This window comes from Mizuhopecten yessoensis, unplaced genomic scaffold, assembly GCF_002113885.1.
Source record: "Mizuhopecten yessoensis strain PY_sf001 unplaced genomic scaffold, ASM211388v2 scaffold9757, whole genome shotgun sequence".
Lineage (NCBI taxonomy): Eukaryota > Metazoa > Mollusca > Bivalvia > Pectinida > Pectinidae > Mizuhopecten > Mizuhopecten yessoensis.
Genome location: NW_018408207.1, coordinates 32,829 through 94,890, shown reverse-complemented (window position 1 = coordinate 94,890; position 62,062 = coordinate 32,829). Strand labels below are relative to the sequence as shown.

At 36.0% G+C, this 62,062-nt stretch overlaps 2 protein-coding genes across 2 annotated transcripts in view; both read left to right on the top strand.

Moving 5' to 3' along the window:
• Positions 1-4,183: 4,183 nt before the first annotated feature.
• Positions 4,184-42,244, top strand: LOC110458767 (hemicentin-2-like; the record flags this gene model as incomplete). Its single annotated transcript, XM_021510670.1, has 19 exons — positions 4,184-4,444; positions 5,779-6,039; positions 10,026-10,286; positions 15,184-15,438; positions 17,907-18,167; positions 24,289-24,570; positions 26,058-26,387; positions 27,311-27,616; positions 27,808-27,948; positions 29,146-29,179; positions 32,110-32,132; positions 32,449-32,484; positions 32,864-33,073; positions 33,287-33,319; positions 34,175-34,384; positions 34,598-34,630; positions 35,486-35,695; positions 35,905-35,937; positions 39,005-42,244. Coding segments are annotated over 19 exons (3,341 nt in total), but the record flags the coding sequence as incomplete, so codon positions are not given.
• A 9,933-nt stretch (positions 42,245-52,177) lies between these two features.
• LOC110458766 overlaps positions 52,178-62,062 on the top strand; it is a 38,800-nt gene continuing 28,915 nt past the window's right edge. Inside the window, exon 1 of the mRNA XM_021510668.1 lies at positions 52,178-52,333. Coding sequence (XP_021366343.1) covers positions 52,207-52,333 — 127 coding nt within the window. The 5' untranslated portion in view covers positions 52,178-52,206. The remainder of the gene's footprint in view (positions 52,334-62,062) is intronic.

Below are 62,062 nucleotides of genomic sequence, written 5' to 3'. Positions count from 1 at the left end.
TAAGTCGTAGAATTGATTTTTTCGTCCTTAAGTGATTCTCAGTGTGACCTTCACTAATATTCAAGGTAATAAGGGTCAATTGTCTAGAAAACCCTTTAAACAATAACTTCTGAATAACCAAAAGTAACAGGATGATGATATTAGGCTAATAGCATGCTGGGATGTTGGGCTACCAACTTTGATAAAATGAATGACCTTGACTAAAATTCAAGGTCACAGGGGTCAAATATGTATGAAATCTTAAAACGTGTTCCTCTGATAAACCATAAGGCCAATAATGTTCCTACTCTAGATAAATCTGACAGCAAAACACTGCAAAAAAAACCCGACAGTGTAGTACAGAAAGATAGCGATTTCCAGTATGCAGATAATCAGGCACAGATGGAGGTACACGAGATATTTTACTCTTAAAAAGTCTGAAGAGAAACACCGGATTGTATGACATTATCTAAATTATTCCATAAAAGTATAGACGACGGAACAAACAAAAAATTGTAATGACAAGACGACAACGGGGGTGCTTGATAATTTTCTGAGTTTATTAACTCCCTGTTTAAATCGCGCCTGCTTGGTGGGATAAGGTGTTCGAAGAAAGCTGGGGCACGTTTTTGGTAAATATTATAAAAAGTACACAGTTTCAGCTCTTTCCATCTCCTTTTAAGTGGTTTCATGCCGGTTTCTAAATATAATGCCTCGCATGAGGCAATAGTCGTACGACCGGAGATGACCCTAGCTTCCTCCAATTGTACTTTTTCCAGGGAGTCGGACAAATGTTCGGATCAGCCGTCACAAACGATTATGATAGGCGATTCGACGCATAGATAACGGGGGAAACAGGTAGTAAGCGACCAGCAGAGCAGTATCGCGTGCCATAGCCATATAATACAATACTCGATTCATACCTGCGATAAAGTTTAAACGTTCTAAAAGGTCAACCGGGCAGGTCACAACAGCTCATATATGCTGAGTTTCCTTTTCATTATATTCGTAAGCCAACTTATATCCGTAAATGTTATAAGGAGATGATCGAACAGCAGTAGAAGGGTTTACTCTTTGCGGAGAAACACATTCACAAAACATAAACACGTGCACATTACAAAACAGTTGAAGCAAGAATGGTCTGTCGTATTGACCCCATATGCAAATTTCCACAGTGACATATCAAATACTCGACACGACTTATCTTTTGGTAATTTTACATGAGTAAAAAAGAGAGTAAAAATGATTTTCCATAAAGGTCAACGAGGCAGGGCATACATGCCCGTGAATATTAAGAGTATATCTTTATCAATAAATGCTTTTCAGAACACCTCCACGCACACAGAGGGCCTCATGGGCACATACAAACATACGCATGATAATGAAAACAAGAATTTAGCACATGCGCAATGCCGTTAACATACAAAGCATGTATCAGGCATATATGTTTACTTATTAAGTTAGTGTTACTTAATAATTCGATACTACCAGGAAATCCTGACAATTCAAACTAGTTGTTTGATTTAGATTCAAATTTGTAGTCGGGAAAAAGTACGGAATGGTCCTTCAATGTCGATACCATAAACTTTCTGTCGTCTGGAGATATTTTTGCAAATATCCGTCCGTCACGTGTCCAGAAATAATTCATCTTTTGTTCGTGTCTAAGTTTATTGAGTTCGTTCACTACAGTTTGGCGTTTTTTATGGGGGCTTCAACGATCATGATTTGGTGGTTGTTACTTTTCGGTTTCTTTTTTACGCCGGGAATACTGCTCATGCTCATCTAAGATATCAGCATGCTCGTTACGGCTGGTCTGAAGCTGGTTAATTTTGTCATGTCACACCTAAATCTCATTTTCGTTGAGTATGATTTGTCTTTAAATGGTAGAGAGTTTGTCGTTTACTACTGTATCGACCTTTTTGTTCGCACATTTTCCAATTAAATTGTCAGTTTTGACAATGTCGGTTAGCGCTTTTTCTAACTTGGGCTGGACCTCAGCGGTCAGAATTTGGGTTAAAATAGAAGCCACCAGCTTACTAACTGGCTCTACTAAAACTTGTATGAGGTTGTTAAAAATTCAGGGTCTAAAGTGTTCATAACTTTGGGATTAACAAAAGTGTAAAAATCTGAAGAAAAAAAAAAGTCTGGAAATATCAAAATGAAGCAGATTTAACACCTCCGATTTTCACTACGACATCACTTGACACGGACAGCACCGTCCAGTACAGATTGTCACCAATGATGCCGGATCGTATCCTTGGCTAATCCGGTGTCCGCTCCCTGGATGTGTGACCGGGGCAGAACAGTGCACACTATATAAATAAAACAATACACACATATATTAAAAACTTGCTTCTTAGATATTGCTTGTCTACTAAATTGACCACGCCCGAAATATAAATGTACAGAGACTTTAAAAATATTAACTTTACTAATAAACAAAAATATTACGTTGATTATATATATTATTCAATAGACACTTAAATGAATTACACTTATATTGTATACACGGGTACGTACGTTTACTGTTTTTGGCTTTAGTGCCCGCTACATCTCTCGATCTCTATGCTGGGTAGGTATACATTTGTATTGGTATAGCTTTCCTCGCTCTGGCCGCTCTGCTTAAAGTGAGCATTACGCCAGGTAAACTAACCAACATTCAATTCAATTCAATTCAGGTTTATTCCGGTATTTAAGTATACATATTTGGAGAGTGATCTCTCATGACAAGCATACAGAACACAGAAAGTAACATATACATGTATGTATACGATCGAATATTGCTGAAGAGCAGAGTGCTGAAAAGCTGTAGCAAACAACCCGTCTCGAACATGACTTCGACGACTGTGACTGACCAGAAGAGTTGAGAGTCACGTCACTTAGGCCTGGAGTTCAACTTACTTTCTCCCACACTTCACAGGTACATTCCCGTTTTTGGTAGGGAAAATATTAACCTGTTTTGATCTGCCTCGATCAAGACAGCTGGCACGCGCTATTACGTCACAGACAACGCAGTTCTTTCATCATGACCTGTGAACCTGTGCACTTTTATCAAAACCGATTACATCATTACTTGTGCACACACGTATTGGACAATTACAGAACAGTCAACAATAAACAAAATCTTAGGATGTCGTCTCTTCTCTCAATGACCAATCGCTCAAATGAAACCGTACAAACGGACCTGGGACGACACACTGGGTCTAGTGCACCAACCTCACATCGGCCGATGTCAAACGAACAGTCAACAAACATTACACATGTGACTATAGCGCACAACAGCATGTCCTTGTGCGAACCTGAAAGCGTTCTTAAATCCAATGAATGTGAACTCCCGAGTATATTCCAAGGAACAACAATCATTGGAGGAACATTTAACATTACTATCAACAATTCCATTTAATGTATTAAATATCTGAATGTTATTATATCTGCTATTTTTTTTATTTACGTTTTGGATTTTTTTTACACACAATTAATGCGCCATTGCTGATAGCACGGTGCATTGGGGTTAAAAATACAACTTCGCAGTGGAGTACGGGGGGGGGGATGTGTGATGTAGACAGAGATATCTCAACCCTCAGGATGCGATATTTGTTTTAGGTTTACCTAAACCTTAAAAAAAGTATCACCCTCTGGTTGAGATATCTCTGTCGACATCGCACAGGAGTGATATATTATATTAATCTAGGTCATTGTGCGACCTTTATTTTGTCACTTAGTTGTACACTGTAATACCTTACCCTAATCTCAATAAATAGTTCGCAGGAATAGATATTTACATATATGTACCTATTATAAATTATATTTCAAGAAATTAAAATCCATATTTGAAATTTCTTTCACTTGACAAATCGTTGACATTTCTTCCAGCTTCAGCATCTTTCTTTACTCTTCAATCTCCCGATATGTTAAAATTTCTGTGTTATTGTTTGCACACACATAGCATCAACGATGCAGTCTGTGTAAGTTCTGCCTGTTGCCTCTGGTAGCCGAGGGGTTTATTGTTTTAATTTTAACATTAGATATATCCTATTATATTTCTATTTTGTTTATATGTAATGTAAGTGTTCTGTGTTTTTCCGTGTATTTTTTTCTGTGTCTTGATAAAAGAGCAAATCGCTCCAAAAAAATACAACCTTATATTGTCTTCATTGTTAGAAGGCTTGCTTGTCCAATACACAATGTTTATAATGTATTGTAGATGGTCCTGGTACTGTTACCCTGTCCCCATCGGCCATTTACTACACCAAAACTGAGGGGGACACGTTACCGGACATCACCTGTACAGCTGAGTGTAGACCTGACTGTACCTTTGTCTGGACAAAACCTGACAACAGCAACTTTACTGCCTCAGATGTGTTGTCACTGGGACAACTGGACAGATCAGAACACGGGACGTACATATGTACGGCTAGGAATGTTGCCGGGGAGTTAACTACACGTGTATTTGTTTCTGTGATGTGTAAGTTATATCAGCATTTAATATTGTTTAGTCAAAGAAAATAATATAAGAGATACGCTATTCAAGGAAGGCTTCTTGATTTGTTTTGGTTTATGGGATTAACTTAAGTTTATATTTGAGGGAAACTGCATTGTAAAGACGTATACAAGCGTTATTCGCGTTATTTTGAATGTGTGTGGTTTTTTTTTTTAAATAACGTTGATAATGAGTATATGTGTCCCACAATCATCAGATGTTAGGCTATTCAAATCACCCTCCGTTCGCAGTCCGTTGTCTGTCCGTCATTCCGTCTGTCATTCCGTCCGTTCAACAATTCTTGTTAGCGCTATTTCTCAGAGAGTACTGAAAGGTTCCCCATGATCCCTAGTTATGCATATCGTGTTTTGGGACTGAAACCAAAATGGCCGACAGGCAGCAATATTTAATTTGAAAGTTAACGTTTGTTAGCGCTACGATCGCTCAATCGAAAGTATCATACCTTACGAGGGCGAGCTATACTGTTGCTTCGAGTCAGCTACATTAATAGATCAAGGGCACTGTGAGAGCTCGTTAGATGGCTCTATGAAGTTATAGGGACCACCGAATGGTCAGGGTAACTCAAGGTTAGAAAGAGGAGTTCTATAGATTGTACAATATAGGTACATATAGTGCTGCCGAGCTAACATTGTAGCGAGACATATGCCGTACTGAGCTATCCGAGCTATCACCAGAGAACATGAAGGGTGGTCGAGAAGTGAGAGGTCAGCGAGCGTTTGACCGCGTGTTTGCATATAAGCACGTTCTGAGCGATCAGTGGAAGGAACGCTAATGTAGATTAGTAATAGGTTTTTTATTGTTCTATACATAGGCTTTTTGCAGTTACTGTTACATTAACAATGCTTTGTATGTATCCCCTGTATATATTTATTAGTACAAAACGTACATGATCACAAGTAGTGATTGCTCGGACCAGGGCAATATTGTAGAGCTAGATTAACTTATATGTATATATTTGCATCTATACTAGAATATTGAACCACCCCGTTGAGGTAAGTATAATCGCCGGAATATCTAGTGTGACTGGTACAAAACAGGGGAAACGTTACATAATGAATTTTCCAAAAAAATGATATTGTTACAGAACAGTTCAGTTTAGGTTTCAAAATGTCAAAAAGCAATATGATTTGTTCTATTTAGATTAACAGCGAACACCTATAACAGGTAGAGAGGGCCATCTGTGTGTGGACAAAATTGACCATGAAGAATGAGATTGGATTATATCCGCAAAATGATTAAATAGGACAAAAGCAAAGACTTCTCGTACAATATGTATGGTGATTATTTTATTATTTTAGACGGTCCATCAGCTGCGGGTTTGTCACCACCAGCTACATCCTACACTTTAACAGAAAGACAAACTATCTCTACCGTCACGTGTTCGTCTGACTGTTACCCAGTCTGTACCTACAGATGGACAAAGAATGGACAGTCCCACACAACAGGGTCAGGTCTTCATCTAAACAATATACAACGTGGTCAGACGGGCGAATACAGGTGTACGGCCAGTAACGAATACGGGAGTCAGACATCTAGTGAGGTCACCGTCATCGTCAACTGTATGTATATTTACTGGTGTTGATTATCTGAAAATGTTTTGTCTGCTAAATAACCGAATTACTCGGTAGTGAAGCCGATGTAAAACACTCAAACAAACAAATAACTTCCGGCTAAATATCGTCTGAGTTCGATCCAAATTACTCAGTAGTGAAGCGGACGTATAACCATCCATCCTAACAAACAAACACAGTCTTGGTATAAAATAGTTGAGACGCAGCGGGTTTCATACCACATTATATTATTATAGGTAAAAGCAGCTACCTATTTCTTTTAAAATAATTCGATATGCATTTTACAGTTGACTTGTAATCCCTTCTAATTGCCAATTTTCACAATGCCGACACTTAATAATTTAAAAGGTTGGTAGTTTTATCTACATTTAAATATTAAAACAGGATTAATTACGTACAATTTCCTGCCGATCCATTTATCAATCAACAACATTTTGTGTCAAAACAAATAAGTGACTTCCGGATTTTTTTCTCTTCAATGTAAACCAGAAAATATCACCGAATTATCAGAGGGTATTTCCCCATTTAATCTGTCTACCATGTAACAAATTACCGGTATTTATTTCATAAAAAATGTTCCATATATTTTTTATCAACCGAGACAGCCATAAAAACGTAGATCAGAGAATAAATTTAGATAATTTTTTGTAATTTCATTTTGTATCATTTAAATTGACTCAATATTGCTTAAACGGTGAGTATATATCGTTGTCCAAAATTCCAAGTTTTAGGGAAATTCAAGTAAGCTGTTCATATGTTGAAATGTCATGGCTGTCAAATTAAACAGTTTAATTATAATATTCAATTATAGACTTTAGCTGAGGTCGATACCTGACCCGAGGTTAAAAGGCTACAACTGTTTTAAAATTTCAAAACAGTAATGTAAGAAATCTTTCCCCAAGACAATATCGGTTTTATCGTTGAACACGTGATGCACTTCTTACCAATCACTTGTACAAAAGTGATAAGATATGTTATCATAATTATATGATGACATTCGTATATTCCGTGATGCGACATTGTCATAATATACATTATATTATGCCATTTTCCCGTTATATGATGTAATTTGGTAATCATAAAATCAACTTTATGTGATGCCATTACACCATTATATTTACAGTCAACATTGATCATCACCCAACACTTCTTAATGCGTTTTTTTTTACCCGCAATCGATTTCTATCTAACTAGTCAGAAACAATTAAAAAATAGCGTTGTTGAAATCCAAAGCGAGCTGTTCTCTACAACGTTTACGAGCAAAAAAGCCATTTTTCGGTAACGGTATTATTTTTCACGGCGACTGTCGACTTGATCCTAACAACAGACTGAAATCTATTCAGTTTACTGGAATTATCAACTCATAACCTTAACAAAGTAGAAAACTATTATTTAAGTACTATAACAGAACGTCGGTATATGATGGCATAGGATGTTAACTTTCGTAATGTAGAAAACACGCATTTCATGATTTTTTTGTGAATGCACGTGGTGCACAAGACAACCCATTCCAGAGACAAGTGAACTGGTATAATTGATCATCGCAGTAAAATGTCATAAAGTATCTATCTCGTTCAGCCACCGAGATCGAATATTAAGCGTCTTTTAAATCTACTGAGGTAAAGAAACAATCTGCCCTCATCAATACGATGGCCGGTTTTAAAGTATCCATTTTAAAATGGTGATGTTCGACAAACTCGTTTAGAGAGCTTAACTGTAGGATGATACGGACCGTCCCATCTTTTTCATGCGAGGAAAAATGTTTGAGATGTATACACCATCGTTGTGTACGGTTGGTTCAATAATGTGCTTCGCGATAAGCTTGGGTATTTCTTTGACAATGAGTTATCTCTTTTTGAGGGGAAAGTTTAAAGGCCTCGGGGCCCTCCACTGATTTGGAAACTATTTAAAAGCAATCGAATAACCGTTCACACTATTCAATATCCATATATTATGCCAGTTATTTAAGAATGAGGCTGTTTTCCCAGAGCGAAACTAATTTGCATGTGTATTCTTGAGATACAAATTAGAAGGTAGGTGGCTTACCTTCTACAAATCTAGTCCTTTGTTTGCTTTGGTAAGTAAGGCGCTGCACGGTATTGACCCCTGTGATTTGAATGTTGGTATCCCCGTATACTTCCATTTGGTTGTAGCCTTGGTTGCAGCCTTTCCCAAACCCGGAGTTACTCTGACCTTGGTAGGTGTATGGCTTGCCCCTGGGTGATGGTGATGTGTATTGGTTGGCATGTCCTACTGTTTTTGGCCAGGGTCCTCGTGTCATGCATATCTTTGATTTGTTTGGGTAGGTTGTCCCCAAACAGCTGTGTCGTGACAGCATTCCCCGGTAGACACAACTTGTGGTATCGTCTGTCCAGGAAGTATTTGAAGTTGTCCTTCCTTTTTTTGAGTTGTGACAGCTCTGTAAATGCCCACGCCTGAATCTTTAACGCGTCCATGAGTTGAATTGCGTTTTCATTTACAGCAGGTATCGTGTTACCTCCCTTGGAGGCTTTAATGAGACTGGCTGTCACCTCAAGAATCGTTATGGTAGTTTTTACCATCATCGATTGAACTTTTTGTACCGATTTGGTTTTGGTTTTTGCCTCTGTCCAAACCTCGATGTTAACTTTGGGTGTTGTCAAATTAGGACAATTACCCGGTCTATTATACTTCGCCTTGGTGTCACTAAGCCAGTTAGCACCGATCATATCTCTAAAAGCACCGATGCAGGAACTGACCAGTTTGTCATTTATCTGGGGGTGTCCTCAATACCAGAACAGCCAACGTCTGTCTGTTTTGCCGTTCCATCGATTGCGTCTCGATGTGTGACGGTCAAGAGTACTTCAAATTTTGCATGTAATTTCACTGAATAGTGCAATTTGTTTATGCTCACAAGCGTCTGGACTTACGATTGTAACAGTAGTTCAATGCTCGTCGCATCACTGCGTTCTTTTTCTGGTGAAGTTTGAGCATTGCTTGAATGTAGCCATGATGATGACGGTTTAAATATCAGAACACCCGTAGGAAAAATGGAGAAAATGTTAGGATAGTTCTTCGGTCAGAGGTCATGTCCTCCACACATGTTTCCCACACAACGTGTTATCATGTGTACAGTGGCTCTCCGGCCTACACGTTGTGGCAACCAGGCCATCATTGGCACAAAGTTGTGTAAAAACTCAAGAGTTCACAAGTTCATGGAATGAAAATAGTATTTCCAAAATACGTCTGTATATACTCACTACGTATGTCCTGTAGATTGTTCATGTAAAAGCTCCACAAACGATGTATAACTGTTGTTGTCCTCATATAATTTGCACGTACGTCCACTCGCTTCGAAAAATATACTATGTACTGACCACTAGCACGACTGTGTCATCTCACGTGGTCACTAAGTAAACATATATGGAAGTGTGAAATGTTAATGAGAAACAATAATTTGAACAGGACAAATCTTTGTTGGGGGTAATTACAGCCCGATACAGGCCGGGAAGGCTGGTAGTAATATTGGAACGCGTTTTCTCTCCATTTATTATCCATTGAAGCCGTATATTTTACAGACAACGAAATGACGTAAAATCTTTACATTAGTCGACTTATGGATGCTTGAAAAAAAATATCGCAATCATGATCTGGACAAGGGCCAAAGTTTGCTCCTTGCAAAAGCTATGACCGTCCGACTTTCACTAGTGTAGTTTTCATAACAAACGACAGTTCTTCTTTAAGCTTTACACATAAAGAAAACAAAACTGAACAGATATAAATATAAATTTAAGAGCCACACATGTGTTATAATTTGAATGAGACATATTGCACGATTGATATTTACAGCATTACCAGGTCCATGATGGCAGAGCTCCAGCTGCAGTATATCCTAACTTAATTAACTTAATTACCCTTGACGTATCTCCAATGGAGCGAAAGTGTACATTAATCTTTGCAAGTAAATCATAAGAACTAATGTGTTTGTATTAAAGACGGTCCTGATACTGTTACCCTGTCCCCACCTGACACTACCTACACCAGGACTGAGGGTGACACGTTTCAGGACATCACCTGTACAGCTGACTGTAGACCTGGCTGTACCTTTGTCTGGACCAAACCTGACAACACCAACTTTACTGCCTCAGCTGTGTTGTCTCTTGAACAACTGGACAGGTCAGAACACGGGCCATACAGATGCACTGCTGGGAATGTTATTGGAACGTCAATGACGACAACAACTGTTACCGTGCAGTGTAAGTACGCTTGATGTCTTTTGATGTGTGCGCAATAAAAAAAGCTTTTGATATCATCAAACTGTTCGTCCGTCCGTCTGTAAGCTTGCTTACATAATCCTGTAACAGCTTCTAGTTTTCGACCAAATCCTTTGCTTTTTGTGTTTTCTGAGCAGATCTGGTATGTTAATGTCACATGAGCAAAAGGCTCAAGTGACCTATTTCGATCACTTTTCACCGTCGTCTGTAAATTGGGGCCCCAAAGGAGATAATTATCAATATTTAAAAAATCTTCTTCTCCAGACACTCTACTACATACAGTTTTGCTGCATGGATGGAAAGATCATCCGGGGCTTTATTTGAATTGTAGATTTCAGTACTCTTAGGCCATCCGTTCTTCTTTGGGCAGGGAATAAACTTTTCTACATGTTATTCATCAACTACTTGTTTATTGACAATAATATGAGAAAACTGCCCATTTCAATATCATAACAAAAAATATCGATAACGAGCCAATCGAACGCACGCCATATGCTTTGAAACATTTCTATACGTATCGGCGATGACTACCTTCATCTTCATTTGTATTGACAACGGCAGAGGACAACAAACCATGGAGCGAGCATCCGTCAGATCCACAAAAAACGACAAAGACATGCTAGCGGTTATTATGCATGCTATTTCTAGATATAAAGTGTTAAGCGAGTTAAGCCAATGATATATTATATTACTCAATGGCCAATTATGAACTACAAGATTCTGCCCTTTTCCCTGTTAAGTGGTCACATACCTCAGGAGGTCCCATTAATATCAATGTAATGCCGCCCCAGAAAAAAAGTAAAGAACTGTCAGTCCATGTCTAATTCAAAGGGAAGAAATCAACTGAAAAATATTTTGATATTATTGTTATCAATTTTGATATCTTAATCAGTTGGTTTTCGTTATTTTAAGATTATTGCCAATACTGTACAAGTACTTACTTAATAAAAGTGTCATTAATAAGCTTATTTCATATTGACCCTTGGTCTGTCATATAGACCCTCGGCATGCGCCTTGGGCCCATATGAAGGACATTGGCCTTATAACTGGGCCAATATGGAACTAGAAATTGTTGGCTAACAATTTGACGGGCTTTTCACAGTTAGGACTGCTTTTGTCTCTCATCACAAACCTATTTTTCAACCTCAATGTCTTTTCCCTCTGTGATGAAAACGATAATATAAACAATAGTACTGAAAGTAAACTTTGTTTTTCGTTTAGTATGAATCAAAGCACTGAAAGCCCTCATACACAATTAAAAACCCCGAGAGAAAAAATGGATTTTCACTGTAAAAAATATCATTCGAAGTTTGTCATGGTCGTTCATTTAAATCGCATTAGGCCTTTCATTTATGAATGCTCCTTGCCAAATAGCATGTACCTATGGCTCTTCATTATGTGGGAGAGGTTGCTTTATACTGAACAAAAAAAGAAACGCACAAAGTCCCCCCCCCCCCCCCCCCCCCTGCAGTACACCTTAGCTGTCATTAGGAAATAATGGAATATTTGGTCAGGTATTATACCTAGAACGATCTCCCTTCTCAACAATCTACCCTAAAATCAGCCAAGCGTGACGATGTCATTGTGTGGCTTTGTGAGCTTCTTTAGTCCAAATCACGCGGCGTGATCAAGCCAAGCCGGAGTTTTTCAAACAAATAATCTCAACGGATATATTAAGCTCAGCCACTTTAATTTTCCGCGTTGGCATTTTGATTTCGCCATTGACTGAGATGCCATACTTAACGCAAATTCAGAGGGGTAGAGCAATTGCGATGTTGATGGATAGTCATAGCCAAACTGCTGTCGCACGGCAGTTTGGTGTTGGCCCGTGTACAATTAACCGTCTCTGTACACGTTTTCGTGCTACTGAGTTAGTTCCGATCGTCCTAGGAGCGGTAGTTTGAGTGTAACGACCGCACGACAAGACAGGGCGATTCGATTGTCGCACAACAGATTCAAGACTGCTGTAGAGACTGCGTCGCATACCTTAGGTACTCATGGCAGACCCATTGGTCCTCAAACTACCAAGAACCGCTTGCGTGCCGAGAGAATCATTGCACGCCGACCTTATATCGGGCCACCTCTGATACCACGGAGGCGGCAAGTGAGTCTTGACTGGATGCGCAGACATGGCCCGAATAGGTTTGGGATTTGTCGATGGAGGCGAGTGATGTTCACCGACGAGTCTAGATTCTGTCTGTATCGCTCAGACGGAAGAAAAAGGGTATATCGCAGACGCGGTGAGCGTTTCGCCGACGCATGAGTGGTTGAACGCGATAGATTCGGTGGGGCTTCTGTAATGGTTTGGGGTGGCATCTCCCATGGAGTAAAATCCCCCTTAGTTGTCCTGGATCAAGACTTCAATGTGGTTTGATACAGAGACCAGAACCTCCAACCACATGTCCTTCCACTTCTCAGACGTCATAACCTGATTTTCCAGCAAGCCAATGCTCGACCGCATGCTGCCAGAGTCTGTCGTGATTTTTCTCACGGCAAACAACGTTCAGCCTCTGGAATGGCCCCCATATAGCTCCGACATGTCTCCCATTGAGCATGTCTGGGATGAAGTGTCATTTTGTTTTTCGCGAGTATCCCACTTTGAGTAACTACTGATGACACGAGTGACGTCACACAGACTTTTCTTCTACAGTATTGTAAAGAGTAGACTTGTCCCTTCATATTGATATAACATTTTGTACAAATTTCCCAAAATATCATAGGCTATTGATAGCATGATTTAATTGTGCGTTTCTTTTTTTGTTCAGTATAGTGTTTTGAAAAGTTTGACCCTTGTGACCTTGATAGTAAACCTTTTGTTCAAGCTTGGTAGCCAGTCACCTTGACATGTTACAGATCAAATATATATACTCTAGACCTTATATAAATTTAAAAGAAGTTTTTAAAGCTGTGCCCTTGGAATAGCACATTCGAAATGTGTCCCCTATTGAACACCAACGTTGACCTTTGACAAAAAAAAATTCAAAGAAAATATTGAGCATATGCGTCCTTTACATAATATGGTATCAATGTCTGAAACAATTTTCGAAATATTTTGGTTTAATGAAGTTTCAACTTGTTTTATACATTTGACCTCTTTGACTAAGGAGTTCATCAACGTCAACTATTTTCTAAAACCTGATAATCAAACATCTAAGCAACCTACATATTAAATAGCAAGACTCTAGACCTCGTAGAACGTGAAAAGAAAATTTTTAAAGCTAGTAATTCAAAATAGTGTAGTTGAAATTTGACCCCTACCAAAAGCCTGATATTGACCTCTGAGACAAAAATATTTCCTGAGAAAAGTATGTGAATTTACACCCTCAACACGATAGTAAAATATCATGTATATGTCTCAAACCTTTTTTTAACATTTGACCCCTGTGACCTTGACTGTTGATCAAGGTTAACCGATATATTTAGCCTGAACGCTCAACATATCAGCATCTGTAATATCAAATATCAAGACTCTAGATCGTGTAGTACTTAAGAAGATTTATAAAGTTGGTTATTCAAAAATGGTGCATTTAAACTTTGACTTGTACCGAAAACCGAAAGTTCACCTTTGACCAAAAATATTTTCCTGGGAAAAACCTTTGTTTTGTTGGATTACAAAACATATCCAAAGATGAACATAATACCTTTTCGCATTAATGAGTTATTTTAATCAAGGTAAACCGGATATGACGTCATGGTAGCAATTTGTTTTCTCAATGAAGTCAAAATGTTACCAAATTAGGAAGGATATCTGGGAAAAAATCTGTATACTATGTTTAAATTAATTTACCATCATAAAAAATAGGTTTTAGCATGTTATCTACAGTTTTAAATGTTCAAAGGAAAGTTTCAAAACATGAATGCATCATATTCAGAAGGATTTAGTTCCCTATCGACTACAAAAGATATAAAAAAAAACATGAAAAATGAAAAAGTTGAAAAATGTGTGACCTTTTACCAAACAGCGAGGATTTTTATTTTGACCTTTTTTGTATTAACATGTAATGAGAACAAGTTAGCCCCGAAGAATGTCTACGCATGATATAATCGAATGAATGCTGAGTTATGGCCGTTTTTAGATTTTGACCCGTGACGTAATGGCGGTCATATTGAAATGTTTACTTACTTAAAAAAAAGTGATATGCACACCTTTATACCTTGACCTACAATATACATGAAAGACAATTAACACATCTGCCACGAATCAAAACATAAGCTACATTTAAAAAAAACATGGCAGAAGAATAATATTAATAAGAATAAGAATCATAACAATAACAAAAGTGAAAAGCCCTGATACGCTGATTAATTACCCTATATAATATACGGAATTTACACTTTTGGCTATATTTTGTACATTTTTGGTAGGTAATTAATCAAACTTGGTGATAATCATTCTTAGAGGTAGAGGGTTAATTAAAATTGTAAAATTGAGATGCCTGCCCTAATCCCAGGGGCCGGATTTTTTCTATGATCTCTAAATCACGTAATAAATTCTAAACCATAAATTGAGTAATGATTCAGCTCCAATTCAGATCAAAGTCGATTTACTTGTTTTTCAGCCGTCAAACTGGATAAAAGGTCTATATAGCCAATTTTTCGAATTGAAATCAAAATTGTATTGCAGTGTATAATTACATAATTATTTATTCTACATTTCAGTTCCTCCTGCAATAAAAAAAAATATTTTCTTGTTAGTATGTATATTACACCATTTGCATAATTATGTAATAGATATATTGTAAATTTGTGTGAAGTTTTGATGGTTAGCTGTAATGAACGTATCTGGTCGTATGTTTTACCTTATTCCTATATCTAATCAAATTAAAATATTGAAAATTGTCAAAAAACAGACACTAAAAATAAACTTTTTTTTCCCCAGATGGGCCAGGAGACAGCATAACGTTCGAACCGATGCAAGATGTAGCAGAGAGAGTTGAAAACCAGACCGTCCCAAACATAAAATGCTTTGTTGACTGTAGACCGCCATGTATGTATAGCTGGTCCAAATCAGGTAAAGTTCGTCCAAATCCACTGTCTCTGTCGAAGGTCACGAGGAACAACGCTGGAATATACACGTGTACAGCTCACAACACCATCAGCCGAGGAACAAAAAGCTGGCAACTAATCGTCAATTGTAAGCATGTATTATGGAAATTGGGTCTCATTTAAGAATATATCTTATTTACTCGATGTGCAAAAGCTGATGGAGGCTCACCAATACCCGTATGTGTTCCATTAGGAGCATCAATTATTTTCTTGTTATCTTTCATACAAACCTCAATACAAATGATTTCTTAGATAAATGGGTAGGGTTATTAATATTTTCAGGGCAACACATATTGTTTAAATGTTGATATCAAAATCTGGTATATAACAGGGGACAGGTTTATTAAAGGTCTCATTTTTATATCATATTAAGTGTACTTTTTTCCAATAAATGACTTATTTTATGATGTCATACGTATCCTCATTTCCCGAATTCCATGTTTTGTCCGTTTTCTCTGTATAACAAATCGTTTCTTTGTCGTTTTAATCCTTTTTGAAAAACAAAATATTTTGACAAATATTAAGATCACTTTGAAATGTTTTCAAACAGTTAGCAGCCTTTTCTTGAACCATTATAATTCAAATCTTAACCTATTTGTATATGTTAGTTTAACATTTTCCATTAATGGGAAGGCAAGTTACTTCGTACTTTTGAGAGCAAGAACATCATTTCAGCAGAGTCTTGTACATCAGTGTAAAAAGCATGACCATACAAATTGAAGTAATGCTTTAAAAATGTGGTTTGAAGATGCAGTGAGTCCAATGAAACTTATACTTTATACATGTACTTGAACATCCACACAGTGTTGAGAGATATACACAAGTGTCTAAGCATCACTAACATATATGTATCCCATGTGTTGTTATTGCAATTGACTTGTTGTTTAACAGTTTTTATTACACATTACATGTTTTGGAAACGAAATTATCTTAATACCCCAAACCTTCTCCTTCACTAAGCAAATCAACTACGAGTATCATGATCAATGGATTGTCCTCCAAGCCCCCTAGCATGACGTACCGATGGAAACTAATTTTCTGTTTCGGTATTACATTGAAAGCAGCACTTTATTTTACAAGTCCCAAAGAGCTTTTTCTACATGCAGAAACAATGATATAAATATGTTAACAAATAACTACTGTAAACATCGATATTTCCCTGCTTTGTAAATACATATAAAAATGATCATGATCATTTCGTACATAAAGGCCCTATGTCGTCATGGCTCAGACTGTTATAGCCATTTTCTATATAACATAGTCACTTCTTAAATAATGTGTGATACAGTAAATTTGTAATTTGCTTATATTAACAATAACAAGTATAAACGTATAGCGACATGAATGATTAATACATCTGTTCGCATATATTGCAAAAATTCTTAAATGTTTATCATGCAATGCGTTATAATCATAACAGAGAAAAACAAACACAAGTATAGTTAAACTGTCACTATACATACTTCTCTACGCTACAATGTGCCACTAATCACAAAATATCTTCCTACATTTTCGTCCTGTTTTATAAAATAAATATTAACAAAGGATCTTGTCAATCAGGTCTGTTTCTTCCTCTTGAAATGAATGATATATTTGTTTCTATGATCTCGATATCACGTAACACAGTATAAACCAAAAATTGAGTAATTGATTCAGCTCCTATTCAGATTAAAGTCGATTTATTGGTTTCGTCAGACGTTAAACTGGATAAAATTATGTGTAGTCATGCAATCGTAGCAGCAGTGCTCAGGCAATGTATTCGTACACAGCAAATAACAGTTGCAGTTACGCTCTCATAAATTAATCTTCTCATAGAAGGGATAAGGAGTGTTGCCACACCAAATGAAAATATAGGGATGTGTCTTTTGTTTGATTTGCGATAATATTTAGTAATTTCAGTTTGTATTATCTAAATGGGTTCAATATTGCATAAACTGTGAGTACATATTTTTGTCCAAATTTCCATGATTTGGGAATTTCAAGTGAGGTTTTCATATTTTTTGGATTGGAAGAAAATGGCCGCCATAGTAAACATTTAATTATATGATTTATTATCATCATCATATGATATGTTATCATCATTATATGACGACATTTGTAATTAAGTGATATCACATGATTTTGATATCATCAAATCAACTTTATGCGACGGCATTACACCATTATATTTGTAGTCGACACTGATAATCACTCAACACTCAATTATCATCTTTTCATTTTTTTATCTTCACACATAATCAATTTATAGCTAACTAGTCGGAAACGAAATGTAACAGGAAAGAGAAAAGGTTGCCTCCACCAGGGATCGAACCCTCGATCTCCAGGTTCCTAGTCGGACGCTCTACCACTGAGCTAAAGGGAAATTCTATCTAGCTGGAAGCTACATTGTATAAGGCGACCGTAATCCTATTTACAATTAAAACCTGCCACATTTTTCGGCAACAGTATTCATGTTCAAGGCGCATGCCGACTTGTTCCTAATAACAGACAGAAAGCTATTCAATTTAGTTTAATCTGTCCAAGTAAATCATAAGAAATAATGTGTTTGTATTACAGACGGTCCCGGTACTGTAACCCTGTTCCCAGCGGCCACTACCTACATCAGGACTGAAGGGAACACGTTACCGGACATCACCTGTAAAGCTGAGTGTAGACCTGACTGTACCTTTGTCTGGACAAAACCTGACAACACCAACTTTACTGCCTCAGCTGTTTTGTCTCTTGAACACCTGGACAGGTCAGAACAAGGGTCATACAGATGTACTGCTGGGAATGCTGTTGGAGCGTCAATGACAACAACAACTGTTACCGTACAGTGTAAGTACGCTTGATGTCTTGTGATGTTTTTTTATATCATCACACTGTCCGTCCTTCCGTCTGCTAACCTGCTTACATAATCCTGTAATAAGTACCAGTTTTTGACCGAATCCTTTGGGTTTTTTTTAAGGTCACCTTTTCATCCGTCATCGTGCGCGGTGCGTCGTATGAAAATTGTTAAGATTTTTGGCTTCCTCGAGAGAATCGACTATTGTCAAATTTGGTCAGAATCTTCCTTGTACAAATTGGATTCCTGTTTCAACCCAAGGGGCCAGGGCGGGCCCCAAAGGGACAAAATTACAAATATTTAAAAAATCTTCTCCAGACACTGTACTTCAGTCAATTTCTATGGATGTTTAAATTGTAGATTTCAGTACCCTCGGGCCATTCGTTCTTCCTTGTGAAGGGGGTAAACTTTTCTATATGTTAATACTATATTAATCAACTGTTACCGATACATTTACGGTGATTAGTAGCGCGCCGGCATGTTCACGGTACATTTACGGCGATTAGTAGCACGTCACTGGGTGACGTAGGCTAAGTACTATTATGGGATGGAGAGCATGGCGTGAAGTGTAAACATGAGGTGCCGGACAGGGAATGAACTGTTAGTATGGTGTACAGGTTCAGCTTCCTGCATCAGTTGACGCACAAGTTGTCTGTACCTAAATGGCACACACTGTAGGTAATATATGATTACGATGTGAACTCGGGTAAGCCTATTGAACCAAACTTATTGTCGGGATTTGAATTGTTGGCATTGGCTGAATGTTGTTGGCAGCTGACAGCGTATGGCTACTACTGTACCTAAACTGTGAAATCCCGCAATCAGTGTGCAATTTTTGTATCCTATTAATATCTACGGAGACAGGGAACTGTCAAATACATTTTTGCTATTTAGCGTTACAAACCTTGTGCGTTATTGTATAATATTGGCGACTCCCAATGTCCACTACAACTACTTGTATATTGACAATTATATGAGAAAAAATATCATAACAAAACCTAACCAAAATGGGATAATTGGGCCACTATTAACGATAACGAGCCAATCGACCGCACGCAATATGATTTGGAACACTGATCGGCGATGACTACCTTCATCCTCATTTGTATTGACAACGGCAGAATACAACAAACCATGGAGCGAACATCCGTCAGATCCACAAAAAACGACAAAGACATGCTAGCGGTTATTATGCATGGCATTACTAGATACGAAGTGTTAAGCGAGTTAAGCCAAACATTGCTTAATGGTATATTAGTAGTTTATACTCAATGGCCAATTATGAACTACAAGGTTCTGCCCTTTTCCCTGTTAAGTGGTCACATACCTCAGGAGGTACCATAAATATCAATGTAATACCGCCCAGAAAAAAAGGAAAGAACTGTCAGTCCATGTCTAATTCAAAGGGAAGAAATCAACTGAAAAATATTTTGATATTATTGTTATCAATCTTGTTAATCTTAATCAGTTGATTTGTTATTTTAAGATTATTGCCAATAGTGTACAAGTACTTACTTAATAAAAGTGTCATTAATAAGCTTATTTCATGTTGACCATTTATTAGGCTTTGGTCTGTCATATAAACCCTCGGCCAGCGCCTTGGGCCCATATGAAGGACATTGGCCTTATAAATGGGCCAACATGGAACTAGAACTTGTTGGCTAACAATTTGACGGGCTTTTCACAGTTAGGACTGCTTTTGTCTCTCATCACAAACCTATTTTTCAACCTCAATGTCTTTTCCCTCTGTGATGAAAACGATAATATAAACAATAGTACTGGAAGTAAACTTTGTTTTTCGTTTAGTATAAATCAAAGCACTGGAAGCCCTCATACACAATTAAAAACCCCGAGAGAAAAAATGGATTTTCACTGTAAAAATATCATTCGAAGTTTGTCAAGGTCGTTCATTTAAATCGCATTAGGCCTTTCATTTATGAATGCTCCTTGCCAAATAGCATGTACCTATGCCTCTTCCTTATTTGGGAGAGGTTGCTTTATACTGAACAAAAAAAGAAACGCACAAAGTCCCCCCCCCCCCCCCAACCCTGCCTGCAGTACACCTTAGCTGTCATCAGGAAATAATGGAATATTTGGTCAGGTATTATATCTAGAACGATTCAAACAAATAATCTCAACGGATACTCTAAGTTCAGCCACATTATTTCCACGTTGGCATTTTGATTTCGCAATTGACTGAGATGCCACACTTAACGCAAATTCAGTGGGGTAGAGTAATTGCGATGTTGATGGATAGTCATAGCCAAACTGCTGTCGCACGGCAGTTTGGTGTTGGCCCGTGTACAATTAACCGTGTCTGTACACGTTTCCGTGCTACTGGGTTAGTTTCCGATCGTCCAATGAGCGGTCATCCGCGTGTAACGACCGCACGACAAGACAGGGCGATTCGATTGTCGCACAACAGATTCAAGACTGATGTAGAGACTGCGTCGCATACCTTAGGTACTCATGGCAGACTCATTAGTCCTCAAACTACCAGGAACCGCTTGCGTGCCGAGAAAATCATTGCACGCCGACCTTATATCGGGCCACCTCTGACACCACGGAGGCGGCAAGTGTGTCTTGACTGGATGCGCAGACATGGCCCGAATAGGTTTGGGATGTGTCGATGGAGGCGTGTGATGTTCACCGACGAGTCTAGATTCTGTCTGTATCGCTCAGACGGAAGAGAAAGGGTATATCGCAGACGCGGTGAGCGTTTCGCAGACGCATGTGTGGTTGAACGCGATAGATTCGGTGGGGCTTCTGTAATGGTTTGGGGTGGCATCTCCATTGGAGTAAAATCCCCCTTAGTTGTCCTGGATCAAAACCTCAATGTCGTTCGATACAGAGACCAGATCCGCCAACCACATGTCCTTCCACTTCTCAGACGTCATAACCTAATTTTCCAGCAAGACAATGCTCGACCGCATGTTGCCAGAGTCTGTCGTGATTTTCTCACGGCAAACAACGTTCAGCCTCTGGAATGGCCCCCATATAGCCCCGACATGTCTCCCATTGAGCATGTGTGGGATGAGCTGGACAGGCGTATTAGGAAACGCCCCCCCCCCCCCCCAAACTAACCGCGCCCAATTGATCGCAGCGTTACACAAGAATGGAACAACATTCCCTTAAGGCGAATAAATGTTCTCATGAATTCAATGCATAGGAGATTCCGTGCAGGGATTCGTGCAAGGGGTGTCCACACCAGGTACTGAAGTGTCATTTTGTTTTTCGCGAGTATCCCACTTTGAGTAGCTACTGATGACACGAGTGACGTCACACAGACTTTTTTTCTACAGTATTGTAAAGAGTAGACTTGTCCCTTCATATTGATATACAATTTTGTACAAATTTCCCAAAATATCATAGGCTATTGATAGCATGATTTAATTGTGCGTTTCTTTTTTTGTTCAGTATAGTGTTTTGAAAAGTTTGACCCTTGTGACCTTGTTAGTAAACCATTTTTTCAAGCTTGATAGTCAGTCACCTTGACATGTTACAGATCAAATATATATACTCTAGACCTTATATAAATTTCAAAGAAGTTTTTAAAGCTGTGCCCTTGGAATAGCACATTCGAAATTTGACCCCTATTGAACACCAAAGTTGACCTTTGATAAAAAAATGTTTTCAAAGAAAATATTGAGCATATGCGTCCTTTACATAATATAGTATCAATGTCTGAAACAATTTTCGAAATATTTTGGTTTAATGAAGTTTCAACTTGACCTCTTTGACTAAGGGAGTTCATCAACGTCAACTATTTTCTAAAACATGATAATCAAACATCTAAGCAACTTACCTATTAAATAGCAAGACTCTAGACCTCGTAGAACGTGAAAAGAAAATGTTTAAAGCTAGTAACCCAAAATAGTGTAGTTGAAATTTGACCCCTACCAAAAGTCGGATATTGACCTCTGAGACAAAAATATTTCCTGAGAAAAGTATGTGAATTTACACCCTCAACACGATAGTAAAATATCATGTATATGTCTCAAACGTTTTTTTAACATTTGACCCCTGTGACCTTGACTGTTGACCAAGGTTAACCGATATATTTAGCCTGAACGCTAAACATATCAGCATCGGTTATATCAAATATCAAGACTCTAGATCTTGTAGTACTTCAGAAGGTTTATAAAGTGTGTTACCCAATATGGTGCATTTAAACTTTGACTTGTACCGAAAACCGAAAGTTCACCTTTGACCAAAAATATTTTCCTGGGAAAAACCTTTGTTTTGTTGGATTACAAAACATATCCAAAGATGAACTTAATACCTTTTCGCATTAATGAGTTATTTTGATTAAGGTAAAACGGATATGACGTCATGGTAGCCATATTTTTTTTCAATGAAGTCAAAATGTTACCAAATTAGGAAGGATATCTGGGAAAAAAAATCTGTATACTATGTTTAAATCAATTTACCATCATAAGAAATAGGTTTTAGCATGTTGTCTACAGTTTTAAATGATCAAAGGAAAGTTTCAAAACATGAACGCATCAAATTCAGAAGGATGTATTTCCCTATCGACTACAAAAGATTTTAAAAAAAAGTTGAAAATTGGTGACCTTTTACCAAACAGCGAGGATTTTTTATTTTGACCTGTTTTGTATTAACTTGTAATGAAAACAAGTTAGCCCCGAAGAATGTCTACACATGATATTATCGCATGAATGCTGAATTATGGCCGTGTTTAGATTTTGACCCGTGACGTAATGGCGGCCATATTGAAATGTTTACTTACTTAAAAAAATTGATATGCACACCTTTATACCTTGACCTTCAATATACATGAAAGACAATGAAGACATCTTCTACGAATCAAAACATTGTCTGCATATAACAAACATGGCAGAATAATAATATTAATAAGAATAAGAATCATAACAATAACAACTGAAAAGCCCTGATACGCTGATTAAATACCCTATATAACATACGAAATTCACACTTTTGGGTATATTTTGTACATTTTTGGTAGGTAATTAATCAAACTTGGTGATAATCATTCTTAGAGGTAGATGGTCAATTAAAATTGTAAAATTGAGATGCCTGCCCTGACCCCAGGGGCCCGGCTGGGCCCCGAAGGGAAGTTTAACCCATAATAAAAAATCTTCTCTAGAGTCAAGTTCTCTTCATGGAAGGTGAGATCATCAGTGGCTTAATTGTAATTGTAAATTCGGGAACTCACGGACAATTCGTTCGCCCTTGGGATGATATTAAGTTAACAAAAGTTTTTTTTTTATTGAGAAATCACACTTTTGGGTATATTTTGTCCATGTTCAGTAGGAGGTTATGCAAACTTGGTGAAAATGGTCATTGAAGGACGAGGATTTCCAAATGTAAAATGAAGATTCCTTCCCCAACTCGAGAGGCCTATCAAATCAACTACGAGTGTCATGAGCAATGTATTGTCATCCAAGCCCCCAGGCATTTCGTACCTATGGAAACTAATATGCTCTTTCGGTAATAAATTGAAGGCATCACTTTATTTTACAAGTCCCCAAAAGCTTTGTTCTACATGCAGAAACAATAAAATAAATATGTTACAAATGCTTAAGCTACTGTAAACATCAGATATTTCCCTGCATTTATATTTTGCTTATATTAACAATAAAAAGTAAGAATGATAGCGACTATTATCAGCTGAAACTACAAGAATGATTAATACATCTGTTCGCATATTATAAAGTTTCTTAAATGTTTCTCATGTAATGTGTTATAACTAGGATAGAGAAAATCAAAACACAAGTATAGTTTAACTGTCACTGAACATACTTCCCTACGACACAATGTGTCACTAATCACAAGCAATCTTCCTACATTTTCTTTTTTTTATAAAATAGATATGAACACATGATTTTGTCAATCAGGTCTGTTTCTTCCTTTTGAAGTTAATCATTTATTTTGTTTCTATGATCTCTAAATCACGTAATAAATTCTAAACCAGAAATTGAGTATTGATTCAGCTCCAATTCAGATTAAAGTCGATTTACTTGATTCGTCAGCCGTCAAACTGGATAAAAGGTCTATGTAGCCAAATTTTCGAATTTAAATCAAAACCTTATTGTTATGCAAAGTTACATAATTAGTTATTCTACATTTTAGTTCCTCCTGCAATAGACAGCCTTGGGTACAATCAAGGAGACGCTGATGTGATGGAACATGGATCCAAGACGCTCATTTGTAAGGTGGAGAGTGTCCCATCGTCTACAATAACATGGTACTACAAAAACAATGACACGCAACTGTTAACCATCACAGATGTACTGGAGAGTAGCTTCACGCTGACTTCTGCTGGCTGTTTTGACACAGGACTGTACACCTGTTCTGCACGGAACAGTGTCTCTAACACATCGGTTACCAAGGACATAAGGATCAACGTTTTGTGTATGTTCTATTTTCTTTACTGATTCGAAAACCACGAAATTTATATCTGACCGCATTGTTGACGCCACAAATGATCATTAATCTTTAGTCATTACTAATATATATATATTCGTACCAAGAATACCCCATGTCGACATCCTGCTTGAAATAAATAAGTAACCGATACATGCACATGATACAAACGAAGATTTTTAGATTATTTTTTTCGAAATATAGCGGCACATCTATTTTAATTGATTCAATCAAGTTTTTTAATAAAATGAATTGTCTTTTTTGAAACAGAAAAATTGCTAATCTTTCCGTCGCCTGCTGCTTCTCGTCTCCAGATGGAGAAGCATAAGACGACCTAAACTCTAAGTCATGAAGATATATCATATTCGCGAACAAAGAACCAAAATCAGTACAATAGTCAAAGGTTGATAAAGTCGCTGAAACCACGTCGCCAGGTTAATATTGTAATCTGAAGTAAGTTGAAAACTCAATGAACTTATATTATCCATTTAAAACCGTATCTCTCGACAAGGTGTCAATGCCCACCAGTGCTCATGTATGGTGACGTGACGCTGACGTGAACCCTGAAATATGTTTTTCGCTATGTAGCTAATCACGTTAGTAGAAACAACGTAATCAAGATTTGTGCAGAACGAAAACAACTCAAACTTAAATTAAATGTCCTGGTGTTAAATTTGTTGAAACGCTTATTGTGAATTCACTTGAATGATGGTAACGTCGGTAAAACACGTTGTCATGTAAATGACGTATGCCAAGGTAAGCTGTAATGTTAACAACGTCGTTAAAGAAAACGTAATGTAAAGATGTCCGTAAAATTAATAACGTAAAAAACACGCCGCCAGCTGATTACAAAGAACCTTGTTAGCTTGTTACGCACTCTATTGTAAGTCCGCTCCATTACGTCGACTGAACCCGACCGCCAGCTTGAAAATATAATTAAGATTAACTAACACGGTCTGTTACTTCAATGAAAAAACAGCGTTAGCTTCATAACGTAATTGACGGTAAAGAAAACAGTGAATACAAGGAAGCAGGGATTTATATTTTTGTCCACACTTTTAGAAAATAAACATAATGTCAGAATATTATCCATTTGATCAATATATAAATACAAAGTTATACGCTTTTTATATGGAAAAGAAATTCAAAGTCCTCAATAGAAAAAAACCCAATATAATCACTCACGACAAGTTGAGGTCTGGGTTGCTTTACGGATTTGTTTGTCAAGATTTTCGCAAAAATAAGAATAAAAATAAATGGTTGTCTATATCAACTCATACCCGCATTCACCGTATACCACTATACTATCTTAAAGACAATGGTTAACGTTTTCATCATATTTGTGTGTATGTTAGTAGGTGTGCGGTGGTGTGCTTGTCTGTATATATATATGTGTGTGTGTGTGTGTGCATGTTTGTGATACTAAATAGTAGAGCAATAAATGTTCTTATTTTTTTTAATGGCATCCAAATCAGGTTCGCCGCGCCTTGATCCAAGAGTGTTCACAGTCCGAAAACTGGGTTTGGCCACTCATGATCATCTAACTATGAATGCCATGTTTCTTTCGAACCCGAAACCGTCATCGTTCACATGGACTTTCCAAAACTCTTCACATACTTCTTTTACTGAGCTAAACAACGGGACAGACAACTTTGTTATACATAATACACATTTTACATCAAACCTGTCAGCTTTGTCAGTGGGGACACGTGCGAACATACAGGAGGCCTGGTTTGGATTATATAATGTAACGGCCACAAACAGTGAGGGCAACGGGACACTCACTTTCACAGTTGCTGCTAAAGGTAAAGTAATAATTTTAGCACAAAACTGTCATTTTGAGTATGTTCCTGTCACTTTGCCTTGTTTTCCTCTGGTTGTGTTGATAGTGTATATAAGACCATATCTTGTGTAGACGTAGTTTGGGATAATGAAGATCACTCATATTTATTTTAAAATATCTTTTTTGAAATATGCTTTAAACATGCGGTATCAATTTAATCAACACATGTTAATTGGCATTGTGAAGGGAGTCCTGACGGATAGACCTTTTGTCTTTTGATAAAATATGTATTTGCATAATCCAATCCTGATTATGATCTCTCGCACATGGCAAACACTTAGAAAATAGGTCAGGTTATGTAGTTCCTACGTTGTGCGAAGCTCAGTACTTCCTTCCGTTTTTGAAATTCTTTTTATCATTCGCATGTACTGCCATACATGTTACTAAACAGTCATTTGCCCATGAAGAAAAAATATGTCAGGAACATGGAAGTAAGGAAACTTTAATTATTTTCAATTCCCCTGATCATCAAACTGAAACTCGTTTAAATAGACAGTGTTGTCAAATTATAGCTTTTTATAGGTTCATTAACGTTTATGCGTTAGTTATCTTTATGTTCGTCTCTTACGAACTATAAATGCAACATATCATGAGCCTTTTTTCAAGTGCGCTTACATATAAATGTGAACGTTTGTTTTCCCACCATAACTAGGTCACTTTTACTGATTTTTGAATAATTCACATTTTCATGTAAAGTGTTTACTCCATGGTTGTCTAATCATCACGTGTAAATATATTAAGTGGTGATGTTTTGTAGATGACACTTTTTACTGAACATTGTAATCCTAAATAGATAGGAAGTTTAATTCAAAATATGAAAAGAAAAAATATTCCATTTAAATATTTGCTTAAACCACCTCCGATATAATATTTGTTCACCCCCAGGAAAACCAAATCCCCCGTATGAAGGTAGAGCTGTGTGTCCAAATACAGATCGTGTCATCTTAAGCTGGAGATCGGCATTCAACGGGGGAGCTGACCAGACATTCGCTGTTGGAAGAAGGGAAAGTGAAAAGGACAACTTTGTTATTGAACAAACCCTCGAAAAATTGCAGGACCCGGGGCAGCACCGAATCATCAATATAACGGTATCTGACCTTACACCTGGCACACAGCATTTTTTCACAGTGTATGCTGTGAATGTTTTTGGGAACTCGACATTTATAAAGGACGTAAGCTGCGCTACGAAAGGTGATTACGAGCAGTTTCGCTTCAATATACTTCATTATCAGTGAATAAAAAGCAGCCTTAAAGAAATACTATGTTACTTTTTCATCATTTTTATTCATTGGATTTGTATTGTTTAACACACTTGATATAATGTTTGACATGCATTGTGTTTTACTTATTTCACTTACATTTTATTCTATATTTTTAATCAGTTGCAGAATCCTCCTCTGAGAACTCTCTTTTAATAGCGATACTTGGCGGAGTGGGTGGATCTGTGGTTGCTATCATTGTTTTAGCTGTTATAGTTGTAATCATTATAACGAAGAGAAGGTCATCTGGAAAACACACAAGAGGTAAAATCCAGTTGATGATATCTTTACATGTGTCATCGATCTGAACCTTCCTTTGTCATTTACCACCCGTCGTTAAATACATTTCTACACTCACAACTTTAGGCCTGTAACTTGCCTAAAGTAAGGGCTGTCGTATTTTTTTTAAATACTTCACTTTTAACCATTCGATATAAGACATGGAAAGCATGGAATGGTGACACAAGTAAAGATGTAAGAACCTAAAAATGTATGAGAGTTAGTTAGTGATAAAGAAGTTATGGTGGATTTTGTTACGATGATTCGACCTGTTTTCACCTGTCTGAAACAAATGGTAAATAGATAGTCATGTGAAACTGACATTGTGACATCACAGTCATCACAAGTGGGACCCGTCCAAGAAGAGTTATACACAGTTATGTCATTATGGCTACACTATATAACAATAGTTACATTTTATTACTTCAGTTGCACTTTATCAAGATAGTTATATTTAATCCACACAGTTGTATTTATACTCACAGTTTTTGCTAAATTCATCAGAGTTACATGTTAGCATCATAGTTACACTATATTAACATACATGTACACATATTACTAGCTTATATTAGTGATTCTTTGATGGCATAAACATATTCTTCATTTATTGGTTTTATAGTTCTAAGATAAGTTTATATATTATATAATAATATTTCTGTAAATATTGCAAAGGCAGAGGTGACAATAATGTTCTTGTTTTAGTATTTCACTACACTTTAAACATTCAAAATTGTATACTTTATAGTTATTGTTAAGGAGTAAAATGAATTGTTTTGGTCATCTTCATAATCCCCAAGTAATATTTTGTTCACTTCATTTCTAATGATGTCAAATAATCAACATTTCCACAGAAGTAGGAAATTCTACATGTCATACAAACATAATTACAATTGTAAAACAGATGACATGGTGAATCTGTATTTGTACAAAAATGACATTTTTCATCAGATCGATTAATGAATTGCAATTTTGCAACTTCACTCAAAATGCTTCATTTTTTACTAACTGCAGCCTGCTTAGTTTTGATCCAAATAGTTCCCCAGTTTCGTATCTCAATGTTTCTTATTTTTTCTTACAAAGTTTAGCTGACCTTATAGCTGACCAAAAATATTTGATGAAGAAAAATATCATTAACAAAAAATACTTCAATGTTGTTTTAAAAAATTAAGCATTTTTTTTCAGATGAGGATACTGAGATGGTCCCAAGGGATAGGAGGTGAGTGTTTGACCTGGTAATTTTGGTGCCCTTTTTTTGTTTTGTTCAGTAAACATTCACGCATACATTCTGAAGACCAAAAAGTACATTTCAAGTAAATAAAATGATGAGTTACATTATCAATTATGGTAAAAACTGGTTTTTAACATCTATTTGTTTTTGATACATTCTCTAAATATAGTATTGGGATTCGCTTTGAGGTCCAATTCGACCACCATGTCCTTTTGGTAATCTTTTTTAACTGAAACACAAATTTTGTTGAACTGAATTTGCACAGGTTAACAGTTGTGAGTTTGGACTATGCAACAATTACTGTGAGCACATTGTCCGCCCATATTTCGCACTTCTGTGCGGTTTAACAATCGATCGCTGTGAAATTTTCTGTTGTTTACATGTCAAACCTCTGTCATGTCTTCAAATTGGATATATAACGCGAATCCAATACACTCCAAAAGTGTATTGCATGAAAAGATCATATTTGCATGAAACACTTTCGAGAATTATAATAATTATAATTAATAACTTTGTCCCCCTAAATTTGGGGACATAGTGTTTTTGCTCCGCTTCTTATTATTTTTATAGATTTTTTTTTTTATTATTCTTATTTCTTCCGCCGACATGGTTTCCGACATGTTTCTCGAAAACCGTAGGGCGGGATTTAACGAAACTTTACGTGAGTGTTTGTGTATGACACGCGGTGCGCAAGAGTATTTTCGTTTTTCGATCGGTCAGCCGACTGATCAGCCAGACGGCAGCCTTTGATTGGTCGAAATTTGTGATTAAACAAAATGGCATCCATTTCCTGACCTCTGATTGGTCAAATTATCAAATTTAGTATGTAGATGTATCATAGGACGATGATCACTTCCGATTTCACATTTCAACAAAACGGCCGCCGTTTTGTTTTCCCTCTGATTAGTGAAAATTTAAATACTATCCGATTTGGATGAAATTTGGTGCATATGTGTAGTATGGCACTACGAATACAACTGCGGTGTTGGTTTTGTGATAATGTTTTGTGATTAAAAAAATGACCACCATTTCCTGACCTCTGGTTGGTCGAAATTTAAATATTGTCCGATTTCGATCAAATTGGGTATATAGGTGAATTATGGGTCAACGAACACTCGGCCCCCATTTCCTGTCCTCTTAATGGTAGAAATTTAAATATTGTCCAATTTTGATAAAATTTAGTATGTAGGTGTATCATAGGACAATGATCACTTCCGTAGCTTAGATTTCACATTTCAACAAAATGACCGCCGTGTTTTCCCCTCTGATTTGTCAAAATTTAAATACTGTCCGATTTGGATGAAATTTGGTGCATAGGTGAAGTATGGCTTTACAAATACAACTGCGGTGTTTGTTTTGTGACGAAACACAATGATTGCCAATTCCTTGCCTATGATTGGTCGAAATTTATATATTGGTCGATTTTAAATTGGTATATATGGGTATTAGGGGACTGCGAATTCAATCGCATAGCTGTCGTTGTCATAGCAACCACACATACACTTCTGATTGGTCGCAAATCAGAAATTGTGCGATGTCACTCAAATTTAGTATGTATATTGTAATTATATTATGACATTGCTAACCTTTTATGATGCATCTTTGCGACAATGGGGGCAGTTTGGGGGACATCTGTAATGGCCTCCCATTACAATTAGTACTTGTTTCATAATGAATTAGGCTATGTTAACGTTTTTTTGGTTGCAGACCTAACAAATAACCAAACGCATTATTTGTGTAATTTAACTATTCTTACAAAACTTCATATTATAAACAAGACATGCCCTATCAATGACACTGGTTATATAGCTTCTTTTGCGGAAAAATATATCAATATATTGATGTTTTCAAAGCACTTATAACAAGCGACAAATTATGGAAGGGCATGGCTGACATACACAGTGTGTGCAGTTTGTACATTAAGTATTCGCCAAAAATAAGCAAAACCCTTATCAGTCTTTTCCAGTTCACAAGTTATATAATGATCATACAGTATGGCGGAACTGACTATCCCCTTAGGCTTATGTCCTCGAGTCATACATACTAGCTGCTAGATAAAACATAACAATATTCTCTAAATCTGAGACTGAACATGGGTCAATGTATATATGTAGTTTTCATAGCCTTGCATCGTATCTATACTGTTAAATATCATGATCTTGAAGCCTTATGGTTCTTTAATAGAAGTTATTTGAGACTTTTAACATATTCGACCACACTAACCTTGAATGAAGGTCATCATCATTTTAAAACAACACAAAAGTAATAATTTTGTATATATTATGTACAGGTAATTTTCAAAGTTGAACATCATCAGCAAAATAGAATCGGTGTTTAATTTTAATTTGACGGTCATGGTAGCGATCACTCTAAGAAAGGATTTATTTAACCTATGAGTATAGTGATGCAGTCGTTTTAGAGAAATCTGAAATGTGTAAGCCAATCAGGTTCTAGAGCGGCTACAAATCGGACTTAGGGCGGCCATGTTGGATTTCAGTTTGTTATTAAAGAAGCATGTGTACACGGTTTTTTGTTAATCGGTCTTATTGGTCTTTAGGACATTTACGACAATGTTGGATTGTTTTCCATATGAAAAAGACCTAACTGCAAAGTAGAGGTAAAACAAACTTGAAAGGGATAACAAAGCCTTAGTAGATACTCCAACATAACATTTGTGCAAGTTCATCAAACAATCAAGACCGGAAGTCATATGAATAAAGGCGGTCCAAAGTTTGTTCTGTTCAAAAAATACCATTTATGTTGATATGCAATTAATGCCAATTTAAGGTTATGCCTCGAACCATTAAACTGTTCTTTGATAGTCACGAAACAACTAACTTTGTTCAATGGATTCGATGTTAATTGCGTGAATAACAAACGTTCGTATTTAAAAAAGTAGTTGCCATTATTTATTACAGATCCGCCGAAGATGATAGTAAAGGTAATTCATAATTTTGTTTTATTTTCTGTCTTCTGTTACATTATAACTACCTCAAACAATAACAATTTGAAGCTGTTTTACTGGGGGAATTTAATCAGTGCGATTTCAGGATGTTGGGCAAGTTTCGCTCCATCACAGGATTGATATTAAGGTCACAATAGTTCTACTTTCTATCGATTGGAAAAAATATAATTTAAACAACCTGAATTGTTATGACACATTTTCGGTTTTAGGCTCTTAATTCAGATAATAAAAAACAAAAACAGGTGAACAAGACAAGCTCTATTGGCTTCTTTATTTTCTTTTTTTCGAACAGATGGCATGAAACCCAATATTCTGTATGAATCATCGGGTGAGTACATTTGTAATTGAACCATTATGTCTGTCCAAATAATTTTCAGCTAGATAACGGCATAGAGTTAATAGAATTAAGCTTGACGATGTATATATACAGCATTTGTACCGTTCAAAGTTTGTTAAGGTAATATGTATGTGAAGTGTAATATTTGTAATCCTTTCTAAGTTTAGTTTTTATTTTTGCTTTCGTTATATATTTGCTCAATACACGCCTCGCACTAGAGAATCAAAATTATCGCTTGCTAATTCATGTAGGTAAATGAAATTTGGATCTCGACACAAACATTAAGTATTAGGAAGATAATATCACTGCACTACCAATTGCATTTGTTATTAATAAAATCACACATGACAGGTAATATGTTGTCTCACAGATGGACTCCAGAACAACATTCTATACGAGTCCGGTGAGGCTCAACCAGGAACTTCCTCGGACTATGCTGTTGTTCAGAAACCTTCAAAAGGAAAACCTGGATCGCCAGACGCAGTTGATGCTGTTGTGAACAAACCGAAGACTGAACAACTCCAAAACGTTAACGATGTGTATGCAGAAGTTAAAAAACCAAAAACCAAATTAGGCAAAGGTATACTATATTTTCTCATGTATTAACTCTAAAAAAGACATTTAAAAAATCATGTCCATGTTCGTAACAATTTTAAAGAAGAGATAGGATAGACTTAATCACAAATATATTTCCTTAAAAATTACAAATAACAATACCATATCACGAAAAAGTGAGGTACAATTGTTTCTATGTTGACGTGAATGCAATTAATTTCAGTTTGTTTTGTTGTAGGAAAACAAAAAGAAGGGGTAAAGAAGCAAACAGGTATGAACTACAAGAGATTAGCGAGTACAACTTTGTTGTTAACTCCCTTCCCCGACGGGAGGGTAAAATGGAGAGTGTGGCTCCCTGACGATAAGTGGGGGGACTCATTTTGAAACAACACAAAAATAATAATTTTGTATATATTATGTACAGGTAATTTTCAAAGTTGAACATCATCAGCAAAATAGAATCGGTGTTTAATTTTAATATGACAGTCATGGTAGCAGTCACTCTAAGAAAGGATTTATTTAACCTATAAGTATAGTGATGAAGTCGTTTTAGAGAAATCTGAAATGGTTAAGCCAATCAGGTTCTAGAGCGGCTACAAATCGGACATAGGGCGGCCATTTTGGAAATTTGGATTGTTATTTAAGAAGCATGTGCACAAGTTTGTTTTTAATCGGTGTAATTGGTCTTTAGGACATTTACGAAAATGTTCGAATGTTTTCCATATGAAAAAGACCTAACTGCAAAGTAAAGTTGAAACAAACTTGAAAGGGATAACAAAGCTTTAGTAGATACTCCAACATAACATTTGTGCAAGTTCATCAAACAATCAAGACCGAAAGTCATATGAATAAAGGCAGTTCAAAGTGTGTTCTGTTCAAAAAATACCGTTTATGTTGAAATGAAATTAATGCCAATTTTAGGTTATGCCTCGAACCATTAAAACGATCTTTGATATTCACCAAAACATCTAATTTTGTTCTATGGATTCGATGTAAAATGCGTGTAGGTAAATGCAATTTGAATCTCGACACAAACATTAAGTATTAGGAAGATAGTATCACTGTACTACCAAATGCATTTGTTATTAATAAAATCACACATGACAGGTAATATGTTGTCTCACAGTTGGACTCCAGAACAACATTCTATACGAGTCCGGTGAGGCTCAACCAGGAACTTCCTCGGACTATGCTGTTGTTCAGAAACCTTCAAAAGGAAAACCTGGATCGCCAGACGCAGTTGATGCTGTTGTGAACAAACCGAAGACTGAACAACTCCAAAACGTTAACGATGTGTATGCAGAAGTTAAAAAACCAAAAACCAAATTAGGCAAAGGTATACTATATTTTCTCATGTATTAACTCTAAAAAAGACATTTAAAAAATCATGTCCATGTTCGTAACAATTTTAAAGAAGAGATAGGATAGACTTAATCACAAATATATTTCCTTAAAAATTACAAATAACAATACCATATCACGAAAAAGTGAGGTACAATTGTTTCTATGTTGACGTGAATGCAATTAATTTCAGTTTGTTTTGTTGTAGGAAAACAAAAAGAAGGGGTAAAGAAGCAAACAGGTATGAACTACAAGAGATTAGCGAGTACAACTTTGTTGTTAACTCCCTTCCCCGACGGGAGGGTAAAATGGAGAGTGTGGCTCCCTGACGATAAGTGGGGGGACTCATTTTGAAACAACACAAAAATAATAATTTTGTATATATTATGTACAGGTAATTTTCAAAGTTGAACATCATCAGCAAAATAGAATCGGTGTTTAATTTTAATATGACAGTCATGGTAGCAGTCACTCTAAGAAAGGATTTATTTAACCTATAAGTATAGTGATGAAGTCGTTTTAGAGAAATCTGAAATGGTTAAGCCAATCAGGTTCTAGAGCGGCTACAAATCGGACATAGGGCGGCCATTTTGGAAATTTGGATTGTTATTTAAGAAGCATGTGCACAAGTTTGTTTTTAATCGGTGTAATTGGTCTTTAGGACATTTACGAAAATGTTCGAATGTTTTCCATATGAAAAAGACCTAACTGCAAAGTAAAGTTGAAACAAACTTGAAAGGGATAACAAAGCTTTAGTAGATACTCCAACATAACATTTGTGCAAGTTCATCAAACAATCAAGACCGAAAGTCATATGAATAAAGGCAGTTCAAAGTGTGTTCTGTTCAAAAAATACCGTTTATGTTGAAATGAAATTAATGCCAATTTTAGGTTATGCCTCGAACCATTAAAACGATCTTTGATATTCACCAAAACATCTAATTTTGTTCTATGGATTCGATGTAAAATGCGTGTAGGTAAATGCAATTTGAATCTCGACACAAACATTAAGTATTAGGAAGATAGTATCACTGTACTACCAAATGCATTTGTTATTAATAAAATCACCCATGACAGGTAATATGTTGTCTCACAGTTGGACTCCAGAACAACATTCTATACGAGTCCGTTGACGCTCAACCAGGAACTTCCTCGGAATATGCTGTTGTTCAGAAACCTTCAAAGGGAAAGCCTGGATCGCCAGACGCAGTTGATGCTGTTGTGAACAAACCGAAGACTGAACAACTCGAAAACGTTAACGATGTGTATGCAGAAGTTAAAAAACCAAAAAACAAATTAGGCAAAGGTATACTATATTTTCTCATGTATTAACTCTAAAAAAGACGTTTAAAAAATCATGTCCATGTTCGTTACAAGTTTAAAGAAGAGATAGGATAGACTTAATCACAAATATATTTCCTTAAAAAATTCAAATAACAATACCATATCACGAAAAAGTGAGGTAAATTGTTTCTATGTTGACGTGAATGCAATTAATTTCAGTTTGTATTGTAGGAAAACAAAAAGAAGGGGAAAAGAAGCAAACAGGTATAAACTACAAGAGATTAGCGAGTACGACTTGGTTGTTAACACTCTTCCCCGACGGGAGGATAAAATGGAGAGTGTGGCTCCCGGGCGATAAGTGGGGGGACCCAGAGGCAAGAACCCATTAGGGAGAACACAGTCAAAAATGTTTAAAATCCTTATTTTTAGGTATGGATTGCGGGATTCGAACCAAATAAGGTTAAGATCAATCTTGGACAAAGGGAAATTAACTTGGTATAAATGGAGGGTGTGGCACCCATGGGACCAGAGTAATATCCTGCGGCAAGGGGCATTCAGTTTTGAAAAAAAGGAAGGATAAGCTTCACTGGGGGAAGAGGTGGAGACCGATAAAAGAGAACAAGGGAAACGGGTTTAAAAACCCCTCTCCTTCTGTATAAATGGAGGGATTTGAACCAAATTTGGTGTAGAACATTTTTATCAGTGGAAGGGGTTGAGGGGTGGGGGCAAAAAGGAGTAATATGGCAATATTGCTGAAAGGGACTTCTTCCCTGGAATAAAGAGATGGATTTCAACCATATTTGTTTTCGAGCATTCTTCGATTGTTAAGGAAGCGTCGGATTTTACAAAATTTGAAAAGCCTGAGGGTTGAATTTCCCTATCCTACATCCTTAGGTATGAAAGAGTTGTTTTGATCGCATGACATCGTGTTTGGAAACGTCGTCTCTCTTCCGTTATAGGTCAGATGTAGAGGTTACACAACGAGCGGTTGTTGAATATGGTATTTATTTCACTCGAGTTAGTTAATTTTCAAAAGTTACAAAAGACACGAGCTTTAGCTAATTTTAACTAATGAAAGTGAAATAAATACCATACTCCACAACCACGAGTCGTGTGATCTGTTTCTACCACAATCTCATGATCAGTCGGAAATAACATACGCACATGTATTTGTTGACAAGGCTGGCGTAGTGATATGAACCATATATAAAAAGTCAATCATTAATATTCAAAAATGGCTTTTTTTTTTACAAATCTAATAATTGTCAAAATTAATGTTTCGGCAACGACTTCATGCAAAAATTATAATAGATGAACGACTTTAAATATTGGGAGTAGCAGTATTGCATTAATTTATATAAATTCACCACGGACTATATGCGCGTAAGCATATCGTACGACGTCTGCCTCCCGCCAACTGACGAAGACGAACTTATCGCTGTTAATGTCCAAAACCATAGGCCTACGTTTCTTCGTGACGGTTCTATGGTTGACGTTTATAGTGACAGTTCAGCCATAGTCAGACCGTCCAAATAGCGGTAACGGGACGTTGGGAGAACGAAATGTTTCCGACACTGTGACAGATCTTGTTTTGGTTTCATGACCTGGACACGCGACGTTGTGACGTCGAAACGATATTGAGCGTCGGCAGCAATTTTGCCTGAAACTAGCGATCAAATCTTTAAGTATCATCTTCTTTTAATATTGCCTTAATAACCAACATTTGTCGAATGTTGACAGCAGACGACGTAAACAAAAGATATTGTGGCAAAGAGCGCGTGGAAAAAGTCGTCCCGGTCAAAGTTCATCTTCTCGACCAATCAAAACTCGTGTAGGTCATATACCACGTGTGGTATATAACTCATATTTATCTAACAGTCAGCGTGTTTATACAATGATCTGATAGTGGAATAACACAGCGTATTGTGGTAGAATTATATATATTGGTGCCATGACCAAAAATGGAAAACGTAGTAAATATGGCGAAAAAAGTAGTAAACCCATATTTGGTAAAGGTCAAATAAAGTAACAGGAATTGAGAAAACATTTCGCGTGATCTGTCATGGCAGTAGTAGCTTGATTTCAGTAAAGTTTGGTTTTATTTTAACGATCACACAATATTTTTTAACATTATACTCATGTTAGGCGTTAGTTATAAGTAATCTTATTAATTGAACACTTCTTATTTTACTGTATTATCCAGTATAGGATCGATTCAAATCTCTGACGACGTATGAAATAACCGTCCCCTCCGTTACAGCTGTGAACTTACGAAAATGAAATATAAAATGTAAAAATAACAACCACAATATGTATACACAACATAACATTAGAGTAGTTTTTATTGTGTAAACTTGGGGTAATTAGCTCTCACGTTTACCTATACATGTAGATTAAACACGAGGTATGAACAGTTTTGTATTTGACATGGTTGGCAGATGGCGAAATTAACAGATTTATATCGTGGGGAAAATGTTTCTAACAACATCATTACGGTATGCGGGGTTGACAATATAACTGGGGGTCGGTATACAGAGGGACTACTTTATTGCTTTAAATGCCTTCTTATCTAGAATAAAGACGGATATCAATCATATTGGTCGTAAATTGAAGGACTGAGCTCCGAGGTTGAGGTTTGGGGCCGAAAATAGTGTATACCAAGTAGAGATCTCCATCCTATATACAATTGCTGAAGATAAAGAGACTGTAACACGTATGCTATCAAAATGGTCTCGGAACCTGCCCCATCCTTAGAGACCAAATCCCTGGTAATAACTGGTCTAACCCTATATCCAAGTACACAAGTGTTTAGGATAGGTATAGAAATATAATCACGATTTTTGAATTGAGTTCACAAATCGAAAACAGTGCTTTTCAACATAAAAACAACCCCGCTTTTAGTCTGCACTGTATGAATCCAGTGATGCCATATATTCCAATGAGTAATGCAAACTAAGTTTGTTTAAAACACAAACAGTAATTTTGTTTTTGTGAACTGTCGTGAACGTCTGTTTCCGTTGTCAAGTAAAGACAGCAAATGGCCGGTGCCTCGAAACTAATCTGCTGAAAACAACTCACAAAGCCACAATGTGACGTGTTAGCCGTCAAAATAATATCAAGGCAATCTGTTTTTTGTTTATTTTATCAAACCGTTGTATAAAGCTAGACATATTTGCTTCCAGGAAAAAACTCGTTCTGTTTTATGAATCAAATGTTGAATGATAAATATTTTCCTATTAGAAATGCACATTTGAAATTTATTCTCTGGCGATGTGATCAATCTTCTTTAAAACAAGCGATTCAAGATTCTCCCCTTTTTTTCCCAATATAGAATTCGAATTCAAAGATGACAATCAAAACGGCAGAAACTTCATTATCCATGGTATCGAAAACAAAACTGACTACGCAGATGTCGATTTCACGAAACATGCGCCTCCCCTGCCACCAGACAATGAAGAAGAGCAGCAACCAGCGGAAACCAAAAACGACTAATGTGATCTGCTTTTGTTGAATAACAGCAACATCAAAGGAAACCAAACAATATTTTCGCTTAGATATTAATCCACCTTTAATTTGCCTAAATATACATCTCATAACACTGTGGTTCACAAATGTTTTCGTTTGTGACCTCCAAATGCATATTGCCTTTAACAATTTCTTATTCTATTAATTGTGCGATAATTAACTGTGCGTTATGCATGAGATTTGGCAGAATTATATATTAAATAGAATAGTATGTATCTCTGCAGTAAAGAATATGATAATAATATGTATGTGCCTCAACATATTGGGATAAACATATAACATGTGGGATTTTCCATACGTAAGCTTAATACCTAAAATAAACTGTTAAAAAGTGCATTTTAACACGGGTAAAAAAAGAGTCTTAATAATTAACCACATAGGCTACCAACTTTAATTACACTACTTCTCCTCTAGATATTGCTGGTCAATGTGAAAGGTCAAAGTTTGTCTTGTGCATATCTCACATAATATTCAAACTTGAATATTCATATTTTATATGGAAGTACATATTTGGATAGCGGAGTATATGGTATAAAAAGTTGGTAACTGTGACCTTAGTTTTGACCTTTGAATAAAAGAAACCCAGATATTTCTGATGATGGTGAAGTGAAGTTAACGAAAAGAAGGTCACTGTGATATATGTTTGACCTCTGGTTTTTAAAATTTGTCGAAAGCCTGTCTTACATACTATTTCAACTAGAGTAACCAAATTGGTATGCAGATATATCCTGAGATGATAGGATTTCTGTATGAAAATTGCTGATTATAGTCAATAAAAAAACATATTTGGTATCGGGATACTTTCTTTACAGTAAGCTGCTCATGATATATGCTCGGTAAATGGTTTTGTCTTGTTCTTAATAGCCATGTAATATTCAGAACCTATACAAACAGAATTACACTTATACTGAACTATACCTTTACATTCAGTTAGGTCTACGCTTTAAATCAATTCGTCGTATTTTGTAAAACCACATATATCTCAATTCGGTTTAAACTGAAATTACTTGACAAATTAAGTTTTTTAACTTACCTGGTCCGAAGGACCAGCGAGTCCAAGCTGTGGCGTAGCGTCCGTCATCCACCCGTCCATCTGTCATTTTTTCCTTTCAAGTTCAATAACCCCCCTTAAAATGTTAAAGTCATCCAAAATTCCAACCTCTTTATATTTATAAATCGTTGCACCATAAGTTAAATAAAGGCTCTCCTTCTATTCGGAAGAAGGATCAACCAACTTTGATATATAGTTCTTTTGCCAAATGGGATTCAATGTTTTATAAACCAAGTGAGTCCCTACGGGAACGGAGGGGACCAAATAAGGTAAGGGTGAGACAAAGTCAATATTTGAATGTATTATATTTGCTGTATGATATTTAATGAACATTTTTTGCCATGAATGCTAAATTTCAGGGTGGTCTATACAGGCCGTCAAGGTCTTTTGTTTAATTGCATGCTCGTTTAGTTTATAGTGTGGCTGTTTTTTAACACACATACTTAAGGATTGGCCTGCATTTTGACGGCGCATACGGTAATATGAACGCAGTTGACAACGAACATATTCCGCTCAATACAGAATATGTGTGTTGCAAACTACGTTCATACTATTGTTTGCGCTGTCGAAATGAAGGTCAATCCTCACATTGTCACCATAAATAATAGAAAGAAAAGGAAATTCGAAGCGGTTTGTTTGGATGGTAACTACGCTAGCCGTGGTTTTAGGATAATATAGTGCCAGTGAATCTACATCAAAATATGGGTAAGTTTAGAAAATATGCTGTGAACAACACTATTTTTCTTCTTTTCATCACTTTTAAATTTGAAATCAAGAAATATTAGTATCACTTGGAACATATGTATTAATGTATAACGGTCGTTAAGTACATTCATTGATACACTGCTCTGGCAGTTGAACGTCGCAAAAGAAAGCCGCCGTTGTTTTCTTTTCCGTAAAAGAATTTCGAATGTGCATCCATGGAATAAGAACTTTGCCAGCATCCCTTTATTGTTTAATCAGACAAAATGGATCCCGAATATGTTCTATGTTTCAAGATGATGAAGGAAACAAACAAAGGCTGCCATCGGACAGTTATCTCGCTGAAGCTTGAACGGTGCCATATTTGAAACAGGAATCAATCCGCTGAGCCTTTTGTCATTGCGTATATGCTAATTTATACGTCGTTTGAGTCTTGCAAAGCTGAAAAAGGGAGATATGTAAATATAAATAATTACAACTGTGTTTTTGCTGAATTGAACAGTTTGAGAAATAATATATTTGAATTATGTTTGAAATTCGTTCCGTTTACATATTATGCATGCATGTACTATTAAAATATGTTATCAAGTCATATATTCATATGTTCAACAATTGTCAACTTTCTCCGGTTTACCAAATTGTCAATCATGTTTGGTCTTGAAATGATGATGGCCATCACAGACATTTTCCATTTTTCTTTTGTCTTTTTTTTATTGATGTTACTTCAACGACTATTGTCCGAATATTATGTTAATTTACGGATTGCCTGACAACGTATTGCTTATATATGTATTCTGTTGACTGAATATAGTTTCAATACAATCAGCATCATCCATGATACTTTAAGATCAAAAGTGTCATTTACCTTTGTAAGCCCTTCGATCAATCATCGATTAAATATTCTACATATGTATGAATAAAAAGTATGCCTGCATCATAAATAACATATATCGCCTTAATAATGTAGATTTTTAAAAATGTCAACGTATGTCATAAAATATTTGTATGATGCTTTTACGTATTATTCAAATAGATTGGTTCTGAGTGTTCACTTTATCCAAATATTCAAGAAATAAAACCAGCATCAGTGAAAAGGAATATCAAGATCAGCTATTAACGTGCACCACAACCTTAAAATGGCACATATTGAAGTTATTCAAAAAAGCGGTAGACAAATTGTTAAAATTAAAACTGAAAATGAAGTATAACAGTAATAATATCCATTTGGTCATCCATATTTTCTCATTCTAAAAGAATTGTTAAATGAAGTCGGATGCTTTACCAGTGCAGGTTCAGGAACCCCCCCCCCCCCCCCCCCCCNCACACACACACACACACACACACATCTGCAGATTCGGGGTTGCTTGCTCTTTTCCATGTCTTCTGTAAAGGGGACATTGAGGAAACCAGAATATACCTGTTGTATCCCACTGTATGTGTATCGTAAAAGGCGACTTTTGTGGAGCCCCCTGGACAATCTTATGTTATCTAACGGTCTTTTACTTAGAGGGTATTGAAGATACCAAATTTCGTATTCGGTCTCAATTGTAACACTTTTTCGTTTCCTTTCCGTCTTGTCTTCTTTCTTTTTCACCTACTTTCTCTTCCCGTTGGTGTCACCCCGGGCACCAGTCCTCATATGACCCTGGTTATTACCGGAACCTTAAACCCCTAGAAAACAAACAAACAAATATATAGAATATGATTATGAAATGTGACCTGTTCTTTGTTTATATATTGTTTTTCTTAGTTTTCTTAGTCAAGGAGATGATTCTATTGAGTGTAACGTTCCGAGTTAAAAAAGTAGGGGCTTAAGATTCGGCAGCACGGAATCATAGGCCGGTGTTGACACCCGAGATATGTTATTTTATTTAGGAAGTGCATTCGTTAGACTAGTCACGTTCTGTGTTTCACGTATCGTTTCAATAATACATTTATGACAGACCTTTCATTTGTGTGGTAGGAGCATTATGTGTCGTTTTTTCAAGCACATTTATTTAAAGTTTGTTTGTTAGTAGTCACGCCTTTGGGCTATGGGAGTGTTAGGCCTAGTGTTTGCATGCCGCTTTCGTGGAAATTCATGAATATAGGAATGCACAGTTTGTATTAAACACAAATAGTTACTGAAATTACTGAAACCGCTGCAAACGGCACATGCAAACTTTGCCTTTATCAATCAAACCAAACTGATAAATTAAGCTTAATCCGAATCATGAATATTTGTGTAATATTGTCTAATGTTAAAAACATCTAGATTAATTCCTAATAGTTTCACTCCTGTGCGCAAACCTATATTGGATATTGAAATACTTTTAATACAATCTAAGATTTGTCAGGATGATATTGCAAACTATAAGACGATAGCACGTGTCACTGTTGCGAAAAAAAATGTGGTTTACTCGTTTAAACTTATTTATTTCCAAATATTCTAGTAAAAATAAGACAAAGATAATTAAGAAATATAAATAAAAGATATCATAAGTAAATAAACAGTATATGAAAAAACAGAAGTTAAAACTACATGTCTTACTATTAAGCAATCACAGAACTTGAAACAAATAATAAAAAACATCAATTTCGGAATTATTAACTTTAATTACGTACAACTACACATCACATGTCATTGATTCACCATTCTTATTATCTACCCCTGAAGCTTATCAGTCTATATAACTGGATACTGCATACTAGGTCTTAATATTTGAACCCGTTTTTACTTTTGACCAATGTGGTCCTACTTGAAGAAATCTGCATTCATATCATGTATGTCCTCTGTTAATATTGAATATTTTTGTTGAAAATTCAGTTTGCTTTTAGTTTATCATGGATTTGAAATGTATTACGTATTCATTATACGATGAAAATGTCATTATAACTATAATAATCCGTGCATACTTATTATTCATCATCAGACTGTATTGATTTGATTGCAATCTGTAAAGCAAAACCCTGTAATCTCTGTTTAGTATTTGTATTTTTAAAAAGGACAATATGAGTGTGTTTTACCAATAAATTACTTCAATATAATCAACAAATCTTTGCTTTGTTTTTAGAGAAAAAAGACTGATCAGAGGGGTGGAGCTAAAAGGGAAATATAATTTAATATATTTAAAATCTCTTTTCCGTTAGAATAATTGTACTTTAGCTCAATTTTGTTTAGAATATTGTTTCGCAAACGGAAGTTAATGTTTTTTAAACGCACAGAGTGAGGGTCATATGTGGTTACATTATAGAAGATAGAAGGCGCTCGCGATTCTATAGTTCTGGAACCGCACGACACAATTCTATAAAAAATGTTCACATAAATAAAACCGGAACTAGCAGACTTACAAACTTTTCGACGAAAGTCGTACTTGTATGTTTATAATGTGACGATACAGACGATGCGACCACTTTTAATGCAGTTGAAGGTATCTACAAATGGCTACTGCTGCAGTTTGTAGGCTTATTTATATATCAAGTAGATCCATTAAACTGATCGATGCTATATCTGAGGTTACTAGTGTTTTATATCCAAATTAATTAGCGTTGATTTATGAATGATATAAAACAGTAAGCTTATAGAATAACCATTACTAAATATTTCCTTATACACATATACTTAAGGGATGCGCTGAGTTATATCTGTTCAACCTGTTTGGCAAAGGAATAATATGACACTGGTTGTGTACACTGCTGTCTGTGCAAGACATACGTACACACTCTATCTGTACTATATCTTGCTGTGATGTGATTAAAATACTAAAATAAGAAGTTTAAAGCACTAGTCTCAGGTTTGCACATGCCTATACTAGCCATGCATATACTCTGACGAGTATCTTTACCAGGGCCCATATACATGAAACCAGTATTATGCTCAAACTCAGATTCTTTCCTAAAGACAGCCAAGAGAAAGTGACGTCCTTTCCCAGAGCAAGTCCTGCGTCAACATCCCCGGTCAGTGTGTCATTTTCGTGGATAATAGCTTATATTTCCCACGCTTTTGTTTTTTGATGTGTTAGAAGCGGCTGACACCAAAATGACCGTGACTGCTAAAACTCTGTCTCATGTCTAAACATTTTTCTAACATTTTCCCTCCTTGCTTATACATTACGACACATTTCTGATATGTTTTTCTTTCGCAATGACACAGAACTTCCAAAATTCCTGTTTTCACACAATTGTTTGCTGTTCAATTTGGAAATGTACACATGCTATGGAATACGCAAATGTATAGAGTTTTGCTTATTGTACTCTGACATACGTGTTGCGTCTCCTTTGCGTCTGTTCTTGTAAGGTTTCCCCTTTTTCTTTAACAAATTGATTTTTTTTGCTTAGTTATATGACCTGCTAATTTTTTTATATAACGGCCGCAAAAACTCGTGTGATGAGTCTCAATTAACAAGATGTACAGAAACAATTGTGTTCATGAAAATTAATTACCAACTTATCACACATGAAGCACGGTGTGCCGCGATTCATAATTCTGATGTCCGACTCGTTATCAGGACCTGATCCCGGACATATATCGCATCCGAGTCCCGACACATTCCCAGTCTTCGGATTTGTCTCCATACCCTTTGTCTTTTGAGGTTTTCACAGCGGGTAGACTTTAAGGTTGGTTCCAGTAGAGCTGATCTCCATCCAATGATTTAGGCATAAGGTCAAGGCATCTGTTTGAAAGTGCATGTTACATTATTTCAAGAATCGTTATCCTCTAAAGAAAAAGATCTGGTTAGTACTACGCTTTTTCATAGGCGGTTAACTCCTACGAAATACTTCTGAACGTTCATACGTTTTTAACTCACACGTACGACAATTATTTAATATCGTTCCCTCCATTTATTGCTTCGTTCATTCCTAAAAATAACACAAATAAGCTTTTGTTAATTGATACTCAAATATAAACAGTCCTGCAGGAACAGTTTGAATCACAATTTGTTTGTTATTATTTATCCATATATCCAACCACTTTGTGATAGAAAAATAAAAAATAAATGTAAAGCGTGATATTCTACTTTGTAAAGTATCAGAGAAGCTAACTGTGTTACTTGTATGCTACCCTCGGTCCCCTTCCCCACCCTGATGCAAAGACGGCAATTCAAACCGGTGTTGCCGTGAGTATTAGCAAAGTAACACATTCAACCATACCAGTACACAGGAAATTTTAATCAATACAATTGATTGCCGAAGTAAAGCAAGGGACCACAATTGGTATCAATAAGTATATCCTTGTTTGTAGTATGTTAATGACACAAACACACAATCTATAGTTATTCCCGGGTGAGTTTGTTAATTTACTACAAATACGTGCTGTAGTATGTCCGATGCTAAGCACGAGTAATAAAACAGCAGAATATAGTGCATGTTTAGTGTGTCCTTATTTCGGGCAAAGTCACATCATTGTACACGAACATCGTCATATTCATCCACTGTCCTACAAGTCAAAACGATCAACACTACTCAACAGGTACTTGACTTGAACGGATATAACTCAGCGAAACCCTTCAGTATATATACAAGGAAATATTTAGTTATGGCTGTTCTATAGGCTAATTGTTGTATTCATATGTGTAGTGTTCGTAATAAATTTACATATTAGTGTACATGTGGTCGTATTTATATAAAATAATTTGGTGTTTAAGCGTAGCATAGTAAACATGTAATATTAGAAGACCGGTGTTCATATGTCTACTGGCCATAGTCATGCACAAATTTCCATAAATGGATGATAATACGTCATCGGGTAGATAAAATACTCTGACAGTTATATACACCATCATGTTGATAAAATACTTTGATACCTAATTAGTCAAAGACATTGTTTTGTTCTCATCCAGCAAAAGAAAGAAGTACCAGAATGCACACACTCGCTAATAATCACGTTAACAGTTGTAATTCATTTTATATCGAATACCAAGTACCAAATAAGGACATTATTTTTTTTATCGTTGCTGTTTTAATTTCAACACCAAACGTGGTTGCTTAGACAACACTACCCAATTCGATCATGTACTTATCACTTAAATGTATCCTAAGACCAATATTTTTTTGTTGGGCATTACGATATAAATACAGCCATGCTACTAGGATAAGCTCACGGGCCCGGTCCCACTCCTGATGGGCTTACTTTATGAGTCCCAAAAGTAATTGCTTGAGACCATCATGCAATCTTAGTATATATAATTGTTTGAAGAGACAAAGACAATCATTCCACAAAAAACTTGCTTCAGGACTTGCCTCGCCCGTTTTGAGAAATCATGTATGAATGCAAGGACAGTCGTGTGATCCCTACCCTATAATCATATATACAATCGATAGGCATACAGAGATGATGGTTTTGGTTCTTGTGGCAGCATTGCACCTGGTGACTTAGAACTTTAGTCATAAGAGGGAGGATGTTGACATTTCTTCTTCTTTTCACAATATACAATTGCTATGTATTAAGAGACAAACACAATTGTACTACCAGGGTTAACAGATTGGCCCCTGATGTCTTCTTTCCTGGATCACCATTAGGTTTTAAGTCATTGGCTTTGTGTAACACAGACACTGGAAATTCTCAACCTTCATACAGAAATACATTTGCTACAGAAATACTCTCGTCCAATCTGGATTATCCGCGGGTTGTTTGCTCTAATCCCAGTGGTCTAACTTCGATTCTTTAACCATATACACAATATTTTGGGATCTGAAACAAGGTTGCTTTCGAAGTATATTTTGAAATTTCTAAATATGCGGTTGAGGCGTATTTGATCATTTGATTCGGTTATTCAAATATCTTGTGATGCACTATTTGGTGATACAATTGTGATGATGCCGTTTGAAGAAGTTGGTCCTTTGATTCCTAAAACAAAGCTATCATTCACTCGCTCCATCCTTCTCTCCCTCCCTCTCTCCCTCCCTCGTAAAACTCAATTATTCACAAAACTTGTTCACAAAACTCATTTCCAAAATTCACTCACTCGTAAAACTCCATCATAAAGCCCGCTCGCTCACTCACAAATTTAATTCGCTCACATAAGTTTATCACTGCAAAACCCTCACACTCGCTCACTCACAAAACGCGATCGCTCACTCACAAAACTCACTCACAAAACTCATCAACTCATTCAACTCATTCACTTCAAAATTCACTCAAACAACTAAAAAAAGTAATACCAATTTTAACTTCTCTGTTAAAAATGAGATGCTTTTATCGAACGCTATATGAGCCAAAATCTCTTCGCTCTTTATGGTTTTATTTTTTGTTTGTTTATCTTTAAAATTATGATCCTTGTGCATTGTCCATCTTAACTAACCAGATTGATTCACATATGTTAACAATATATATATTCCTAGTTTACAATACACCAGGATTTATGCGTTATTTTATGCAACATAAATGATTGTACTTACATAACTACACAATTGTTACAATTTTGTTTCAAAACCTCTGCAGATAAAAGCAGCAATCAAATTCCCACACTTTTCTGATTTAGCAACATCTGTGACATGGAATGCTTTTAATATGTAATTAACAGAAAATGTAACTGTTTTCCCGTTGAATGTCATATATATCACTCGTATGGATAGACATTGTAGTATTCCTCTTTTGATCTACAGAATAAATATAGTACAAGATAAAAGGCTAACATGACAAATATTAGCAAATGTGTATCAATATGCAACATTACAAAACAATGAAACTGACTGTTTAAAACGTGGAGTAAAAAATGTGCATTTCCGTGCCTTGGAATAATTATTGAGTGGCAATAGTGCAACATGTGAGGATACTAAGCGTGAATAAAATATTTTGTTAACAATACTATTCGAAGAATAAATTAAAGTATGCATCTGGTAGGTAGTGACTTTAATTAAAAGATTTGGTGTCGAGCAGATTTGGTGCATTTTCTTGTTTCGTCCGGAAGTATCTTCACGGCTTTTGCGTCTGTTTTATTGAAAGAAAAATATCAGTACGAAATACGAAGTACAAAACCTCCTTTCACGTATTCTAGCGAGAATGAGATGGACATTAAACATATGTTTCTAAGGCAAATAAAAGAAACAGAAAGTAAAAGTATATGAAATATGAAAATTGCTGTTATATTTCTATATTTTCAGATTTTGATAAAAAATATCAGGACATGTTGGAGCTGATGACCGTTGTATTATCTTTTTGCAGGTGCTTGCTACAGTATTTAAAAATCTATTCATGCATCGCCACTCATGAATGAAAAAAATGTTAATGCATCAAACCAACACTAATTTTCCCAGACGAATACTAGAGTTATATTGCCTCTTTTATAGTTATTATCATTTATCACCGCATGCTGATTTATGACTAGTTACAGACAGAAACTGCTTAATTGTATTCATACTTACATGTCACACCTCGATGACTGTAACGAAATTTGCAATTTGACCTGATGTTTCACCTTTTTAACCATGAACAGAACGTTAAGCTATTTATCGATATCAATAATGTATATATGAGTATGTGAGGCAACAAGTTGTGACGTCACAATTGTTATAATACGAACCTTCTGCCAATTTAGGTTCCACATGTTGTATTTGTTTTATACCACAATTAACGTATTTGATGCAGTGACACTGATACTAGACTACTTTTGATATAAACACGCTTAGCGATAAACGAAAAAAGTAAACGCTACTTTTGCTTACAGGCTTGCCGTATATTTCAACATCAGTTGACAGAAAAATGCGTGTTGGAAATTTCCGTAAATGATACACACTTATAAACGATATTTTTACCATATTTCTTCTATTGTATTTTGTTCTGGTTCTTTTTGCAACCCTACCTTCAATTAAACGTTTCTATGGAATGTATCCTCTATTTGTTATATGATTTTCGACAAAGTGATTAAGTCGAAATTTAAAGTGACTAATACGAAAAAAACGCAAATTTATTTTTTTCCAACGTGGCCTTAATGCTCTTTTGTAAAATACACTGACAATATAGGAAAACATTAACACTAATGTTATTTTTTTTCATTAAATTTATCAAAATATTTTACTTGGGTGCCATATGTATTAATGTTGACTGGTTTGGACTATTTCATACTTTTCCAAGTCGAAAATGTGAAAAGGGAAACACTCTTTAAATCGTTAAGTTAATATCGTTATTCGATGTGATTGGAAATGGTTTTAATAACACGCGACGAGCTATTAGCATTTGGCGGCAGTTGATCTCTCTCCTGACGCCTATCACAATGGCAGGTAGTTTAATCATGTCTTTGTCAACTAATCAGTTTTGCTTCACCTATAACAAATAATAACCAAGATACTACACACATTTATCAACCCTTATATCGATTAAAATACATCTAACTATGGAATGCCAGCTGCATTTTGTAAGGTTGACCTGCACCCTCTGCAATGCCACATGCGTGTTCGTCTCTCATGGTTGCCGGGAACTGTGACTTGCAACGCATCAAGCAGAAACAAGTCATGTCGTTATCTGATGACAAAATCTATGCAGCTGTTTTCTTTGTTTTATTTAGCATCTTTACAGAACAACGGAGCATGAAGTAAGGATGCACATGTAACGGTTTTGTGTAATTATGAAACATAATTGATTCATAATTTTACATATGTTGCTGTCATAAACTCTCGCAACTCGTTAAAACGGGGTATGTTATGTGAGTTATTTACGGACATACCGATTACATAATTATCTGTCCCCTGCATGTCGGGGAGTGACACCCATTGTTACACACTGCATGTATCGTATGAGGCGATTAATGTGGGAACCCCACTGCATGATTGGAGATTCGTCTTGGTGTTCCCCACTTGGGGACACAAAGGCGATTAACATAAATCTGCTGCACCATTTGCAATAGTTTGGGTATTTATATTTCTTTCTACATCTAACTACCTTTTATTTCTTAGCGCCTATCTTTGCAATACCTCACTTTTGGCTTTAATTTTGAACGATCGCTAAGGTGATGACTGCCATTGGTTTTGTACCTTGGCCGGGACAAACCAAATTCCTTAAAAATGTTAGTCGTTATTCACTGCTCACCTCAACGTTCAGTATTAGGGGCAATACCAACAACTGGTTCACCCGTTGTCAGTATAATGCGACCGGGCGGAATGCTGTGATATGTGCCTTTGGCATGGTATTTCAGTGAGACAGTACTATAAAGTCGACATCAGATCCGCACTATCACAAAGAGGCAAATACATCAATATATCTTGTCTCTGGCACCCATACACGCATGCACGCATCTACAACATACACGGGGGCACGTCCTTAAATGACATTAACTGTTAATAAGACGTTACACAAAAACAAAACAAACATCATTATGTATAGTAATATTTTAACGCAAGTGATGTCAGCGTTGTGCAATGAAAATACTGTACAAACTTTGTCAAATCCTACATGCTGGAACTTTTTTCGGTTTTCATTTCATATCTACAGTGCAGCAAAACTATTCTGTATGAACAACCTTTGTCACAGTCTGCATACTCTAACTTGTGCCAGTTAACGTGTTGCCTTTTGATATATCTATAATGAATACACAGTACAACAAAACTATTATGTATGTTTACAAGAACTAAGTACTGTTACATTCGAACAGCGCCGACCGTAACATAGTAGTAATCACCTCACTGACAAACAGGATTACTACAATATCAAAACAGGAACAGTATCTTTTTTCCATGATAATTGTTTTCTATCTCCATTTTGCATTAAGTGTACATGTAACATGTGATTTCATACTCTATACGTTGATCTAGATAACAACCAATCATTTCAAGGAAATCGGTCTTATACATATCAACAATTCCTACATCAGATAATGCTTTAAACTATACTTACCCAAGACAATTGTTAAGTATACCAAGCCAATATCGATAGACGCATACTAGTATAATGAGTTGTTACATTTACCAACTGATATAGTTTCGTTACCGTGTCTTCTAATTCATCAGAAAGTTCAAAATATTGTTGTTATACAAAAATGCATATGCAAAATGATGCTTAAATATAAATGTTAATGCCAACATTTTATACAAATAACAAAAGCGGTCAATGAATTGTAGCTAGTGCCATTCATTTTTGTACGATACATTGTGTATTGTGTATAGCGAGCAGAGGTACATGTAGTGTCGGCCGGTAAGTACTGTACGGTTATGATGAATCGAGATACTTACTATTTATAGATGGGTATGGCGTCACCAGTATAACATATAATGTTTACATTCGCCCTGTATATTTACTATTATATACCAGTATGTTTAGACCAGGAAGCTTGTAAAAACTGTACATGAACTTAAACATAATGAACGGCATGATGTCTGACATTCACCTACAAAAACAAGTTGTTGTTGTTTCTCACCGTGAATTCTGCTTCTACTTGTTCATCTTACTCCTTACAATCCAATCATCGACAGGTAGGTTGTGCTTCGTTCTGTCTGTGTAGAATTTGTTGATATCAGTCACCTATGTGCGATTATGGTTATAGGTTAATTTAGCAAAGGGAATTATTAAGTATTGACAGATTTATAAGAGCGTAGCTCCCTGGCTCCACGGACACCCTAGCGAAACATTATAATGGTAACACGCGTGTACGCAACAAAGTGATAAAAACCTATCTTGCTACTTTACTTAACGCTATCACTGAATTTTAATGATCTGCAAAACCGAACAAAAAGTACTCCTACAGTATCATACTTTGTAGTTATGTGTTCTTTTGTTATTGAGTCATGGAAATACACATTCCAGTTTTACTCAGACCATTGTTTTTTAGGTGTTAACTGGAAACGTGGTAAATCCACACTGTCTGCATTTGCTTGTATGTGATGTCCTTTTTAGATAAGGGTTATCATATAACATGTCCTGCAAGATGGCGGACGATAAAAAGTTAGAACAGCATTAGTAGGCAACACATGTACATGACGTCCCAATCATTGTCAATTTGTTTTACGTATGATTATAAAGGGGTAAGTGCCGTACTATGGTATTATTCTGTCTGGTAGAGACAGCGTTCATAAGTACCAAAATGTTGTAACTACCGTATGTTCTTTGTTATTTCACCTACAGTCATAAGCAGACACGTTATAGGTTTATTTCTGGAGAAGGTTAAGTTGCACATACCAGGTCGGGTATTGTACCCTACCATACACGGAGTTACGGCCCTTTGTTAATGTTTGATGTCTTGGATTGTCTAGAGAAATATGTTCCCTCTTTTTCACACACATTCATACAATATAACAACTAACAATAAACAGAATTATGATCACATTTCTAACCAAAACTGTGTCCTCAGCACATTGTTCCTTTTCTCTTGTTAGTGACGTAGAGCATATGCAAGCAAAATCTTTTTCCATTTTTACTCAATAGGATAAAAAAAAAATCCATGGTAGTTCGAAGGCATTTATCTTGTTACATGTCAATATTTTGATGCATTATGGTACACGAAACACCAACCAAAAGATAATAAATTCGACCCTTATTTTGCAACAAGTGTAAAAGGATAAATTGTATAGCATGTGCGGGGCTTGTACGATGCGGTTTCCATGGAGTATACAAGGTGTTGTGGAATTTCTCAGAGCGACGCGGGATCAGAGGAAAACTCTGAAAAACGTTACACTTATATTTAAAATGTTCACAAGATGTAGATGTCACAGCGTCCTTACGGCAAATACGGAGTTTCTACGGAGCACCCGTGGCGTGACGTTGCGTTCCAATGGAGCTGTAGTTGGCGTGCTAGGATTTGTCACTGTGCGTCAACGGCGCGTATACTGTGCTGACGGCGTGCCCAAAACGTTCGTATTGCGGGCCCGAGTTGTATACAAACACCACCATCAGTTGAATATTTCGCTCGTCGCACGTCAAGGTTAAAAAGCATCATGACCGACATGAGGGGTACTAAAGGCAGAAGGAAGAAGAAAACTAAGGATCCTAGTCCACCGCTATCGCCTCATCAAGCAGGGGGGGAGTCACATGCGACCTCCCAAGCAAGCAGGCCACCCAACATGTCTACGTCATACAGGCCTTCCACCTAGCCACAGAGGTAGGCAAATACCATTTTTATGGGGTTGGCTCTCAACACACTAGCAACGTCATGCCAACACTGAAGGACGCGGTAGATGCGCCATGGAAGCGAAATTATCGCCGTGACTGCTCCGTGTTGTCGATGTAAGAGAGCAGCAAAATAAATAGCACTCCCTGTAAGCACCGTAAGCGCGATAAGGACGCGGTATAAACACAGTGACATCACTAAGTACTTACTGAGGTATCCGTGCAAGCACCGCCGACAACCACAACGTTCGTTTCGCGATCATGTGCGGCCTTGATGCGCGCTCACATAGCTCCTGTGGCGATGTATGATACCTTACCCTACAACGACGACCCTACGTAGTTTCTACTGCGCGCATGTCAGAACGCAGAGCTGTGGTGGATACTTTGTGCATGCTCATAGTGTTCTAAGCGACCCCACCCCATCAAATGGAGATGCCATCGCGTTGCTGCAGTGATGTAGGATACTCTACTGTGCGCACCTCGGTGTTCGCATATTTCATGGACTCTGTCGGATCGCCGTGAGCACGCATCCCTGATGTGACAGCTGTTTTACAATTGGGCCTACGTAAGGACCAAGGGAATTTGGACATAAGCATTTCGCGATACTTTTACAAGAATCGCTTTTTATGACCCCTGGACAACTCGGAACGGGTTATTTCCTGAAGGAAGATGATACATGAAGCAAGGCTAGGGAAATACAGTATCTAGTTTATTCGGTAGAGCATAAGATAAGTAAATCAGAGGTCCCAGGTTCGACCTATAGCAGAGACATTGAACAACTACTTACCTCTATTACACAATCAAATTCAGTAATATTGCAAAGTTATAGAATAATATTGATCAATCAAATGCCAAAATGTGTGACGCTTCTATGCAAAATTTTATTTTTACATACGAAAAGTAGCCCATACAGTGACAACATACACGTATATAAACTATTGCATCCGGACTTGATGTAAAGCATGTTCGACATTTTATCATCAGTTTGGAACACCAATTGATAATGTCTGGTTCGCACGGGCGAACTGACAATATTGGTATTGATATGTTTATATTTTTTAAAGCTTCGCACTTTTAAGTCAATGCCTGTTGCAAATATGAAATGTATTATTGCGTTCTAGTGTTGGATGGTACATTGGAACCAAGTACTTCAGAGTCTCCGAGTCTCAAGCGTTAGCCTCAGGGTGAAGTACCTATACAATATACAACAGTTTAATCTATAATCTCGAGCTTACACGGTAGCATACGGTAGACTAACAACCTAAAAAAATATAGTGTCCCAACTAAAGATAAAACCGTCGAGACGAGGTTGTTGTCCGTCTCTAGATGGGTCAATCAGGCATTGTCCATTCTTGTTTTTCGCAGCGGTAAGACCAACATATTACGTCACTGCCAATTTACAGTAAAACACTTGTTATTAGGTTGCACATTTTATATATTGTATATTTCAATTACATTCTTAATCTGAATTAATATCACGGGATGTAAGTTTGATGATATGGCAATTAGAACCCTGACTCACCCATAGGCCTGAGGAGCAGGACTAAAGCAAAGGATCGAATTGACTGAAAATCAAACAATGTATTTCTTAACACCAAAATTGGCTAAAAATACTTTCCATGGGCGGAAAGTGTCTAAGAGATGCTTTATAAAAATAAAGTAGATGATGAGGGAACACAATTGTTTGTTTTCATAGGGAAATTATTTAAACTTTATTGGAATTACTTTCATCATATGGCGTTTATATGGCTGCATAATAATAAATGTCTATCGCCTGTTTTCAAAGTGTGAGCTACTCCCTTCATCCCTCAGGATTAGACTGTTAATCCGTCACCTAAATAAAGGAATGTATGACATATTATTATATTGTATTGACAGAATGTTGTTGTAAGTGGCTAAACCGATAGTTTAAAGACAATTTCATTTTCTAATCGCCAGTATACACATGAAAATAAAATCGATTGTGATATTATAATTCCAACGAATTTCAACAAATACTACGTTCATAATTTTAGAAATTGTATAAATCTTGATACAAGTTCATAGTCAGAGGTAGTCAAGACGTTCTATTAGCTTGGTGTATTTTTGTATTACGCCATAGCAACAGTTGGAGAGAAAAAACTACATAGGTGCAGAGTACACACTTTTTATTTTGTGACTTACTGTTTTCTAATTTGCTGCAATATGATTGCGTTTGATGTCTCAAATATAAACAATATGGCGGCATTTTTTTATTTTTATTTTTTATTTTATTTTCAAATATTTTACTTCCCCCAGCCAAATATTATACATATATATATAATACTGATAAGTATATACAGATATATATATAAATAACTTCATAGGAACTGCCAGGGTTGGGTAGCCCTGGAGTCAGTCCCCTAAACAATATGGTGTCCTCACACAGGAGGGCTCTCATACATTTTTCTCTGCTAATTTTATCTTAATTCAAATATTTCAATTTCATAACATTTTTTCATCCATATAACATTCAGAAATTTGATTGGGAAATAAAACACTTGTGCATAGAGTATTGGACATCTACGGAACAAGAACATACTATCACATTTCACACACAGCACACACATCCAGACGTGTTTACATATACATCAGTACCATAATCACTAAACATAAACAAAACACTTATACACACACACATACATGCACATATACATACGTACATAACATACACTCTACGATCTATATATGTATATACATACATGCATACACATGCCTGTACATACACACTAACATCAGCAAGTATGCATGCACTTACATACGTACACATGCATGTAAATACAAACAACCATGCCGATTATTGCATGTATCCATATAAGCACAAGAAAATACATATAATGTTCATGCACTCTACTTACCCGTATTATGTTTGTTTTTGGAGAGAGAAATATCAATCAACAAAAAGGTAAATTGTAGTATACACAAATTTCTCAAAATAAATCCTTCCATTCCATCCATCTTTGATCAAATGTTTCATTGTATATTTTTTTTACTGATAAAGCTTTCTCAATATTATATATGAATGCAAGAAATTCATTCAAACCATTTAAACTTAACTTATAAGCACCAGAAATATATATATAATATTTTGTATACAAAATAATATAGTTAATGGGCATAGGAGCATTCTCAGTAATTCCAACTTAAAATCAATAATTTTCCTTATTCTGCTAAATATTCTCTCTTTTAAATCTTGCCATAGCTTTAATGACTGTGGACATTCCCAGAATAGATGTTCTGTAGTTTCTATTTGTATTTTACACATATTACAGATATTGTCATTTGACATCCCAATAGTATTTAAATAGTTTTTAATTGGGAGGATACAATTTTGTAACCTGTATTGAAACCATTGCAGTGTTGTAACTTTAAAGACATTACTATATGAACTTTTCCAATCTATATTTCTAAAAAATTCTTTCAATACCCATTTTCTTTCAGCTGTATTTACTAATTTAATTTTACTATTTAATATGTCATACATGTCTTTACAACCTTTGTTTTTTTTTATGATAATAAAAATATGAATAGGTATGAAGGGCTTCTCCAAAGTTGTTTCTGCAGTTAAGTTATAATTTAATTGTTTGCAACATTGCCTAATAGACTGACATGTACTATGATAAATCAAGAAGTTTCCAGAGTTTATATTGTATTTCAGTTTAAAATTTACAAAAGTTAGAAAAAAACATTTTTTTGTTCTAATAGATCACAAACATTTGTAACACCCTGATCAAACCATTTTCGGACAAAAGTATTTTTTGCCATTACCAAAAATTGGGTTATACCAGATTGGGAGAGTTAAGAACTGCTTAATATATTGTATTTGTGTTACTTCTGAAACATCTACCCATGTCTTAAAAACATCCTTCCAAAACATATTACTATTCTTCAATTCCCATATCGGATATATTTTCTACTGGAAAGTGCTCTGCTTCAAAAATATGTATCCAGCTTTTACTATTATTTTTCAGTAATCTTCGTATCCAAGTGGACTTAATGTAAATCATTTTAAGGCCTCCACTTTCATACTTTTGGATTATAGTATTTCGTTTAATTTTGTCAACAGGAGATTGCCAAATGAAGTTAAAAAAAAATGTGTTCAGCTGCTGAATAAAAGTGCTGTTTGGTGTAGGAAGTGCAATGAACAGATGATTAAGTTTTGGTATAATTATTGATTTCAATATTACAATACGACCAATAGAGGTTAAAATTCTACGTGACCATTGGGTTATACTGTTATTTACATTTTTAGGGCTTTCACATAATTCAAGCTTATAATCTCTTCTAAGATAACTGAAAAATGAATACCTAGCAAATCAAATTTTGTTTCCACCATTTTAATTTTCATCTATGATGGTAGACATCTGCACTGAATTTCTTGCTGCCAATCCAAATCACTTTTGTTTTATCATTATTAACTTCTAGACCTGACATTTTACCAAAACAATTATTTAAAGCTTCATTGAATGAGTTTCTAGATCCATCTAAAATTATTGAGGTATCATCTGCAAACTGTGAGAGTTTATAATCCTTATGTTTTATTTGTATACCTTTGATATTTTTATTGTTTTTTACCAAAATTGATAATATTTCAGCTACTAGTAAAAACAGATACGGAGAGACTGGGTCACCTTGTCGACATCCTCTTTGTATCTCTAAAACATCAGACAGTATACAATTTTGTGTTATTGCAGAAAAACTACTTTTATATAAAGTTTTGATCCATATCTTAATGCTTTCACCGAAATTTAAGAAAAAAAGACCTTGTATAAAAAATTCCATGAAACAGAATCAAAAGCTTTTTCAAAATCAATGAATACTAGAAGTCCAGGTATATTGTTTAATTCAGTATAATTCATAATATCATAAATTAGTCTAGTGCTTTCACCAATATATCTACCACTTAAAAAACCTGTTTGTGTCTCGGAAATGATATGATCTAGAACTGATTTAAGTCTGTTGGCTATACAAGCTGATGCTAGTTTATATACAACATTTAGCAAAGTAATTGGTTTCCAGTTTTTCATAAAATGTCTGAGCTTATCACCTTTTGGAATACAATTTATAATTCCCTGTCTTTGTGTAATTGATAATTCACCGTTATTATACCCAAGATTCAAAGATCTAACAATAAAAAATAATCAAATTTACCCAAAAGAATTTAAAAAACTCACTTGTATAGCCATTAGAACCAGATTATTTAAAGTTGTTCATGTTTTTTAAAGCAAAAAGTAGTTCTGTTTCTGTTAATTCTCCTTCAAGGATTGAACGTTGATCATCAGTTAATTTAACATACTCTAGACCATTTAATGAATTATTTAGATTAACATTTTCTATGTTATCCGAGTTGTCACGATCAGCATATAGCTGTTTGTAAAAAATCATTGTTTCTGCAAGAATATCAGCTTGACTTGTTAAAACCTCACCATTATCTTTTTCAATTTTAACTATAGTTTTGTTCACATAAGTATAAGTTTCTAAATTACAAAAATATTTTGATGGTTTTTCGCCCTCATCTAGCCAGGTTACCTTTGAACGAATCATGTATCCTTTCATTTTATTTATTCTAATACTTTCTAACTCCATCTTATTTTGTTCATAGGCCTCCAAATTTGATGCCCATGTATTGTTACCTTCAAGTTGTTCTAAATCATTCAGCAATTATTTTTCTCTTTTATCCCTTTCCTTTTTTCTAAATGATGAATATGATATGGTAATTCCTCTTATCTCCATTAACAATGTTTCTAAAAATAATATGGCGGCAACTTAATTCGATATGAACACTCGCAAATTCATCACCAAATATTTATTGAGATTTATGGAAGTTAATATGAATATTTTAATGTAAGTCTTAATGAAATCTACTTGTATTTAGACAAAAACTGAATGATTTCGTATTCGTAACCATAATCAATCTATATTGGGAACCTGCACTACAACTCTGTTTTCAATACAAGGTTTCGTATCGTTTGTTGCCGGACAGATGTCGATTTTTACAGTCATAATCAGTTGCCAGTTTGTCATAATGTTGCGAAAATGAAAAATAGTGTGTCTATGAACAACAAAATGAAACAATAACAATATTTGTCAAGGTTACCTGTTTAATTCATGTAGAATTATACTTCTTCTCAAAAGCACATTAATTATCCGCCATTTTGTTATCTGCGCGGGGGCGAGTCTAGTAAGGACATCCGGTACGGAATTCGGACCGGACTTGCGGTACGGAAAGAGTTAAGGACGTGCCAGGTTTTGGTGGGTTTGGAAAGCCGAGGTACACGGAGAAAAAACACCGACCTGCGACCAGTACCTGGCGGAACCCCACGTAGGCCTCGAAACCGCTACCAGGGATGGAGGGCTAGTGATCGTAGACGGTCAGGCGCCTTAACCACTCGGTCACTGAGGTCGAGTAAAGAACCCTGTGAAATACGTTGTTGACGTGCCACTCTACATTGGAGTGACACATCAGAAATACAATTCTGATGGTTGTCAAGTTGCCCCGCACATACTGGCGCGTACTCGATAGGCATATTGACGAAGGGAATGCATGGACAACGTGACAACCCCTATATGTAACAAATTTTGGTAATAACAAAAATTTACAGGGAATATTCAACAAACGGTCCTTTCCTCTACATTGCTGACCTATCAGTGACACCGGTTAAGGTTCAACAAGCCATCTAAAAGATGTAAAAGTCATCCTAAAGTTTAACTCCTGGCAAGTCATTTTCAGATATTCTTACATGTATACAAAATTGGATTATATATATGTAATTTAAATATATTGAACTTGTTCATGGGCTATTAAAACGTTACATAACCAGGTTAACGAAGTCCAAATACGGCGTAAAGGCTAAGCGTCTCAACTGAATGTTACATTCATATTAAAACGTCCGCGTAACATATTTTACTGGCATATATGTGTAAAACCATAGATCTCTGACCATAAACAATGCTTAAACTTCATGTAAAATACCCTTTCTTAACATTTACTGTTTTTTTTTATATAAAATAGCTAGACTTTTCAGCTTCAGTGTTTTTAACATGTCTAGCGCATTGATATAATCACAGAGTGTTATCAAATGGCACATCATCTAAAGTTCATTTATTGATCAAGGTTACTTTGTTTTCTTATTTGGTAATTGCTAAAATGTATTACCAAGGGATTTTACTATGAATTTAGTGGTTGTGCATGGCATTATCTATCTTTATTTGAGGTCCGAATCCCTCTCAACAGCTATAACATGTAATAGAGAAAAAAAATATCCGCTTAACCTAGGTATATATATATAATTTAAATGATGGGTCATTTCTCATTACTTAGTTGGATCACAAAAAATATTGTAATGTTATATGTCAAGTGAGCTATTTTAATAAAGACATCAGCCTTAAAGCCTTATTTTTAACTACGTTAACCTGGCTAAGTACTTTTTGCATAGCCAATGTACAAGTTCAATATATGCAAATTACATATATAAGAACCGAATTTTGATTGAGGTTTTTGAACATGACTTATCAGGGGGTTGAAATTGTAGGTGACTACAGCATCTTTTAGGGGACTTGTTAAACCTCAAGAGTATCGCTGCTCCAATTAACAGATCATAGCCTCAAATAACACACTGATTTGAATGCTCTGTCGGTAACTTACGGAGACACACTATATCAATTGAAATAGTTGTCAATATAAACATTGTAATCATGAATGGTAAACTGCCCAGTGAAGTTCAATGACGTCAGACGGTTGAGCGCGAAACCGCTTGTATGGTACGTTCTGTATTTTATACCGAACCAGCTTGATGAATATTTGTGTTGTATTGTTTTTGCCTTTAAACACCTCAAAGTATTATCGCTTCTGAAAATCGGACCTGTCGAAGTTATAATATTTCGAAGACGACTCAATATGACGACCTGAAACTCGCAGGAGATTCTGCTCCCTGTGTGACAACGTGTGATGGCTGTATCCCTTACACAATGGTTAGGATATATGCGACTAAGGAATACTGTGTTGGAAATGTTTTTTATCCTGTTGCTGAGAATATTCATAACTAAATGTTTGTTTTGGGATGAAAACGAAACGTAATTTG